The 62,017-nt window shown below is 58.2% G+C and overlaps 2 protein-coding genes across 3 annotated transcripts; both read right to left on the minus strand.

The window, feature by feature from the left end:
• Window positions 1–12: 12 nt before the first annotated feature.
• C2CD4C (C2 calcium dependent domain containing 4C) lies at window positions 13–3,738 on the minus strand. Its single transcript, XM_016934474.3, has 2 exons — window positions 3,570–3,738; window positions 13–2,966 (listed from the first exon to the last, which is right to left on the minus strand). The coding sequence occupies exon 2, from the start codon at window positions 2,924–2,926 to the stop codon at window positions 1,661–1,663; it is 1,266 nt and encodes a 421-aa protein (XP_016789963.1). The 5' UTR covers window positions 2,927–2,966; window positions 3,570–3,738; the 3' UTR covers window positions 13–1,660.
• A 7,542-nt stretch (window positions 3,739–11,280) lies between these two features.
• SHC2 (SHC adaptor protein 2) lies at window positions 11,281–60,238 on the minus strand. 2 transcript variants are annotated; one of them, XM_024351907.2, is made up of 13 exons: window positions 59,763–60,236; window positions 39,868–39,938; window positions 37,935–37,995; window positions 37,684–37,803; window positions 35,013–35,066; window positions 34,761–34,812; window positions 34,546–34,672; window positions 33,082–33,238; window positions 24,567–24,630; window positions 20,181–20,315; window positions 17,570–17,880; window positions 13,592–13,725; window positions 11,281–11,991 (listed from the first exon to the last, which is right to left on the minus strand). In XM_024351907.2, the coding sequence occupies exons 1-12, from the start codon at window positions 60,219–60,221 to the stop codon at window positions 13,597–13,599; spliced, it is 1,740 nt and encodes a 579-aa protein (XP_024207675.2). In that variant the 5' UTR covers window positions 60,222–60,236; the 3' UTR covers window positions 11,281–11,991; window positions 13,592–13,596. The 2 variants fall into 2 exon arrangements, with proteins under 2 accessions (XP_024207675.2, XP_054529869.1); XM_054673894.2 differs by lacking the exon at window positions 20,181–20,315 and having other exon boundaries at window positions 59,763–60,238.
• Window positions 60,239–62,017: the final 1,779 nt, after the last annotated feature.

Here is a 62,017-nt window from a genome sequence, read left to right on the forward strand (position 1 = left end):
GGGAAGCCAACCTCCACCCCCGTATTCCCGAAACACCTTTATTGCACTATAAACAGCATTTATAAACAAACACAGCTGGGGAGTGTCTTAAAGATTTACCCACAGTCAACCTCAGACACTAAGATATCAAACGGTGCAGGGGGCTATTAAACGGGGGACCCCAGGGAGAACGGGGCCTGGGAGGGGTGAGCATCAGAGAAGGCGAGGAGCGCCGGCGTCTCTCTCCATGCAGGGCACCCTCCCCGCCTCCCCGGCCTGAGGAGCCTCCGCCCTGGGTGCCCTGGCTTCCGGAGAGAGCGGAGCGCCTGGAACACCAGGCTCAGAAGGGGCCTGCACTCTCCCTCTGGAGGGCTCACAGGTGTGTCCCACCGGACGTGCAGCAGGGGCCCAGCTGCTCCTCCAGTCCTGGGAAGCAGCTCCTCCACCCTCCCCTGGTCAAGAGGAACAACGTGTGGCAAACGGGCTGACAAGGGACGTCCCTGGATACCACAGATGTGCCCTGGTTCCCCCGTGCCCACCAGCAGCCGGGAGAGGCGAAGGCGCTGGCCTGGCCCCTGCTTTGAGTCTTATCATTTCTGCATCATTCTGAGCTGGAAACCTCCCTAAAATCATTCAAGGACCCACATAACCACACAATGGAAGCCTTGCAGCCACCTAGCAGCAGGAAAGGCCATAACCAGGTCCCCCCAGCTGCCTCCTGGGCTCCGACCCACCCACCGTAGCCACAGCCTATTTACACACGTGGCGTCAAAGCCACGGCCGTCAATCACTGCGTGTCGCTCCCAGCTGCAGACGCTGGACAAAAGGGCGACGGGGTGGCAGCCCCCAGCGAGGACGGATGGGCCATAGGGCTGCTCTCTGGGCATCTCTGAGCAAGACCCTCCGGCGCCACAGCAGAAATGGCCAGACGGGCCTGTACCCAAAAAGCCAGCGGCGACGGTGTCGGAGGAAAACAGGCCAGGAGAGCCGTCTCCTACCCGGGGACCTTTGCCAAGACCTCTGCTCCGACCGTGGCAGCGGCTGCTCCCTCCGCGCCCACCCTCGTCAGGGCACCCTCGCCTGGCCCCGCTCCCCACCGGAGCCTGGAAAGCTGGGGTCTCCCAGAGCCAAGCCTGACCCCTGGGAGGGGGCGTCCCGGGCAGAGCCTGGGCCTGGTGTCGCCGCGAGGCCCTGCTCTCCGCGGGGTGGGAATTGGGTGGCGGCAGGCTGTGGGGGAGGAAGACACGCGTGCAGTGAAGGAGACTGTGGGCTCCAAGACTTGTCACCTCCCTGTCCACGGCCCCGCCCTGGCCACTTGCACGGATTCCTGGACCCCTGAGAACCTCCTTCTAGAACTCTGCGTGAAAGGCGCGAGGCAGTGTGGAGGGGCAAAGGGGGACCCTCTGCCCCGCGAAGTGGCCCCTTCTCTTCCCCCGAGGCCCCTCTCCTCCTCCTCCCCCAAAGAAGAAATTAATTCATGAAAAATAATACTCCAGTCAGCATCGGGTGACCCAGGAAACCCTGCGTCAGCTACAGCATCGGCGCCCAGCCCGGCCTGAGTGTGAGCCCCTCCCCGCCCAGCCCCAGCCCAAGCCGGCGGACCCGCCCGCCAGCACCCGGTGTGGAGGAGAGACCGGGGTCTGCCCTCTGCACCCCAGCGGACAGCGAGCAGGTCCCCGCTCTACAGGAAGGGGAGCAGGGAGGTCAGGGGCAGCTCCTTCTCCCCGAGCAGCGTGTCCCGCTTGAGGCTGCTGCCCTTGTTCACCACCTTGATCCTGAGGGCCAGCTTCCGGACGCTGGCGGGCCCCAGGCCGTCGAAGAAGAAATCCTCGTTGAAGACGGGGCGGCGGCTGTTCTTGACGATGGTGCTGCGCTGCTTCTGCAGCTTGCCCGGCACCAGGCACAGGCCCACGCAGCAGTTGATGCTGCGGGCGTCGCACAGGCGGTCGTAGAGGCCCTCGGCGGCCAGCAGGTGCACCCGCAGGCGAGCCTGGCCGGCCTCGTACTCGGCCAGCAGCCGCACGCTGCCCCGAGGGCCCACGTGGACCGTGTGCTCCCCACGCGCCTGGCCCGACTCGGGGCCAGGTTCCGGGGGGGCCCGGCGGGTCAGGCGGCGCCGGCTCCCGGGGCTGGTGTCCGGGGTGCTGTCGTCCGCAGACAGGGAGCCGTGGCGGCCCACGGAGTGCCGGAGCTGGCTCACCTTGGCCTGGCTGTCCTGGGCGAAACCTTTGAGCAGAGACACGGAGCGGGACAGCAGAGGGGACCCGAAGGGGGAGGACTCGGCCGAGGACCCTGTGTCGCTCTCCCCGCCACTGAAGTAGCGGCCGGGGCTCATGAGGGCCCCGCCAGCCTCCCTGGGGCCCCCATCACCCCCGTTGGCCTTGGCAGCTGCCCGGCGGCGCCCGGCCCCTGGGGAGCCCACCTGGGCCAGAGCCCCGTGCTCACTGTGGAACAGAGACTCCTTGCGCCTCGTGTGGGGGCTCTCGGCCAGCGTGGCGAAGCCGTAGGACGTCTGGGCCTTGGGCACCGAGGGCAGGGACATGGCACCCTGGGCCTGGGGGTCGGCGTCAGTGGCCTCCTCGGACGGCCAGTCCTCGGCACTCTCGATCTGGATCACGTGCCGGGTGGCTGCCTTCAGCAGGCTCTTGCTCTCGGCTGCCAGCTTGGCAGGCAGCCGGGGGCTCCGTGGGGTCTGGCGGGGGGCCGCAGAGGCCAGGTTCTGTTCCGACGTGGAGGGGCCCAGCGCGGCCTGTCCCTCGCCCTCCGCGGGGCCCGAGGGCAGCTTGGGGGGGATGAAAAAGTCGGGTATCTTGTCGGGCGTCAACACATTGCTGTACAGGGGCCCCTTGGAGGCCTTGTCCCCCGCCTCACTCCCCACGCCCCGGGCAGCACCGTTTTCCCCAGACCCCCGAAGCCGCTCCAAGAACCACATGTTGGTTTTTCTCATGGGGGCGGCAGGCAAGAGGCCCGGACAGGGGCTGCAGCGTCTGGGAAGAGAAGCAGGGGTCAGGAGCAGTGGGGGGCGGCTGGCAGAGGGCCCTGGGCACCTGCTCCCTGTGGGGCCACTCGGCAGGGCCCTGCCAGCGGGGTGGGGGTGGAGGGGTCCTCTGGGGGCGTCCCGCCCAGGCGCGGCGGCCCAGGACAGGAGTGAGGCGGGTTCCCCCCACCTTTCTCCGGAGAGATCCCGCTTAACTTCCAAGCACCAAGCCCAGGGGGGTGGGGGCCGCGCTCTGACTCTCCCGGGAGCTCCCAGAGGAGACTGGCCCCTCGCCCGCCCCCACTCTGGTTTTGAGCATCTCAGCGCTCATTCCAAAGGGTTCCGCGCTCAGTCCCAGGGGAAGACACGGATGTGGGTGGACCCCCGGGGTGTCCCAGCTCCGCCCCCCCAGCTCCCACCCACCTGTGGCTTCTCCCTGGACTGGAAGGCCAGGCGTTCGGGGTGGGGGAAGGGAGGGGCGGTAGGTCTGGGGCCGAGAGAGCAGCGAGTCGACTCCCCGGTGTCCCCCCGCCCCCAGCCCTCCCCGACTCCGCTTGGGGTGGGGGTGGGGTCCTGGCGGTCCCCGCAGACCGGGCGGGGTCCCTGGACTTACCTGCCCGGGGTGATGGCCCGAGGCCGGAGGTCTGTTCGCAGACACGCAGGGGTCTCGGCGCGCAGGCTCCCGGGCCTGGCGCGGGGGACGCGGCCGGAGCTTCGATGCGGGCGGCGGCGGCGGCGGCAGCGCAGTCGGACTCATTCACCCGCGGCGGGAAACCGCCCAGCCCCGCCGCCGCCGCCGCCGTATTCCTCCGAGTACGGCCGCCCGCGCCCCCGCCCCCGCCCCCGCCCCCGCGGGACGGGGGTGGGGCCGTCTCCCCGCAGCCCCCGGAGGCTGGTGGCAGGGAGGAGCCTCGCCAGGGCCCGGGGGCTGACTGGGGGCCGGTGGGAGACAAGCAGGTGGACACGGTTGGCTGACGGCCACCCCTGGCGCTCACGCCCGCAGATTCCGGGAAATCGGACTCCCAACCCCAAGCCCCTGCCTCCGTATATCGGAAGAGGGTCCCAGACCCCCTACTCGCTGCCGGCGAGGAGCTTTCCCGACTAACGGCGACGAATTAAATGACGGCAACAGTAATAAATGCAGCTGGGTTTATGATGGAGCGTTTCCTCCCTGCCAGCCTCCCAGCGTCCTGGCGGGTCTCTGACTCTCACACAACCCAGTACGCAGGTCCTGCTGCAATTCTCAATCTGTAGATGAGGAAGGTGGGGGGTTTCCTTCCAGAAACAAGGACCGAACAGCTACGGCAGCAGGTCTTACTAAATGGGCAACCTCTCCGCAGCCCTCCAAGAAGCCTGGAAGGGGGGGGGGCTCCTTCATTTCATGGACAAACGTTTCCTGAGCACCAGCTTGATGCTGGACAGTGACCTGGCCACCGGGGACACAGCTGGGACGGAGGGAGGTGGCCCCAGCCCTGGTGATGCAGGGGCAGGGTGCCCACAGAGCATACAGGTGCAGCTCAGAACTGCAGGGGTGGTGACGCCCGGAACAGGAATACAGCAGGAAAGCGTGAGGGTCGGGGCGAAGGGAGAAGGCACATGCGTGTGATTCACGGATGGAGAAACCCAGAGGGGGCAAGACCAGGTCCAAACCCAGGCTTCCTGGCAGTTCCTGAGACCACAGGGTGCCCCCCTCCTGAGGCCCCGACCCCCCTCCTGCCAGCTGCTTCTGTGATCTGCCAGCCCCGGCCTTCACTGTTTCCTTCTCTCCCTCCCTCCCTGCCCTCCCCGCCTCAGTTTCCTGTTCTGGAACCGAGCTGAGCAGTTCCCAGCCTCCTCGTGCTTGGAGCCAGCAAGATAACACATCCCCAGGACCAACCCGGAGCCGGCGGATGCCTGGCGCTTTATTGAATTATTGATTGTCCAGGAGCCTCCTGCATTCTGGGAATGTCCCCAAGTCTGGATGTGGCCCAAGCTGGGAGGAGCGGCTGCTGCCACAGTGGTAGAAGAGGGGTCCAGGAGGGCGAGAGAGCTGGGCTGAGGCCTCCCCACTCTCCACGTACCCTTGCAGTGAGGGGTTAGAGTCCTGCCGTCCAGAGGGGAAAGTGAAATCCGGAGGAGCTGTGACCCCATCTAAGCTTTGCTCACCCAGCAAACGTTGATGAGCCCTCACTTTGTGCTGGGGCAACCGCGACGCAGCCCCGAAGTCTGACAAGGAGGCAGACACCGAGGAATTCTCCCCTTCACCGCCGCCGCCTCCAGGAAGCCTGGGCAGGCCCCACCACAGCCTAGCAGGGCCCCCGAACCCCAGCTCCGGCCGCCATGCAGAACACCCTTGGGCTGCTGTCCACCACCCCTGCTGGGCCCGAGCCGGGAGGAGAGTCCTGGAGGTCCTGTCCCTGTAGTGTCCCCAAGGCACAGGCCAGCCATGTCTCCAGTAAACATTTGCCAAACAAATGGGTGAATAGCATCGCCACGATGGCCCCGAAACAGTGCTCTTTCAGCAGGCCCGAGGGGAGGGGGCCTCAGGGGCCACAGAGCCACCCTCCTCCATTGCAGACAAGGACAGCAGGGCCTGGGGAGGGAAGCGGACAGCTTGGGTCCGAGGAAGGGGCAGTGACGGGTCTCCTGACATCAGGCCAGCCCCAGGTATTGGGGGTTCGCTCTCCGGCACCCCTGCCCAGCCCAGGTGGGGGCAGAGCCTCTCCTGCCAGCTGGGTTGGGGGTGAGGCACTGAGTTTACACTATGCCTGTTTCCATGCTAGGACACGAATCCAGAGCTGGTCAATCAGGGCTTGAATCCTGGTGCCAACCCTTCCCACTGTGTGACGCTGGACAAGCATCCAGACCTGTGTCTCTTCAGCAGCCCAGGGCACCACGGCTCTCGAGGGAGGCCTCAACAGATCACTATGTGCAAAGTGCCTACAGCACCCCACCATGTGTGCGAGACAGGCGTCAGTCGCCCTCTCCCTCAGACGCTTCTGCAGGTCAGGAAGGGGTCTCAGCCAGGGGGGAGCTGGCCCAGACCTCAAAGTGCACCCCAGAGCCCTGACCCCACCACAGCCTGGCTTGGCCAGAAGCCCCACCCCATCCCCACACCCTATCACGTTTGGGGGCTGGGGAAACATAGGCCTGAAAAGTACCTGGGATGGGTCCTAACACCTGCCCTGTGGATGGACGCAGACCCCACCCTGGGTGGGGCAGGGGCAGAGAGGCCGGGGCCTTCCGGCTGCTTAGCTCTGCACCATCGGTAAGTAAACAGGAGCCTCTCCTGGTCAACAGAACCTTCTGCTTCCCTCTGCAGCAGCCTCGCTGCAGCCCTCCAGGATGGGAGACCAGGATGCTGTAGATTCGGGCTCAAGCTGGAGGAGGGGCCCAGGTGGTATCGACCAGCCCCTCTCCGCCCTGAGTCGTGGCGCCTCATGCTGGGAGGCTTTGGCCCTCCATCCCCCCAGGTGGGGGCCCCACCAGGGACCCGGGGCTTCCCAGAGCCAGGCCTGAATCCAAGACTGCCCCACAGTGGCCTCCAGGATAACAGGCTTGGAGGACCTACAGGGAGGTGGTTTAAAAAAAAAGGAGGGGGGCTGCAATCCGAGCTCCAATGCTGAGGAGGCCACTGGGTAGCTGTGCAGCTTGAAGACTTACCCTGGGAGCCTCAGGAAAGGGAGGGGACGGCGTAACAATAAAACAATCCCAGGAGCAGGACTGCCTGCGAGCTCCCAGGAGGGACCTGACTGATTCGTGCATCACGGGTTAGCCCAGTGGGAGGGCCCTGGAGGGCCACCATCGCCAGTTTCCAGAGAGGGACACTGAGGCACCTGGGAGTAGCCCGATTCCTCAGGGAGCACACGGAACCGGCTGACCTCCAGGCGTGCCGCAGGCGGGGTGCTCAGTTGATACTAGCTGATTCCCGGGGCATCCTGCCCCTCCAAGGCACCAGCTGACACCCAGGTCATCCTGGCCATCTATGGCACCAGCTGACACCCAGGTCATCCTGGCCATCTATGGCACCAGCTGACACCCAGGTCATCCTGGCCATCTATGGCACCAGCTGATACCCGGGGCGTCCTGGCCCCTCCATGGCACCAGCTAATATCCAGGGCATCCTGGCCATCTATGCCACCAGCTGATACCTGGGGCATCCTGGCCCCTCCACGGCACTAGCTGATTCCCGGGGCATCCTGGCCCTCTATGGCACCAGCTGAGTTCCAGGGCATCCTGGTCATCTATGCCACCAGCTGATACCTGGGGCATCCTGGCCCTCTATGGCACCAGCTGATTCCCGGGGCATCCTGGCCCCTCCATGGCACTAGCTGATTCCTGGGGCATCCTGAGCCCTCCACGGCCCCAGCTGATTCCCGGGGCATCCTGGCCCTCTATGGCACCAGCTGAGTTCCGGGGCATCCTGACCCCTCCACGGCAAGTCCTCCTGTCTCCTCGTGCAGAGGATCGAGTGCGATTCAGGGAAGAAAACGACTCATCCAGGCTGCGCAGCATTTAGAGGTTGAATGTGACCCAAGGTTCTCCTGCCTCCCACTCCAGGCTCAGGCTCCCGAGGAGTGGATTATTGACTTAATTATTCCAATTACTGGAAGTACAAAGGTAGGAAAGGGGAGGAGACAGGTGTAGGGACCCAGCTGGAGCCAGGCGTCTGGGCACCCAGACTCTTCCAACCCAGAGAACGGGATTGGGAGATGGGGGCCCTCCAAAACCAGCTTCACCACCTCCCAGTGGGATGGTCTCGGGGGTCACCTCGCCTCTCCGAGCCTCCGTTTCCTCATCTGTAAAGCAGGGAGAGTTTCAGCCCCCCGAGTTCATGATACTCTTGGCTCATGTCCCAGCAGGCGCCAGTTTCTATTTACACAGGGACCTGGAAGAGGACAGACAGAGGTGGAGTGTGGATGGGCAACTTGGGCCCAGGGCGCAGGGCTATGAATGAATGAATGAAGTGCATTTAGACCCCCTCTGTCCTATGCATCTTGGGAATCTGACACTCCCTACTCCCCAGCACTCCTCTGGTCCAGCGCCTCCTCCTTGCCCTCCCCGCAATTCCCAACAGTTTACTTCCCACGGGGAATGTTATCGCCCCTGTGCTCAAAAGACCCCTGGCAGCTCTTCCTGGCACCAGGCCTCCCCCAAGCTCTGTGTCCTCACCCCGCTTCTGACCTCACCTCGGCCATATTGGCCACCCTTCTGCTCCCTGAACGTGCTGGCTGAACACACCACAGGGCCTTTGCACACGCCGTCTCCTCTGCCCAGAGCTCTACTTTCTTCACCTGGATTTCCTGGGATTTCTAAGCTCCATGACGCACTCTTTTCCACAGTTGTTTGTTTTGAGATGGAGTCTCGCTCTGTCCTCCAAGCTGGAGTGCAGTGGTGCGATCTCAGCTCACTTAACCTCCGCCTCCCGGGTTCAAGTGATTTTCCTGCCTCAGCCTCCCGAGTAGCTGGGACTATAGGCGTGCACCACCACGCCCAGCTAATTTTTGTATTTCCAGCAGACACGGGGTTTTGACATGTTGGCCAGGCTGGTCTTGAACTCCTGACCTCAGGTGATCCGCCCGCCTCAGCCTCCCAAAGTGCTGGGATTACAGGCGTGAGCCACCGCGCCCACTCCACAGCTGTGATTGTATGTTGAGTGGTGATTTGCAGATTAATGTCACTTGGCCATTAACTCCACGAGGGCAGATCTGTTTTGGTCATTACTGCATCTTGTTTGCCCACCAGAGCTCCTGACAGATAAAAGATACTCAAGCAGGTAAAAGATACCCAATGCAAGCATGCTGAAAGACGGTGGGTGGGTGGATGGATGGAGTAGTGAAGGGAATGAAAATGAACAGGCGATGGATGAGCGATAGAGAGACAGGTGGATGCATGGATGATGAATGGATGGACAGATGGAAAATGGATAGATGGAATAATGATGGAGGCTTAGGCCGATGGATGGGGGACCAGGTGGGCGAATGGATAGATGGATGGCTGGGTTACTGATGGGTGTAGATGGGGCAATGAATGGGTGACTGGATGGATGGATGACTGATGGATGTGTACATGTGGAGATGGATGGATGGCTGGATACGCAGATGGATGGTTGGATGGATGAGTGGGTTACTGATGGATGTGTAGATGGGGGATGGGTAGGTGGATTACTTGATGTGTAAATGGGATGGATGTATGGTTGGATGTGTAGATGGATGGATGGGTGGATTACTGATGGATGTGTAGATGGGGGATGGATGAGTGGGTTACTGATGCATTTATAGATGGATGATGCATGATGGATGGATGGATGATGGATGGACGGTTACTGATAGATTTATAGATGGATGATGTATGATGGATGGATGAGTGGGTTACTGATGGATGTGTAGATGGGGGATGGATGAATGGGTTACTGATGGATTTATAGATGGATGATGCATGATGGATGGATGGATGGATGGATGGATGGTGGATGGATGGATGGATGGATGGATGGATGATGGATGGATGGATGATGGATGGACGGTTACTGATAGATTTATAGATGGATGATGTATGATGGATGGATGAGTGGGTTACTGATGGATGTGTAGATGGGGGATGGATGAGTGAGTTACTGATAGATTTATAGATGGATGATGCATGATGGATGGATGGATGGATGGATGAGTGGGTTACTGATGGATGTGTAGATGGGGGATGGATGAGTGGGTTACTGATGGATTTATAGATGGATGATGCATGATGGGTGGATGGATGGATGAGTGGGTTACTGATGGATGTGTAGATGGGGGATGGATGAGTGGGTTACTGATAGATTTATAGATGGATGATGTATGATGGGTGGATGGATGGATGAGTGGGTTACTGATGGATGTGTAGATGGGGGATGGATGAGTGGGTTACTGATAGATTTATAGATGGATGATGTATGATGGGTGGATGGATGGATGAGTGGGTTACTGATAGATGTGTAGATGGGGGATGGATGAATGGGTTACTGATGGATTTATAGATGGATGATGCATGATGGATGGATGGATGGTGGATGGATGGATGGATGGATGATGGATGGACGGTTACTGATAGATTTATAGATGGATGATGTATGATGGATGGATGAGTGGGTTACTGGTGGATGTGTAGATGGGGGATGGATGAGTGAGTTACTGATGGATTTATAGATGGATGATGCATGATGGATAGATGGATGGATGAGTGGGTTACTGATGGATGTGTAGATGGGGGATGGATGAGTGGGTTACTGATGGATTTATAGATGGATGATGTATGATGGATGGATGGATGGATGGATGGATGGATGATGGATGGAGGGTTACTGATAGGTTTATAGATGGATGATGGATGATGGATGGGTGGGTGAATGGATGGATGGATGGATGGGTGAATGGATGATGGATGGATGGGTGAATGGATGATGGGTGGATGGGTGAATGGATGATGGGTGGGTGAATGGGTCACTGATAGACACATGTAGATGGGAGGATGGATGGGTGGCTCTGCCTCCACATCTCGGAAATAAGAGACGTGTCATCAAAGCCCCTTTTGGGTTTGCCTTTGGAAGGCTCCAGTCCTAGTTAAGGACAAACCAGAGTGGCTTTTTCTCCCCACACACACCCTTACTAGACCTGTCCCCCAGGGCAGGGGGTAGGGCCTGCTGTCTGCAGAGAAAGCTGCCAGAGATCCTCGGCCCTTGACAGACGTGGCCCTGCAGGGATGTGGAGAGGCTGGGAACCTCTCTCCTGGGAAGATGCTGTGTTTGCGGGAGGAGTTGGGGGGTCTCTTGGAGCCAAAGGCTCAGATATAACATGACGGGAGGTTAAGGAATGGAGCTGGGGTGCTTGAGCACGATGCTGGGCGTCAGGGAAGAGCAGGGGCATCGAGGGGGGTGTCCTGGAGAGAAGCTAGGACAACAGGAAAGCCCGGCCCATCTAGGGCCATGCTGGGGGCATCTTGGAGAAGAAAACAACCAGCTCTTGTCTGATGTCCTGAGCTGTCTTGAAAGGCAGAGGTTTGGCATTCAGGTGATAAACTAGGGTGTCTCCAAGGAGGTGAGAGAAGTGTTTAGTGGAGAAGTTGAACTGTGTTTTATCCTGGATAAAACAGAGGTAACCAGAGAGACGCGGGGGCTGCTGGGCAGAGGGGTCACCCCACAATCTGCCAGGTACGGGCACACGCACAGCCCCGCCTTCCTTCTCTCCAAGTCCAGGCCCTTAGGGAGGCCAAATGTGGTCCCTCTGAGCCCCCTCATCAGCTCTCCACCTGGGAGACTCGTCCCAGCCCCAGCCCCGCGAGGGCCCCCAGATATGCAGGTGGGCTTGTGCTCTTGTGGCCATTCCCAGGTTTAATTACAAACCGATCCGAACATCCCGTCTGGGTCCACAGCTGGGAGGGCAGGATTGGGGGGAAGCTGCTGGGCGCAGCCCAGGCCAGGCAACCACGTCCTTCCCCTGCTCCCAGGTGGAGTAGGGGCCTCACGACTGCCTCGATATCCACTGTCTTGGAGCGGCCTGGCTACCCCGAGATCCCAGGTGACCTCAAGGCTGCCTCCACTTCAGCGCCAGCATGTGTCCTGGCCTGAGAACCCCAAAGCACCTTAAGCGTCCCCCCTCAAAGACAACTGTGCACCCAGTCCTCAGGTGGGAAGAGGAAGCCCAGCCAGGCCCAGAATCCGCCTCCTCCCCAGGGTCCTGGGAGCCCTGACTCTCCGGGGCGTTAGACTGAACCAGCCAGGCGAGAGGGGGACCCACGGGCCAGGGCTCTGAGGCAGCGGCTGCTTCTGGATATATTTTCTTTAAAGGCGAAATGGTTCCGTCTTTGGTATGAACACCCTCACTCCAGGCAAAGGAGGGGGTGGGCAGGGGCCCCGGCAGGAGGAGGCTCTGCCCAGCCCGGGGCCAGCTGGAGGAAGGACCATGCCAGAGGCTCATGCGGAGGAAGGAGAGGCAGCGGTGGTTCGGCCCGACCAGGATCCAGGAGGAGGGCTGAGAGCCCCAAGGCCACGACAGGCAGGAGCCGGGGCTGAGAACGGTCACCTGCAGGCAGAAAGAGAAGGCGAGGTCAGGGCTGAGACGGTGGCCGCAGACCTGGGCTCCGGTGTGAGCCGCACGCTCTTCTGCCTTGGCATCATCTCTGCAAGTGCCACACCTCAGGTCCAGCCCAGAGCTCCTCAGTTCGCACGGCTGGGGCTCTGGTGCGGGTGTCCTGAGTCCTTGCTGTGGACCTAGGGCAGTGCCCTAACCTCTCTGCTGTCTCCTCGCGTGCAAGCGAGAATGCGGATCCCAGTGCCTGTCTCAGAACCGAAGGGTCGAGCACATTCCTGGGACAGGGCAACGGCCTCCTGAGCAGGAATCATCACTGCCTTCCAGGTTATTTCTGGGGTCACCAACGCCTTTCCGAGGGGACGCAGGCAGGGACCGGTGCGAACGGAACACAGGAGCCCGTGTGCCACAGGCCGCAGGCAGTTTCAGGTGCTTTACGGGAGCCCCTGCCAGACCCGGAGCCCCCTCTGCCTGCAGCCCGAGGCCTGGCTGGGGGCTGGGTGGAGGCTGCGGCCGCGTGGGGGAGGGGCCGCCCAGGAGAGAGGAGGCTGGAAGGAGACCGTTGTCATGGGGACAGGAGAGCAGCCCGACCTGACCCAGAAGCGCAGCCCTTGGGAAATTCCACAGCCCCCTCCCCCTGCCGGCCCTCCCTCCTCCCCGGCTGCTCTCTCAGCCTTCACTCCCTCCAACCCCACAGCTGCACCCTCTCCTGCCCCAACCTCACCCCAGAGGAGAGACCATGAGATCACCCAGACCTGCCTGTCTCTCCTCCGTCCACACCCTACCATGGGTCCCCCCGAGCCCCGCACCAAGAGTGGAGGCCTGGGGCTCCTCGGCCCGGCCTGAGGTGTGGTCTTCTCACTGCCTGGGCTCACACGCCAGCCCCTGCCCGTCCCAGCCCACCGTCCTCTCCAGCAGTGCCCACCCCTCCTCTGGGAAGGAGGCCTGGACACCCAGCACGCCGCAGGGGCCCACAAAGACCAGGTGACGCCCATCACAGCTGACCGCAGTGTCACGGTCATGGCTGCACGCTGCCACCCTCGGGCACATATCCACCCACGGGCAGTGATGCGTGTCCGCACACAACCTGCACACAAAGGCTCACGGTGGCCAAAAGGCGGAAGCAGCCCCAGCGTCCATCAGCGGATGAACACACAAAACATGGTCCCCTCACACAGTGGGACATTATCCAGCCGAGAACAGGAGCCAGGCTCTGGCCCGGGTCACAGCGCAATGCCCCTGGAGGACATCATGCTCAGTGAGAGACGCCAGACACAGAAGGACACACAGCATGGAATCCCATTGCCATGAAATGTCCAGGACAGGCCCATCCACAGAGACAGGAGGCGGATGTGTGGGGTTGGAGCTGGGGAGGGGACAGGGAGTGACGGCTGGTGGGGACAGGGCTTCTTTCGGGGCTGACAGAATGTTCTGGAATTCGACAGAGATGGTTGCACGGCTGGGATGCTGAACATCCCTGAGTCGTGCCCTCTAGAGGGAAAGGCACGGCGCGTGAACTGGGTCTCAATTTTCAAATCAGAAAAGAATCTGGCAAAGGAGGCAAGGCCAGCGACCCACGGCGGCAGCCACACACCTGGCTCAGGGCTCCCGTGAGACCACGCCACGCAGGTGCAGCTCACTCTCGGCGGCCACGATGGGCTGCCCGTTCTGCAGGTGGTGGTCGATCAGGTGGCTGATGCTCTCAAACAGCACGTCCTTCGTCCGTACCTGCGGGACAGAGACCTCGGCATCAGCTCCCAGGAGCCCGCCTGGACCCGTGGAGTAGGATATTAGCGTTCTGGGGTCCTGCCGGGGAGCCCCTAGGATGCCTGGATGGACAAGGGGCCGGACCAGGGAATTCCGGGACACCAGCCACAGGATCGGCCTCAGAATTCCAGAACCACCCATGGGCACGGGCTCTGAAACCCCCAGGGTTCTGGGGCCACGCTTCCTGTCGGGAGCTGAAAGGCGACCGCGGGAAGATGCGGCCAGGTCCCAGCCCTCAGAGCCTGTGAACGTGACCTCATTTGGAAAAAGGTCTTTGTAGATAAACAGGTCAAGGGTCCTGGGACGAATGCGTCCAGGATGAGCCGGGGGGGGCCCTAAGTCCACTAGCTGCTTTCCTGACAGGAAAAGGAAAACACGCAGATGGGCAGGAGAGAGCAGAGATTGGAGCCGTGTGTCCACAAGGCTGGCAGCACCCGGGAGCCCGGCCACCAGCGGGCGCTGGGAGGGGCCTGGGACCGAGGCTCCCTCAGAGCCTCCAGAAGGAACCAGCCCCGGCCACACCTTGAGTTCGGACTTCTGGCCTCCAGAGCTGTGAGAATGAACCTCTGCTGTTTTAAGCCACTTCGTGTGTGGTCATTTGGTTTGCAGCTCCAGGAAACACACCCCTGAAATCCTGGAGACACAGGCCTGAAAATCTGAATCGCCAAATCAAAATCCAGCTGCATTTTTGAATGAGACCGTCTTAGCGCTACCGAGTGCTGGAACTGGATGCAAAACCAAGAGACCCTGTGTCCCACGGCTGCCGAGCAGTTCCCGGGTGAGGCTGGGGGCCCTGTGCACACTTCACGTGGGAAGCAGGGGCAAATCCACGGCTGCCGAGCAGTTCCCGGGTGAGGCTGGGGGCCCTGTGCACACTTCACGTGGGAAGCAGGGGCAAATCCACGGCTGCCGAGCAGTTCCCGGGTGAGGCTGGGGGCCCTGTGCACACTTCACGTGGGAAGCAGGGGCAAATCCACGGCTGCCGAGCAGTTCCCGGGTGAGGCTGGGGGCCCTGTGCACACTTCACGTGGGACGCAGGGACAAATACACATTCCTAGGCGTGTGGCAAAATCACATCCTTCTGTGTGGCACTGGGAATGGGAGCTGGGAATCTGCCTTTTAACAAGGTACTGGTAGACGTTCTGAAGCTTCTCCAGGTGTAGGGGCTGCCGGTCTGACCCCAGCGATCCATTTAACAGAGAAAATCTGGCCTGGGAAAGAACTGAGGTATCGCACACCAGGCTAGAGGCTAGGCAGTGGCGGGGAGACCGGAAACAGTCTGGGGGGGCTCAGGAACTGGGAGAACAGGCAGCTCTCGCCCAAGCCCTGCCCCCTCCAGCTCTGTCCCAGGCCGGGGTGCACATGCGCCCCCACCTGCCCGCCGGCCGCCGTGTGCTTCATGCAGAGACCAGGCTCACACCAGCCCAAGAGCCACCCGAGGATTCGGCTGGATGGCTGAAAACGCCTCCTACGCTCTGAGAGGGCTCCGAACCCTCTAGCACCTCCTCACCTGGGAAATAACCTGTGCAGCCCGCGGACGCTCAAAACGCTTCATAAACCCTAGAACTCCTTGTAAATTGGAAAATGCTTTGTAAACCCTTAAACGCTTTAGAAGCTGGAGATTACTAAATCTCATTGGCCCAGAGCAACTGTAAGATGCGCCATGATTTTAGGTACCAGGAGGAGAGAGAAGAGAAAAACCTCCCTGTAAAATAATGATGCACTTCAAATATGCAATTGATGGTTTTTAAACAAAATCCAGACTTTAGAGATATCAAAATTCGGGCGGGCAGAGTGTATATCTTAGAACTGAAGCAATTAGGCCGGGCGCGGTGCCTCACGCCTGTAATCCCAGCACTTTGGGAGGCTGAGGTGGGTGGATCACAAGGTCAGGAGTTCGAGACCAACCTGGCCAACATGGTGATACCCCGTCTCTACTAAAAATACAAAAATCAGTCAGGCGTGGTGGTGGGCGCTGTAGTCTCAGCTACTCGGGAGGCTGAGGCAGGAGAATCGCTTGAACCCGGGAAGTGGAGGTTACAGTGAGCTGAGATTGTGCCACTGCACTCCAGCCTGGGTGACAGAGCGAGACTCCATCAAGAAAGAAAGAAAGGAAAGAAAAGAAAGAAGAAAGAAAGAAAGAAAAGAAGAGAGAGAGAGAGAAACGAAGGGGAGGGGAGGAGAGGGGAGGGGGAGGGGAAGGCAGAAAGGAAGGGAAGGGAAGGGAGAAAGGAAGAAAAGAAGAAAGAAAAGAGAGAGAGAGAAAAGAGTAAGAAAGAAGGGCCGGGCGCAGTGGCTCACGCCTGTAATCCCAGCACTTTGGGAGGCCGAGGCGGGTGGATCACGAGGTCAGAAGTTTGAGAACAGCCTGGCCAATACAGTGAAACCCCATCTCCACTAAAAAAATATGAAAAATTAGCCAGGCGTGGTGGTGGGAGCCTGTAATCCTAGGTACTGGGGAGGCTGAGGCGGGAGAATCGCTTGAACGCGGGAGGCGGAGCTTGCAGTGAGCCGAGATTGCGCCATTGCATTCCAGCCGGGGCAACAGTGCGAGACTCCATCAAAAAAGAAAAGAAAAGAAAGAGAGAGAAAAAAAGAAAAGGAGGGAGGGAGAGAGGGAGGAAGGAAGAAGGAATTGAAGCAATTCAGTAACTTGATCCCAAAATTCCTTGTAAATTGAGACATACTTTGTACACCCTCAAATAAATTAGAACCTGAAAATACCATATTTATCCCTCAGATACATCACCATTTGTAAGGTGCATAAGTCATGATAAATGGGCGGGGAGAGCATCTTATGATGGATGAAATCGTAAGATTGAGATTACAACTGTGAGGCCAAAGCAGGAGGATCACTTGAGGCCAGGAGTTGGGGACCAGCCTGGGCAGCGTGGCAAGGCCCCATCTCTACAAAACTTAGCTGGGGACGGTGGCTCACACCCGTAGTCCCAGCTACTCAGGAGGGTGAGACAGGAGGACCGCTTGAGCCCAGGAGTTCGAGGCTGCAGAGAGCTATGACTGTGCCACTGCGGTCCAGCCCGGGTGACAGAGCCAGACTCTGTCTCAAAAATAAACTGGAAAATACTTTGTAATTCTACAGTAGCTGGTCAAAGGCAACATCTGGAACAATCTGGAAAAGCTTCATAAACATGGAAAGCTCCTGCATGCCCCGAGACCCTCGAGACCCTTGAGACCCTCCCACCTGTGCCCAGCGAAGCCCCTGGATGCCCCGAGACCCTCCCACCTGTGCCCAGCGAAGCCCCTGGATGCCCCGAGACCCTCCCACCTGTGCCCAGCGAAGCCCCTGGATGCCCCGAGACCCTCCCACCTGTGCCCAGCGAAGCCCCTGGATGCCCCGAGACCCTCCCACCTGTGCCCAGCGAAGCCCCTGGATGCCCCGAGACCCTCCCACCTGTGCCCAGCGAAGCCCCTGGATGCCCCGAGACCCTCCCACCTGTGCCCAGCGAAGCCCCTGGATGCCCCGAGACCCTCCCACCTGTGCCCAGCGAAGCCCCTGGATGCCCCGAGACCCTCCCACCTGTGCCCAGCGAAGCCCCTGGATGCCCCGAGACCCTCCCACCTGTGCCCAGCGAAGCCCCTGGATGCCCCGAGACCCTCCCACCTGTGCCCAGCGAAGCCCCTGGATGCCCCGAGACCCTCCCACCTGTGCCCAGCGAAGCCCCTGGATGCCCCGAGACCCTCCCACCTGTGCCCAGCGAAGCCCCTGGATGCCCCGAGACCCTCCCACCTGTGCCCAGCGAAGCCCCTGGATGCCCCGAGACCCTCCCACCTGTGCACAGCTTACCACGCCCTCGGGGTCCACGAGCAGCAGGTGCTTGGGCTGCCCGGCGTGCATGCCGGTGAGGACATACTGCCCGGGGTTGGTGACGCTGTCTCGCACAAGGAAGTCCCCGTCAGCTCGGAGCATCCTCTCTGCCGCCCGGCGGCTCATCCGGCCGTGGTACCAGGGCTCCTGACGCAGCTGTTCCTCCGTGGGGGCCACAGGGGCCCGGCGGGTAGGGGGGCTGGGCCACTGGTCCTCCAAGGGAAGGGGGGCTGCTGTGACGCCTGCCGCCACCGAGCACTCATGCAACTTCAGGGCATCCTCAAAGGGTCCTGCAGGCCGGGGACAGGAGTGCTGGGCAGGCAGGGGGCAGGCAGCTACTCCTGCCGGGACCAGAGCTGGGAGAAACGGGTTCCCCGGGGAGTCCCTCGTGCACCGGTCGGCCTGAGCTGACCAAGTGCTCACAGCGTATCAGACTCGCACTCCGCCCAGCCCCGTGCGTGCGGTGGGCTCACACGTGCAGCAACTGGACCCCCCAGGTTGGGTTTTCTAGGCACGTACTAAGCATGTACAAAGGGTAACAGCAGCTCTTTCTTTCAGAGGTTAACTCCCATTTCTTTTTCCTGCCTTGTCAGGTGGGCTTCCTTCCCAAAGTGTACGCCTCTCGTTTCCTTGTCTGGTCTTACTGCATTGGCCGCGGGGCCTCCAATGTGCCCTAAATACTCACGAGGACAGCCGGCACCCCTCTCTTGCCCCTAGCATTAAAATGTTCTGCCCTCGGTTTTCTAACGGCTTCCAACAATGCCAACATCCGACAGGCCACTCTAAGGCTCTCCTCTGAGTGTCAGTCCCCTCATTGTCAAACAGGGGTGGGCGTGTCCACAGGCAGAAAGCAGCATGGTTCAGACCCTGCAGTGCTGGAGCCCCAGCCCTGACGGAGATGCATCTACCCGTGGCTGGGGCGGCCTCGAATTCCTCCAGCTCCTGGTCCTGGGGGGTCCTCCCGCCCTGACCCTCACTCCCTGGTCTCCCGCCCCTCCAGCTCCTGGTCCTGGGGGGTCCTCCCGCCCTGACCCTCACTCCCTGGTCTCCCGCCCCTCCAGCTCCTGGTCCTGGGGGTCCTCCCGCCCTGACCCTCACTCCCTGGTCTCCCACCCCTCCAGCTCCTGGTCCTGGGGGGTCCTCCAGCCCTGACCCTGGGGGCTGAGCCAGCTCCAACTCCTAGCCTGGCCAGTTAGCACGTTCACCTCCCCCTCCCAGCCAGCGACTGGTTTGGGGACGAGCACGTGGCGAATCAGAGGCAGCCCCAGGACTCTTCGTGGAGGACGGACGAGGAGACACCCTTCCTCAACCGGGGCTGCCTGGCAGTCTGGTCACCCTGAGGGACAGCCTGCCTCAGAGGGAAGCTCAGAGCCCCAAGCCCCTCCTTTCCCATCTGAGGGTTGCTGTGAGGAGCCAAGAGGACCAAGCTCTTCACGTAGTGCTTGGTACACAGCAGGCGCCCACTAGGTGCTAGATGGTGTCATTATTGTGAAGCTGAGGAGAAGCTGCATTGTCAGGTGGTGGAGGGAAGGGAGAAATTTGCAGTTAGCTTGGGAGGCGTCCTGAGCTCACCAAGGACCCTACCCGGCAGCTCAGAGCCAACACCCCTCCGTGCTGGAGGAGGGCAGAGTCGAGGCTGCAGGAAATCAGGAGAGAACTCTGGACACCTCAGCCAAGGAAGGACAAGCCTCCTCCGCCCGGCTGGGGGCTCCCTCGGGCTGGGTCATCCACGGGGAAGGAAGGAACGGGCTCACCGTCAGACTAGCCACTTTGTCCAGAGGTGGACTAAGCCTCCCTCATTGGACTGGGCGTTCCTTCAAGCAGGAAGCTGTGCCTCCCCCATCAGGCCAGGATTTCCGTAGGAAGAATCCTCAGACCCCGGAGTCACATGAAGAGAAAACTCATCAGACCAGGGAGACCCAGAGTCAGCGTGCAAGACCAGCAGGCCGGGATTCCCACAGAGAAAAGACGAGGCCTCCCCTCTCAGACTAAGGAGTCCCATGGGGCGAGGGTCTGGCTTCCCCTGTTGACTGGAGGGCCTCACAGACGGGGCCGCAGCCTCCCACCACACTGACCATCCTTTCAAGGAATGACAAACCTCCTCCCTTCAGACCGGGGGTTCCGACAGAGGCAGGTGGGTTACCCCCGAGAGAGCGGAGCTTCTCGCAGGGCGGGGGCCAGCGGCATTCCCAACCAGACTGGGGGGTTCAGCAGGGAGGCCCCGGGGAGATGGGGTCCTGTAGCAGGGGCTGGGCCTCACCCATTACACTGCTCAGCCGCATTCGCTAGAGAGAATGGGCCTCCCCTGTCAGACTGGCCCCTTTTAAGGCAGAGTCCAGGACACCCCCATCAGACAAGGCCTCCAACAGAAAACAGACTGGGCTTCCCCGTCCCACCCGTCAACTTGAAGGATCTCACGGGGAGAAGGGAGCCTCCCCCATCAGACTAGGGATCCCGTAGGGAGTGGGGGTGGGTTTGTGCCTCCCCCATCAGACCAGGGATCCCGTAGGGAGCGGGGGTGGGATTGTGCCTCCCCCATCAGACAACACGGCCACACGTGGTGACGGCCGCCCCCCAGGCTGCCACATACGCATGTCAAACAGATCCTTTTTGGGGCTGTCCTCCGGCTCGGGGGCGTCCAGACCCTGGGTGTTGACATACAGGTGCTCCTCGTGGCCCGGGGGGCCCCGGGCGTCCGCCTGCACGTAGCCGTCCCCCGGTGGAGCTGGGGAGTGTAAGGAGGGGCAGGGGGTCAGCTGGGAGCCAGGCGAGGGGCTCGCAGGGAGCAAGGCGGGGTCCCACGAGGAGCTCCCCCGGCCACCACCTGTGCCGCTGGCTGCAGGGCGGATGCTGCTCTGGTCTCCCTGTGGTAACCCGCCCGTCTGCAGGTGCCACAGGGAGCATCTTACAGCAGCAAAGCCCCGTAGGGGCTCCAACCAGGGACAAGAGCGGGACAGCGTGCGGCTGGGGCTGTGGGCACCAGACGTCCACGCCCAGGGAGAAGGCAGCCGCTGCTCCACCCCGCCCTGCCCCGGCCCTCCCTGGCCCAGGGTCCAGAGCTTCCCAGTGTGTATGTTCAGTCTCCACATTTAAAAATAATCACAGTAACTCTGCTTCCCTGTAATTATGCTATCAACATGACGCATGGAGGGTCACTTACTCTGACTCAGTTCTATTTCAGGATTTTCCTTCCTTTCTTTTTTTAATTGTATTTTGAACGTGTAAAGTGTTTACATGGGGCCCGGCGTGGTGGCTCACGCCTGTAATCCCAGCACTTTGGGAGGTGGAGGCAAGTGAATCATTTGAGGTCAGGAGTTCGAGACCAGCCTGGCCAACATGGTGAAAGCCCGTCTCTACCAAAAATACAAAAATTAGCCGGGTGTGGTGGGGGCGCCTGTAGTCCCAGCTACTTGGGAGGCTGAGGCATGAGAATCGCTTGAATTCAGGATGCACAGATTGCAGTGAGCTGAGATTGTGCCATTGCAGTCCAGCCTGGGAAATAGAATGAGACTCAGTCTCCAAAAAAAAAAAAAAAAAACTATCCACATGGTTCAAACCGGAACAGCATCGCAGGTAACCTTGGGGCATCTCCCTCGGGAGCTGCCGGGACCCCATGTGTATTCTGCCGGGTCCTGACCAGACTGCCTCTGCCTTGGAACAGGGTCTGGCTGTGAATCCACATGAATGTGAGGCTGCACTAGCCCTTGCTGGGTGACGAGGGAAGAGGGGCTTCTCCCCCGCCTTCCCGGTCTACCAAGAGGGGCACAGATTCTCTCAGCTTCTTAGGGTCAGGATGGGTGAGAGGGAAGAAACGCAGTTCCAAGAGTCCGGGGAGGGAGGACGACACTGAGAGACGCAGGCGGGTGGAGGAATCCCTGGACCCTGGATCCGCGCTATGGGCACCTTTGTAGGAGTTCTTGGCCAGAGAATCGGGAAGGGCATGAGTGCAAGTGAGAACAGCCTGCGTGTGGGCACAGGGGCAGGGAACGCCAGCGAGCCCCCGGTCCGGGGTGGGCAGCCAGCATCCCAGAGGAACGTGCGCCAGGACCAGAGCACAGCTGGGCACCGGGTGGGCACTCGATGGCTCGAGTTTCTCTGACCAGCTCGAGGGCTCTGACGCTTGGCAGCGAAATGCCAGATTGTTTGGGAAGATCTAAAAAAAGCTCAACACAGATGTTAGCAAGGCTGTTAGGAAACAGGCAGCCGCAGGCGGGGCTGGTGGGCGAGCCGACTGCACAGCCGCCTCCAGGGTGGACTGGCACCGCCGGTAACGTGATTAAGGCCGGCGCTCCGTGACCCGGCAGTTCCCGGCTCAGCATGCACTGGAGAAAAGGGCTCGTGGGAACGAGGGGCACCTGCCGCGGAGCTACCTGAGGGAGCGGGAAGGACCCTCAATGCCCATCAGGAATGGCTTGGGTAAGGGGGAACTGCACACGGCACAGGGAAGGGGAATTGCACACGGCACAGGGAAGGGGATGGCACACGGCACAGGGAAGGGGAATTGCACACGGCACAGGGAAGGGGATGGCACACGGCACAGGGAAGGGGAATTGCACACGGCACAGGAAAAGGGAGGCCACATGGCACAGGGGAGGGGACGGCCCAGGGAAGAGAAATTGCACACCGCACAGGGAAGGGAGGATCTCTTGAGCCCGGGGCTTTGAGATCAGCCTGGGAAACAGTGAGACTTCACCTCCACACAATTTAAAAATTTGCTGGGTGCAGTGACGCACGCCTGTGGTTCCACCTACTCTGGAGCGTTAGGAGTGAGGACTGCTTGAGCCTGGGGGGTGGAGGCTTCCGTGAGCCATGATCACACCACTGCCCTCCAACCTGGGCGACAAAGCAAGACGTTGTCTCAAAAACAAAAAGCCAAAGCTCGAAGTGCCTGGTGGGAATGTCGGTTGAGCGGGCAATTACTGATTCCTACTGAAATGGCCCGAGTGCCCCTCCCTGGGACGTGTTTGTTGAGTCCTGGCACACAGGCGGACCGTTTAAGGTCACCACACCGCTGTCTGTCATGGCAAAGGCCTGGAATCAACGCAGATGTCCAGGACCAGGGTGTGGGTGGAATAAATGATGTAACAATGAGGAAGTCTGGCATGCACAGTGTGGGAAGAACCCCTGATGTTTGCCCCATGGACGCAGCAAGGTGGAAGATGGATGGGTAGCACACCCTATCTGCAAAAACAAGGGCTATGACGCACGTTTGAACTGGCTTGAATATCCATTGAAAAGCTAGGAAAATAACTCAGGAGCCACTGACAGCTAACAGTGGCTGCCTGATCAGGGAGGCAAAGAAAACAGATGCAGACAGGTATGAAAGAGATTGCTCACTGAACGGCTTTTTAAACTCTATGATGTTTTGAACCATGTGGACGAATGCAGTACGTATATCCAACATGCAGAGAAACCTAATACTGTGTGGATGACACAGTATCTACACCCAACGTGCACAGAAACCTAATACTGTGTGGATGACGCAGTACCTATATCCCAACGTGCACGGAAACCTCATACCGTGTGGATGACGCAGTACCTATACCCAACATGCACAGAAACCTAATACCGTGTGGATGACGCAGTACCTATACCCAACGTGCACAGAAACCTAATACCGTGTGGATGACGCAGTACCTATACCCAACGTGCACAGAAACCTAACACCGTGTGGATGACGCAGTACCTATACCCAACAATCACAGAAACCTAATACCATGTGGATGACACAGTACCTATACCCAACGTGCACGGAAACCTCATACCGTGTGGATGACGCAGTACCTATACCCAACGTGCACAGAAACCTAATACCGTGTGGATGACGCAGTACCTATACCCAACATGCACAGAAACCTAACACCGTGTGGATGACGCAGTACCTATACCCAACAATCACAGAAACCTAATACCGTGTGGATGACACAGTACCTATACCCAACGTGCACGGAAACCTCATACCGTGTGGATGACGCAGTACCTATACCCAACATGCACGGAAACCTAATACCGTGTGGATGACACAGTACCTATACCCAACGTGCACAGAAACCTAACACCGTGTGGATGACGCAGTACCTATACCCAACAATCACAGAAACCTAATACCATGTGGATGACACAGTACCTATACCCAACGTGCACAGAAACCTAATACCATGTGGATGACGCAGTACCTATACCCAACATGCACAGAAACCTAACACCGTGTGGATGACGCAGTACCTATATCCAACATGCAGAGAAACCTAATACCGTGTGGATGACACAGTATCTACACCCAACGTGCACAGAAACCTAATACCGTGTGGATGACGCAGTACCTATATCCCAACATGCACGGAAACCTCATACCGTGTGGATGACGCAGTACCTATACCCAACATGCACAGAAACCTAATACCGTGTGGATGATGCAGTACCTATACCCAACATGCTCGGAAACCTAACACCGTGTGGATGACGCAGTACCTATATCCCAACATGCACAGAAACCTGATACCGTGTGGACGACGCAGTACCTATACCCCAACGTGCACGGAAACCTAATACCGTGTGGATGACGCAGTATGTATATTCAACGTGCACGGAAACCTAATACCATGTGGATGACGCGGCACCTATATCTCAACATGCACAGAGACCTACTACCGTGTGGAAGACGCAGTACCTATATCCAACATGCATGGACACCTAATACCATGTGGATGACACAGTACCTATACCCAACATGCACGGAAACCTAATACCGTGTGGATAATGTAGTACTTATACCCAACATGCAAGGAATCTAGTGTGTGCAGGAAAAACAGACACTGATGATGAAAATCTCAGCAGAGTGTTAGGAGCAAGACGATCTCGTAGATGAATGTGAAATAAGCAGAGAGAAGAAAGACTGAGGGGGAGCCAGCACAGGACAAGGCTGAGGAGCCCCAGAATCCTCATGGGTACCCCTTGCAGCCCCAGCCCATCCTACCTGTACCGGTGGACCCCACGTCCCATGGCAGGCTGCAGGCATCTCTTAGAGAAGGAGATGGGCCCTGGAAACAGAGCAGCGAGAGGTTCCCCGGTGTGTGCAAGCCCCTCTTCCTGGCTCAGGACCCCCAGTCTCCCCGCCCGGCCCTCCTAGATGGCTGGAGACTTAGGGGTGGGGAGCACAGCCCTGGCCCTCCCATTGCTCCCTCGCTCTGTAACTAGGCCCCCTGGGTCTGCCGCCCACCTCTGCCGTGGCCTTCCCTGCCTTCTCTCCACCTCGGAAGGTGGTCAGCACATCCTGCCACCTTGCAATGGCTGTTCCCCCTGCCTGGATAACCTTCCCCGCACTGCTCTCCCAGGCAGCTCCTATTCACCAGTCAGGGCTCTACCCAAATGCCACTTCCTCAGGGAAGACCTCCGGACCTCCCTACAGAGTGTATGTCCCCATGGACATCCTCACTGCCTCTCTGGTGGACTTACCAAGGCCCTGATTAAATCATTGCTGTATTTATTTAGTGTCTGAGGGTAGAAGTCATGTCTGAAATGCCACCTCGTCTAATGTGTCCAGAGGAGGCCGGGCAGATAGATGGCGCTTCATCGTGAGTGAGACCGTGAGTGACAGACAGAGGAGGCCGGGTAGATAGATGGCGCTTCATCGTGAGTGAGACTGTGAGTGAGAGATAGAGGAGGCCGGGCAGATGGCGCTTCATCGTGAGTGAGACTGTGAGTGAGAGATAGAGGAGGCCGGGCAGATAGATGGCGCTTCATCGTGAGTGAGACTGTGAGTGAGAGATAGAGGAGGCCGGGCAGATAGATGGCGCTTCATCGTGAGTGAGACTGTGAGTGAGAGATAGAGGAGGCCGGGCAGATAGATGGCGCTTCATCGTGAGTGAGATCGTGAGTGAGAGATAGAGGAGGCCGGGCAGATGGCGCTTCATCGTGAGTGAGACCGTGAGTGAGAGATAGAGGAGGCCGGGCAGATAGATGGCGCTTCATCGTGAGTGAGACTGTGAGTGAGAGATAGAGGAGGCCGGGCAGATAGATGGCGCTTCATCGTGAGTGAGATCGTGAGTGAGAGATAGAGGAGGCCGGGCAGATGGCGCTTCATCGTGAGTGAGACTGTGAGTGAGAGATAGAGGAGGCCGGGCAGATAGATGGCGCTTCATCGTGAGTGAGACCGTGAGTGAGAGATAGAGGAGGCCGGGCAGATAGATGGCGCTTCATCGTGAGTGAGACTGTGAGTGAGAGAGAGAGGAGGCCGGGCAGATGGCGCTTCATCGTGAGTGAGACCGTGAGTGAGAGATAGAGGAGGCCGGGCAGATAGATGGCGCTTCATCGTGAGTGAGACCGTGAGTGAGAGATAGAGGAGGCCGGGCAGATGGCGCTTCATCGTGAGTGAGATCGTGAGTGAGAGATAGAGGAGGCCGGGCAGATAGATGGCGCTTCATCGTGAGTGAGACCGTGAGTGAGAGATAGAGGAGGCCGGGCAGATGGCGCTTCATCGTGAGTGAGAGATAGAGGAGGCCGGGCAGATAGATGGCGCTTCATCGTGAGTGAGATCGTGAGTGAGAGATAGAGGAGGCCGGGCAGATGGCGCTTCATCGTGAGTGAGACTGTGAGTGAGAGATAGAGGAGGCCGGGCAGATAGATGGCGCTTCATCGTGAGTGAGACCGTGAGTGAGAGATAGAGGAGGCCGGGCAGATAGATGGCGCTTCATCGTGAGTGAGACTGTGAGTGAGAGATAGAGGAGGCCGGGCAGATAGATGGCGCTTCATCGTGAGTGAGATCGTGAGTGAGAGAGAGAGGAGGCTGGGCAGATGGCGCTTCATCGTGAGTGAGACTGTGAGTGAGAGATAGAGGAGGCCGGGCAGATAGATGGCGCTTCATCGTGAGTGAGACCGTGAGTGAGAGATAGAGGAGGCCGGGCAGATAGATGGCGCTTCATCGTGAGTGAGACCGTGAGTGAGAGATAGAGGAGGCCGGGCAGATAGATGGCGCTTCATCGTGAGTGAGACCGTGAGTGAGAGATAGAGGAGGCCGGGCAGATGGCGCTTCATCGTGAGTGAGACTGTGAGTGAGAGATAGAGGAGGCCGGGCAGATAGATGGCGCTTCATCGTGAGTGAGACTGTGAGTGAGAGATAGAGGAGGCCGGGCAGATAGATGGCGCTTCATCGTGAGTGAGACCGTGAGTGAGAGATAGAGGAGGCCGGGCAGATAGATGGCGCTTCATCGTGAGTGAGACCGTGAGTGAGAGATAGAGGAGGCCGGGCAGATGGCGCTTCATCGTGAGTGAGATCGTGAGTGAGAGATAGAGGAGGCCGGGCAGATGGCGCTTCATCGTGAGTGAGATCGTGAGTGAGAGATAGAGGAGGCCGGGCAGATAGATGGCGCTTCATCGTGAGTGAGAGATAGAGGAGGCCGGGCAGATAGATGGCGCTTCATCGTGAGTGAGATCGTGAGTGAGAGATAGAGGAGGCCGGGCAGATGGCGCTTCATCGTGAGTGAGATCGTGAGTGAGAGATAGAGGAGGCCGGGTAGATAGATGGCGCTTCATCGTGAGTGAGACCGTGAGTGAGAGATAGAGGAGGCCGGGCAGATAGATGGCGCTTCATCGTGAGTGAGACCGTGAGTGAGAGATAGAGGAGGCCGGGCAGATGGCGCTTCATCGTGAGTGAGACTGTGAGTGAGAGATAGAGGAGGCCGGGCAGATAGATGGCGCTTCATCGTGAGTGAGATCGTGAGTGAGAGATAGAGGAGGCCGGGCAGATGGCGCTTCATCGTGAGTGAGACTGTGAGTGAGAGATAGAGGAGGCCGGGCAGATAGATGGCGCTTCATCGTGAGTGAGATCGTGAGTGAGAGAGAGAGGAGGCCGGGCAGATGGCGCTTCATCGTGAGTGAGACTGTGAGTGAGAGAGGAGGCCGGGCAGATAGATGGCGCTTCATCGTGAGTGAGATTGTGAGTGAGAGATAGAGGAGGCCGGGCAGATGGCGCTTCATCGTGAGTGAGACTGTGAGTGAGAGATAGAGGAGGCCGGGCAGATAGATGGCGCTTCATCGTGAGTGAGATCGTGAGTGAGAGATAGAGGAGGCCGGGCAGATAGTTGATGCTTCATCGTGAGTGAGACTGTGAGTGAGAGACAGAGGAGGCCGGGTAGATAGATGGCGCTTCATCGTGAGTGAGACTGTGAGTGAGAGAGGAGGCCGGGCAGATAGATGGTGCTTCATCGTGAGTGAGATTGTGAGTGAGAGAGGAGGCCGGGCAGATACACGGCGCCCCATTGTGAGCCTGTGATTGAGTGAGTGAGTGAGATCCTGAGTGAGATCATGAGTGAGTGAGATCATGAGTGAGTGAGTGAGATCGTGACTGAGATCATGAGTGAGTGAGTGAGATCATGAGTGAGTGAGATTGTGAGTGAGTGAGATCATGAGTGAGATCGTGACTGAGATCATGAGTCTGTGAGTGAGATCATGAGTGAGTGAGATCATGAGTGAGTGAGTGAGATCGTGAGTGAGATCATGAGTTTGAGTGAGATCGTGAGTCTGTGAGTGAGATAGTGAGACTGAGTGAGATCATGAGTCTGTGAGATAGTGAGCAAGTGAGTGAGATCGTGAGTCTGTGAGTGAGTGAAATCATGAGTGAGATCGTGAGCCTGTGAGATTGTGAGATCGTGAGTCTGTGAGTGAGTGAAATCATGAGTGAGTGAGATCATGAGTGAGTCTGTGAGATCGTGAGATCGTCAGCCTGTGAGTGAGTGAAATCGTGAGTGAGATCGTGAGTCTGTGAGTGAGATCATGAGTGAGCGAAATCGTGAGTGAGATCGTGAGTCTGAGTGAGTGAGTGAGATTGTGAGAGATCGTGAGTAAGATCGTGAGTAAAATCGTGAGTCTATGAGATCGTGAGTGAGATCATGAGTGAGATCGTGAGTCTGTGAGTGAGATCGTGAGTCTGTGAGTGAGATCGTAAGTGGAATCGTGAGATCGTGAGTCTGTGAGATCGTGAGTGAAATCGTGAGTTCTATCGTGAGTGAGTGAAATCGTGAGTGATATCATGAGTGAGATCGTGAGTGAGATCATGAGTCAGTGAGATCATGAGATCATGAATAAGTGAGATTGTGAGTGAGATCGTGAGTGAGTCTGTGAGTGAGATCATGAGTGAGCGAAATCGTGAGTGAGATCGTGAGTCAGTGAGTGAGTCTGTGAGTGAGATTGTGAGAGATCGTGAGTAAGAGCGTGAGTAAAATCGTGAGTCTATGAGATCATGAGTGAGATCGTGAGTGAGATCGTAAGTGGAATAGTGAGCGTGAGTCTGTGAGATCGTGAGTGAAATCGTGAGTTCTATCGTGAGTGAGTGATATCATGAGTGATATCATGAGTGAGATCGTGAGTGAGATCACGAGTCAGTGAGATCATGAGATCATGAGATCATGAATAAGTGAGATTGTGAGTGAGATCGTGAGTGAGTCTGTGAGTGAGATCATGTGAGCGAAATCGTGAGTGAGATCGTGAGTCTGTGAGTGAGTGAGTCTGTGAGTGAGATTGTGAGAGATCGTGAGTAAGAGCGTGAGTAAAATCGTGAGTCTATGAGATCGTGAGTGAGATCATGAGTGAGATCGTGAGTGAGTCTGTGAGTGAGATCGTAAGTGGAATCGTGAGATCGTGAGTCTGTGAGATCGTGAGTGAAATCGTGAGTTATATCGTGAGTGAAATCGTGAGTGATATGAGTGAGATCGTGAGATCATGAGTCAGTGAGATGGTGAGATCATGAGTCAGTGAGATCGTGAGATCATGAATCAGTGAGATCATGAGATCATGAATGAGTGAGATCGTGAGATCGTGAGTGAGTCTGTGAGTGAGTGAGATCATGAGGCAGTGAGTGAGGGAGTCTGTGAGATCGTGAGTCTGTGAGTGAGATCGTGAGTGACTGAGTCTGTGAGATCATGAGTAAATCTGTGAGATCGATCGTGAGTCTGTGAGACTGTGAGTCTGTGAGTGAGTGAAATCGTGAGATCGATCGTGAGCGAGATCATGAGTCTGTGAGTGAAATCATGAGATCGTGAGTCTTGTGAGTGAGATCATGAGTCAGTGAGTGAGTGAAATCGTGAGTGAGATCATGAGTGGGATCCTGAGTTTGTGAGTGAGTGAAATCGTGAGTGAGATCGGGAGTGAGTCTGTGAGTGAGATCGTGAGTGAGATCGTGAGTGAGTGAGTCTGTGAGTGAGATTGTGAGAGATCGTGAGTCAGATTGTGAGTCTGTGAGACTGTGAGTGAGATCGTGAGTGAGATCGTGAATGAGTGAGTCTGTGAGTGAGATTGTGAGAGATCGTGAGTCAGATCGTGAGTCTGTGAGACTGAGATCGTGAGTCTGAGTGAGTGAAATCGTGAGTAAGTGAGATTCTGAGTGAGATAGTGAGGGAGTCTGAGATTGTGAGTAAGTGAAATCATAAGTGAGATCGTGAGTCTGTGAGATCGTGAGATCGTGAGTGATATCGTGAGATCGTGAGTCTGTGAGATTGTGAGATCGTGAGTGAATGATATTGTGAGATCGTGAGTGAGATAGTCTGTGAGATCGTGAGTGAGTGAGATTGTGAGTCTGTGAGATCGTGAGTGAGATCACGAGTGAGTGAGATCGTGAGTGATTGAGATCGTGAGTCTGTGAGTGAGATCGTGAGACTGTGAGATTGTGAGTGAGATCGTGAGTGAATGAGACTGTGAGATCATGAGTGAGTGAGATCGTGAGTCTGAGTGAGATCATGAGTGAGTGAGATCGTGAGTGAGATCGTGAGATTGTGAGTGAGATCGTGAATGAGATCGTGAGATTGTGAGTGAGATCGTGAGTCTGTGAGATTGTGAGATCATGAGTGAATGAGACCGTGAGATCATGAGTCTGTGAGTGAGATCATGAGTGAGTGAGATCGTGAGTGAGATCGTGAGTGAGGTGAGTGAGATCGTGAGTCTGTGAGATTGTGAGTCTGTGAGTGAGTGAGATCATGAGATTGTGAGTCTGTGAGATCGTGAGTGAGATCGTGAGTCTGTGAGATCGTGAGTGAGTCTGTGAATGAGATCGTGAGATCGGGAGTGAGATCGGGAGTGAGTCTGTAAGTGAGATCATGAGATCATGAGTGAGATCGGGAGTGAGTCTGTAAGTGAGATCATGAGATCATGAGTGAGATCGGGAGTGAGTCTGTAAGTGAGATCATGAGTGAGATCGTGAGTGAGATCGGGAGTTAGTGAGTCTGTGAGTGAGATCATGAGATCATAAATGAGATCGTGAGTGAGAGAGATCGTGAGTGAGTGAAATCGTGAGTGAGATTATGAGATCGTGAGTGAATGAGATCGTGAGTCTGTGAGACAGATCGTGAGTGAGATCATGAGTGAATGAGATCGTGAGATCATGAGTGAGTGAGATCGTGAGTGAGATCGTGAGTCTGTGAGTGAGTGAGATTGTGAGTCTGTGAGTGAGATCGTGAATGAGATCATCAGTGAGTGAGATCGTGAGTCAGATCGTGAGATAGTGAGATCGTGAGTCAGGTGAGTGAGTGAGATCATGAGTGAGGTGAGTGAGTGAGATCGTGAGTCTGTGAGTGAGATCGTGAGTCTGTGAGATGGTGAGTGAGATCGTGAGTCTGAGTGAGTGAGATCGTGAGTGAGTCAGTGAGTGAGATCATGAGATCGTGAGTTAGTGAGTCTGTGAGTGAAATCGTGAGTTAGTGAGTCTGTGAGTGAGATCATGAGATTGTGAGATCATGAGTGAGATCGTGAGTTAGTGAGTCTGTGACTGAGATCGTGAGTGAGATCGTATGTGAATGAGTGAGATCGTGAGTTAGATCATGAGTGAAATCGTGAGAGACTGTGAGTGAGATCGTGAGTGAATGAGATCGTGAGTGAGATCGTTTGAGTCTGTGAGATTGTGAGTGAGATCGTTAGTGAATGATATTGTGAGATTATGAGGGAGTGAGATAGTGAGTGAGTCTGTGAGATCGTGAGTGAGATTGTGAGTCTGTGAGATCATGAGTGAGATCGTGAGTGAGATCATGAGTGAGATCGTGAGATCATGAGTGAGATCGTGAGTGATGGAGATCGTGAGTCTGTGAGTGAATGAGATTGTGAGTGAGTCTGTGAGTGAGATTGTGAGATCATGAGTCTGTGAGTGTGAGCATGAGATCGTGAGTCTGAGTGAGATGGTGAGTGAGATCGTGAGTGAGATCATGAGTGAGTGACATCGTGAGTCAGATCGTGAGATAGTGAGATCGTGAGTGATGTGAGATCGTGAGATGAGATCATGAATGAGGTGAGTGAGATCATGAGGTGAGTGAGATCGTGAGATTTTGAGTCTGTGAGTGAGATCGTGAGTGAGATCGTGAGTCTGTGAGATCATGAGTGAGATCGTGAGATCATGAGTGAGATCGTGATTGAGATGGTGAGTCTGTGAGTGAATGAGATCGTGATTGAGATGGTGAGTCTGAGTGAATGAGATTGTGAGATTGTGCGTCTGTGAGATCGTGAGTGAGATCATGAGTGCGTGAGATTGTGGGATTGTGAGTATGTGAGGGAGTGAGACCGTGAGATCGTGAGTGAGATCGTGAGTCTGTGAGATCATGAGTGAGATAGTGAGTGAGATCATAAGTCTGTGAGATAGTGAGATCGTGAGTGAGATTGTGAGATCGTGAGATCATGAGTCTGAGATCGTAAGTGAGATGAGATCATGAGTGAGGTGAGGGAGTGAGATCATGAGGTGAGTGAGATCGTGAGATTTTGAGTCTGTGAGTGAGATCGTGAGTCTGTGAGATCATGAGTGAGATCGTGAGTGAGATCATGACTGAGATCGTGATTGAGATGGTGAGTCTGTGAGTGAATGAGATCGTGATTGAGATGGTGAGTCTGAGTGAATGAGATTGTGAGATTGTGTGTCTGTGAGATCGTGAGTGAGATCGTGAGTCTGTGAGACCATGAGTGAGATAGTGAGTGAGATCATAAGTCTGTGAGATAGTGAGTGAGATTGTGAGATCGTGAGATCATGAGTCTGAGATCGTGAGTGAGATTGTCAGATCATGAGTCAGTGAGATCGTGAGATTGTGAGTGAGATCATGAGTGAAATCGTGACTGAGATCGTGAGATCCTGAGTCTGTGAGTGAGTGAATGAGATCGTGAGTCAGTGAGATCGTGAGTGAGATCGTGAGTGAGATCATGAGTGAGTGAGTCTGTGAGTGAATGAGATCGTGAGTCTGAGTGAGTGAGATTGTGAGTGGGATCATAAGTGAGTCTGTGAGTGAGTGAGTGAGTCTGAGTGAGTGAGATCGTGAGTGAGTCTGAGTGAGTGAGATCGTGAGTGAGTCTGAGTGAGTGAGATTGGGAGTGGGATCATAAGTGAGTCTGTGAGTGAGTGAGTGAGTCTGAGTGAGAGACCTTCCTCTAGGATCGAGGAGAACAGGAGCAGAAAGAAGAGCTGGAGGTAGGTCCAGGGAACCAGCAGCTGGGGCATCCCTGTCCCCATCCCCCCGAGGGCAGAGGCTGACCTGGTCGAGGGCCGTGAGGGCGCAGGGCTGTGTCAGGGCCAGCCTGGAGTCCACTAGCCCGCCCAGCGGCGGCTCCTTCCCCGGGATGCTGTTGTAGTAATTGTGCTCCAAAGAGTCCTCCTCGTCCCCCCAGGCCGACTCCTCCGGCCCCGCCAGCCTGGGGGACAGACAACAACGGCCATGGCACAGGCAGGGCCCAAGGGGGCTAAAGCCTTATGGCTTGAGCTTCTGGGGGAGCAGGAAATATCTGAGTTCGAATCCCAGCCCCCCACCTGTCACTGAGGGTTCCTACCAGGAAACGCTTCTAGAGCCAGTGACCAGGCCCACTACTTCCTCATCTATAAAATGGAATGTTGCACACATTTCCGAGCTGTGGCACAAAAGGCAGGTCGTTGGCAAACCCAGTCTCCACTCCTTTCTGCCCACCTCCGGCCCCGCCCGGCAGCAGAGGACATGAGCCAAGTTTATACCCAGAACCAGGACATCACCGGTCAGGGTGGCAACTCTCTGGGATCAAAGCGCCCCCGCCCTCTGGCCCCGATGGCACTGGCAGGAATTGATCCTGCAGGTGCTCCTCAGCAAGCACGGCCCCGAGAGCCAGAGGGGTGCACCCCACCTGGCCCACAGTCGCTGCTGGGATAAATTATGAAGCAGCCTACGGAAGGCAGAGGCAGCTCTGGAGGCAGGCGAGGAGCCCGTCTCAGCTTCGGAGCGTGCTGAGCAACGTGCATCAAGCACGCTGTCCCCGTGCACAAAGGGGTGAGTGTGAGCAGGCGTGCGATGCCGCCTCCCTCGTGACCAGCAGGCTGGGAGCTCATGCACCTGCACCTGCCCTCCCACCATTGGAGGAAGCTGACTTTCTAATGACGAATAGAGACTTAAATAGCTCCTTCTCCAAGGCCAGCTGGCAAACCCCAGCCCAGGGCCAAATCCAGCTCACCGCCTAGATCTGTGTGGCCCACGAGCTAAGAATGGGCTTTCAACCTTTAAATTACCAAAGTTAAGTGTTTGAGAAAACATCTAGAGAATCATATTTTGCAACACGTGACATTCACACTTCAATGTCTATAAAAAACGTGTTACCAGCACACAGACACGCTCCCCCCTTTACACATCTTCTGCGGTGAGACGGAGGCCGTTTTCTGCCCTTTGCGGGAGCCGGCCGCGCGTCTGGAGGAGGGATATTGGTTGTAGCAGCAGGGCTGACAGCCTCAGGCACACCGGGGAGTCAGCTTGCTTAGTCCTCCCCAATCCTGGGGGGCAGGCGGGGAGGCGTTTACTCGGGTGTTAACAGCCAACACCCGAGGAAACAGGATCCTCTGGCTGAGCCATATTCTCACGGGACAGGGAGGGAGGGACAAGGGGCAGGACGGAGGCTGAGGCCTGCAGGAGGTGGAGCAGGCTCTGCACCTGGGCAGGTCACTGGGGGTGTCCCCAGGGCACGGGGGAGGCAGCTCTGGTTACCTTTCTGGGGGCAGCGTCACCTTGGGTGGGCTGTGCAGGTACTGCTTGAAGCGCAGCTCGAAAGCTTGGCCCACGGTGCTGATGATGCTCTGTGCCAGGCCCTCACAGCACTCCAGGATGTGGCAGGCTGCGGGCACGTTGGTCATGCAGCCTCCGAGCCACACGGCCGTGCCCCCCAGCCACGGGACCCCCACCGGCCTCCCCGGGGGCCTCACCTCTCTGGTTGATCGGGTCCTTGGCGACGTAGGCCACGTAATCCGTCATGTCCTGGGGGCGGGGAGGGGCCAGCTGGACCTGCCTGGGCCCCCCACCGGGATTCCCAGCCGCCCACCCCAGCAATACAGAGAGATGGGGCAGTGGATGTGGGCACAGGGTACGTTAGGCGGGCTCTGGGGAAGGATGAGAGGGTCTCGCGGCCGGAGGGGGGGGCGGCAGGGCTGCAGGTCCACCCCCATCCCTGGCCTCACCGTGTCTCCGCCTGACGCAAAGGAGATGGACGGCATGTGGTGGTTGGCGATGACCTGTGGCGGCAGGAGGCACACGCGGTCATGGGGGCCCCGCTTCGAGGGCAGGGGGCCCGGCAGATGGACCAGGACCACAGCGAAGAGTGGGGCAGGGGCAGGGATGTGGGGATGGAGACGTCTCCTGGACAGGCACCCACTGCAGCCGGGTCCTGGGTCAGCCTGGACGACCGAGGCTGGGATGTGGAGTCCCCAGCAAGGATGGGACTAGGGCCCTAAGGGATGTGTGGGGTCCGCAGGAGGTCACACGGGAATGTGTGTGAGAGGACAAACCTCCCCCACTGTAACACTTCACACATGTACCTGCCCAGACGCTCACACACACACACACCCCAAGCCCCACACACATGCACGCACACACACACACACACCCGAAGCAGCCACAGGAGGGACGGCCCCACACTCCTGACTCCCTTGTCCACGTGCAAGGGCACCTGTGACTGCATTTGCATGCTCATCTGCATGCTCATTTGCATGCTTATCTGCATGCTCATTTGTATGCTTGTTTGCCTACTGATCTGCATGCTTGTTTGCGAGCTCATCTGCATGGTCGTTTGCATGCTCATCTACGTGCTCGTTTGCGTGGTCATCTGCGTGCTTGTTTGCGTGCTCATCTGCATGCTCATCTGCGTGCTTGTTTGCGTGCTCGTCTGCGTGCTCATCTACGTGCTCGTTTGCGTGCTCATCTGCATGCTCATCTGCGTGCTGATCTACGTGCTCGTCTGCGTGCTCGTTTGTGTGCTCGTTTGCGTGCTCGTCTACGTGCTCGTTTGCGTGCTCATCTGCGTGCTCGTCTGCATGCTCATCTACGTGCTCGTTTGCGTGGTCATCTGCATGCTCGTTTGCGTGCTCATCTACGTGCTCGTTTGCGTGCTCATCTGCGTGCTCATCTGCATGCTCATCTGCATGCTCATCTGCGTGCTCGTCTGCGTGCTCATCTACGTGCTCGTTTGCGTGCTCATCTGCGTGCTCCTCTGCATGCTCATCTGCGTGCTCGTTTGCGTGCTCATCTACGTGCTCGTCTGCGTGCTCATCTGCGTGCTCGTCTGCGTGCTCATCTACGTGCTCGTTTGCGTGCTCATCTGCGTGCTCATCTGCAGGCTCATCTACGTGCTCCTTTGCGTGGTCATCTGCGTGCTCGTTTGCGTGCTCGTTTGCATGCTCATCTGCTTGCTTGTTTGCATGCTCGTCTGCGTGCTTGTTTGCGAGCTCATCTGCTTGTTTGCATGTTCATCTGTGTGCTTGTTTGTGTGCTCGTCTGCATGCTTGTTTGCATGCTCATTTCCATGCTCATTTGCATGGTCCTGCTTCATTTGCTTCCCGTCACTCAAATCCCTCTAGGCCCCAGTAAGTCCCCGATACCAGCCACGTCCTGAGTCCTCCCTACAGAACATCCACTTCTCAGCCCCCATAGGGACCCTCGAGGCTCTCCCCTTGCCAACCCCGGCCCAGCCAGGAGGGTCTGCTTGGAGCCTCAGTATCCTGTCCATATAGTGGTCAGGGGTCCATGCCGCGCAGGGTGGGGGCAGAGATGGAAATTGCGTGGAAATGGCCCTCAGTCACCCCCCGCCAGCTCCATCCTTCTCTAGCCTCCTCCCTGGAGCCCCAGCTGCCCCTCACCGCCACCTGCCACCACCACACCAGCTCAGAGACACTGTCTCACCCCAAACTCCTCACGATGATCCATGCTAACTTCTCCGACAAGGCGATGCCTCCTCTTTCAGCCACACCTCCCCTGAGATTCCCCTCCTCACCACCTCCCAGAGCCCTCCAGGAAGTCTCTTCTAGCACCCAGAGCCCAGCACATGCTCAGGACACCCCTCACCTGGCCTCACAATGCTTCCTAAAATCTATTATTTCCTTCATTTCTGCAATTATAGTTTTTTTGTTTTTTGGTTTTTTGAGACAGAGTCTCACTCTGTTGCCCAGGCTGGAGTACAGTGGTGCAATCTTGGCTCACTGCAACCTCCACTCCCAGGTTCAAGCGATTCTCCTGCCTCAGCCTCCCAAGTAGCTGGGATTACAGGCGCCCACCACCATGCCCGGCTAATCTTTGTATTTTTTGTAGAGTCAGCCATGTTGGCCAGGCTGGTCTCGAACTCCTGACCTCAAGTGATCTGCCCACCCCTCAGCCTCCCAAAGTGCTGGGGTTACAGGCATGAGCCACCGAACCTGGCCTCACAGTGCTGGGGTTACAGGCGTGAGCCACCAAGCCCGAGCCTGGTCTGCAATTATACTTTTGTTGTTTGTTTCCACCTGAGGACTGATAGCCAGGGTTTATCCCCGCCCCTCCCCAGGCACTGTGGATGTTGAGACGGACCACTTTCTGGGGTGGGGCGTCCTGGCCCCTGCAGGGTGCTGAGCAGCGTCCCTGCCCCCACCCACTCCATGCCAGGAGCACCCCTGTATCGGGACGGCTCGCCCAGGTGGGAGCCCCTGAGCTGAGCCCCGTGAGAGCAGTGGCTGCACCCCCAGCTCCTGCTCAGCGGGGCCTCGGCTCGTCTTTCCGGATAAACGCCACCTGCTGCCCGCCCCCAGCACCCCGCCTGGCTTTGCCTCCTAGGACTCCTGGCCCCTCTGGGGGTCTGGGGACGCCAGGCGAAGAGGGCAGACCCACCTGGCGCGTGGCAGGCACAGAGAGGCTGAGGCCATCAGTGGAGATGTGGATGGAGATGCTCATGCCGGCAAAGCGAAGGTTGCTCTTGCCCAGGACGGACGCCAGGGCCTTGTTGGGGGCCTGAGTTGGGGGCGGAGCACAGCGAGGGCAGCTGTCGGTGGGGGCCGTCGAGGGGTCCCAGGATGGCCGCAGCGTCCCCACAGCCCCCGACTGTCCCACCAGCCCCACGAGAAACCACAAGCCTCACTCACCTTTTTCTTCCAGGATCCCCGGACGCCAGGCACGGCCTCATGGAGCCGGTTGATGGCTTCCCTGGGGTTGGGAGGAGGGGGCTTAGAGAGTGTGGTGGGGGCGGCCATGGAGGGAGCTGGGGAGGAAGGGGTCAGAGAGGGTGGGGGTCTGGGGAGGGGGCAGGAGCTCAGAGAAGGGCGAGAGAGAGGGGAGAGGAAGGCAGAGAGGGAGGGGTGGGAGAGGATCAGGGGGCCTAAAGTGGGCAGGGAGGGGGCCGGGGAACCTGGGGGAGGAGTGCCCCGCAGGAAAGGTGCAGCTTGGGCACCAGCCCACTCCACGTGCGTCCTTGCATCCGACAGAGGCCCGGCCCCCAGCTCTGGCCCCTCTACCACCCTCTTTCCCAGGGACCAGTGTGTCCCTGGCCTCGGCCCACAAGGAAGGCTCGGCGTCAGATGTGGGGGTTGGACCAGCGAGCAGGAGGCCCCGAGCCTGACGCCGGGTCCCCTGTCGAGATCCTGTCTGCAGCGCTGGAGGAGAGACCTCGGCTCTGGAGGGCCCCTGAGTGGTGGCAGGAGCTGACCCCAAACAAGAGCACCTCAGACCACTGGTCCCCAGGAGAGGTTAGAAGTCTACAGGGTCCTGAAGGGGCCTCGGAAATGTCGGCGTCACGTGGAGAAACCAGATCCCCCACCCAGGGCGTGTGGGAATTTTCACAGCACGGCCGCTGTGGAAAACAGCCTGGGGGCTCCTCAAAAGGTTAAAAATTGGCCAGATGCAGCGGCTCCTGCCTGTCATCCCAGCACTGTGGGCCTGACACAAACAAATGCCATGCAGGCGCGGCGGCCCCCACCTGTCATCCCAACACTTGGGGAGGCTGAGGCGGGTAGATCACCTGAGGTCAGGGGTTCGAGACCGGTCTGACCAACATGGAGAAACCCCGTCTCTATAAAAACATAAAAACTAGCTGGGTGTGGTGGTGGGCGCCTGTAGTCCCAGCTACTGGGGAGGCTGAGGCAAGAGAAATGCTTGAACCCAGGAGACAGAGGTTGCAGTGAGCCAACACGGTGTCACTGCACTCCAGCCTGGGCGACAGAGTGAGACTCCATCTCAAAAAAAAAAAGAAAAGAAAAGAAAAGGAGCAAGGCTCTGACCCAGGCCATAGCACGGACACACCTCGGGAACACCATGCTCAGTGAGAGACGCCCATCACACGAGGCCACGCAGCATGTGATCCCATTGCTATGAAATGTCCAGGACAGGCCGATCCACAGAGACGGGGAGGGGATGCGTGGGTGCCGGGGCTGGGGAGGGGACGGGGAGTGGCTGTGATGGGGACGGGGTGTTTTGGTGGGGTAATGAGAATGTTCGGAACTAGACAGTGGTGGTCATGTGACTCTGTGAAGAGCCTAAAGTCTCAAATTGTACATTATATCTCACATACGCACGTGTAAACTGTCTCACATGGTTTTTTTAAGTCTATACGAATGGAATCAACCAGTTTTCACAGAAAAAAAGGGTGTCGCTCTCTTCCCTGCTTAAGCCCTGGCCATATCCACCAGCCCCTGTGATTCCTTTCCAGACACCCCATAGCATCCCAAGGTCACCGTGTGGAAAACAGAGCAGGGACACGGAGACGCCACTGGGCCCCGGTCCCAGAGGGAACCCGCCAGGCCCTGCACCCCACGCCGTGCGGGGACTTGCCCAGCACCCTGTGAGCAACCGGCGTGTTCTTTCCATCTTAGAGGATCGAGGTCTGCAGGGCACGGTGACCGACACCTGGCGTGGGGACAGGGCGGAGACGTGGCGTGAAGTGGGAGGGAGCAGGGGGCACCGAGGCTGCGTCCTGGGACCCCAGCGCGGCTGTCGGAGAGCCTATCGCTGCCGCCCTCCGGTGCTGCCGCCCTCCAGCGCGTCACTCGGCCCTACGCGGCCAGGGCAGGGTTGGAGGCTCACCTGGTCACCTGCGTGCGCGTGTTAAAGTCCAGGGAGCGCATGGAGCGGAGAACCTCGATGCAGCCCATGTACTGAGGGGAGAGAACAGGGGTCAGATGCCATCGGAACCCCCGCAGTGGAGCCACGTCCCTTTTCCCAGCAGCCCTTCGCCGCCTCCACCACCCCTGGGGTCGAGCCCTTTCCTCTGTCCCTGGTGGCTCTGGGGCCTTCGTGCCTCCCCCATCTCAAGGCCCAGCCTCGACGCTGTCCCGCGAGCCGCCCCCTCTGACTCCAGGCATGTTTTTCTCTGTTGCTGTTTCTCGGGAGCCTGGTGGTTCCCCCCAGACGCTCTATGGTGCTTGTTCATTTAACCGTCTTGCCCTCGTGGGTCTCTTTCTGTTCCGCCAGCACCGAAGCCGAGGAGCGTGGGGATGGTGCGATCCTGAGCACTTCCCTATCTCCAGCGCCCAGTTCAGGGTCTGGCAAACAGTGGGGCAGACGTCCAGGGCAGCCACAGATGCACACACTGCTGGCCTCGCCCTCCACAGGAAGTTTGCGGGCTTCTGGCCCAGACAGCTGTTTCCATGAAAAGGGAATTCACCATCTCAATGACTGATGATACTGAGGGACGAGAGGGGCAGAGGTGTCCCACCGAGTCCCTGACCTGCTTCAGTGCCATAAAGGGTGGGGGAACAGGGCCAGGAGGCGAAGGCCACGGCGTCCTTCCAACGTTGGCCCTTGCTGGAGGGAGGGTAAGGGGCACAGCCCACGTCATCTCTATGAAATGTCCTACAGAGGCAGCAAGAGGATGTGTGGGTGCCAGGGGCCAGGGAATGAAGGCTGACACGAACAGGTTTCCTACTGGGGTCATGAGAAGTTCTGGAATTAGACAGAAGGGGCGGTGGCACGATATTATGAATGTACGAAATGCTACTGAACTGTGAAAAATGCAACATGCAAAATGATGAATAACGTTATGTGAAGTCCACCTCAGTTTCTTTAAATGATCAACACGCAAACACTTTGACCCTGCAGCTCCATTTTTAGGACTTTACCCCACAGATACATCAGCCTGAGGGCTTCTGAGGTGTGTACAGGTCACTGTGTGGGCCAGCCCAGGCTCTGCCCCTCTCCACGGCTCCATGTACCTGGAGCAGGGAGAGCAAGGAGCAGAGACAGATGTGAGAATGCAGGCAGGAAGCAGAGGCCACAGGACCTGGGCTGTGATGACGGGCAGGGGCTCATCCGGGGCCAGCTGGGGAGCCAGGGAGCACTTAAGCAGGGCATGGACTAAGCAGCCTCACCTCATGTTGAATGGATGCATGATGGGTGGATGGACTGACAGAAAGATGGCAGGTGGATGGATGAATGAAAGAATGGATGGAAGATGAATAGATGGGTGGGTGAGTGGGTGAACGGATGGATGATGGGTGAGTGGATGATGGATAGATGGGTAGATGGATGGACAGGCAGATGGACAATGAATGGATGGGTGGGTGGATGGATGGATAGGTGGGTGGGTAGATGAGTGGATGGGTGGGTGGATGGATGGACGGATGGATGGGTGGGTGGATGGATGGATGGATGAATGGGTGGGTGGATGGGTGGATGGATGGATGGACAGATGGATGGATGGACGGGTGGGTGGATGGATGGGTGGGTGGGTGGATGGATGGATGGGTGGGTGGATGAGTGGTTGGGTGGATGGATGGATGGGTGGATGGATGGATGGACGGATGGCTGGATGGATGGGTGGGTGGATGGACGGGTGGGTGGATGAGTGGATGGGTGGATGGGTGGATGGATGGATGGATGGATGGGTGGGTGGATGGGTGGATGGATGGGTGGGTGGATGGGTGGATGGGTGGACAGATGGATGGGTGGGTGGATAGATGAGTGGATGGGTGGATGGATGGGTGGATGGATGAATGGATGGATGGACGGGTGGGTGGATGGGTGGATGGATGGATGTGTGGGTGGGTGGGTGGATGGATGGATGGATGGGTGGGTGGATGAGTGAATGGGTGGGTGGATGGATGGAGGGTGGATGGATGGACAGATGGGTGGTTGGATGGGTGGACAGATGGGTAGATGGGTGGGTGGATGGATGGGTGGGTAGATGAGTGCATGGGTGGATGGGTGGGTAGATGAGTGGATGGGTGAATGGATGGACAGATGGATAGTTGGATGGGTGGACAGATGGATGGATGGGTGGGTGGATGAATAGGTGCATGGATGGGTGGGTGGATGAGTGGATGGGTGGATGGATGGACGGATGGATGGGTGGATGGATGTGTAGGTGGATGGGTGGATGGACGGATGGATGGATGGGTGGGTGGATGAATGGATGGATGGACGGGTGAGTGGATGGGTGGATGGATGGACAGATGGATGGTTGGATGGGTGGACAGATGGGTGGATTGGTGGGTGGATGAATGGATGGATGGATGGGTGGGTGGATGAGTAGATGGATGAATGGATGAACAGATGAATGGACTCTAGGCATGTAGTAGACAGGTCAGACCCTAAAGGAATTAGCCATGGTCCCTGTCCCTAGCACTGGATTCTCCCACTGAGGAGGCAGCTTTGGTGGGATGCTGGCTGCTCAATGGCTGTCTTCTCTCAGGCAGAGCATGTGCCTCTGGGATGATGTCTGTGCCAGTGTCTGGCGCTGCAGGGCCATAGGGTGAGGGATTCTCATTCCCTTACCTGCCCCCTTGTTAACACGTAGCCCACTCCGGTTGTGCGGCTGAAACCCTGAACTGTGTGGTCCATGGGTCCCGTTGTGGGGACACCAGCCTAGTGCACGGGGCAGGTGGGGGGCAAACCCTCTGTGGCCCACGGCAGCTCACGAGAGGAAATGCAATATCCTATTCGGTTGAGAACAGGGACTGCAAACTCAGATGCCTACAGCCTGCAGGATCAGCCAGGTAAACACACGAGGTAGGGTGCAATGCAGTAGCGATACCGACATCTCGCTAACTCAGGGTGCTTGTCACGTGTAAGTCTCTGCTGCGGACACACTGTGCACAGGGTCCTTTAATCCACTGCATGCAGATCCGGTAACGACACCGACACCTCGCTAACTCAGGGCGCTTGTCACGTGTAAGTCTCTGCTGCGGACACACTGTGCACAGGGTCTTTCAATCCACTGCACGCAGATCCGGTAGCGATACCGACACCTCGCTAACTCAGGGCGCTTGTCACATGTCAGTCTCTGCTGCGGACACGCTGTGCACAGCGTCCTTTAATCCACTGCACGCAGATCCGGTAATGACACCGACACCTCGCTAACTCAGGGCGCTTGTCACGTGTGAGGCTCTGCTGCGGACACACTGTGCACAGGGTCCTTTAATCCACTGCATGCAGATCCGGTAACGACACCGACACCTCGCTAACTCAGGGCGCTTGTCACGTGTAAGTCTCTGCTGCGGACACACTGTGCACAGGGTCCTTTAATCCACTGCATGCAGATCCGGTAACGACACCGACACCTCGCTAACTCAGGGCGCTTGTCACGTGTAAGTCTCTGCTGCGGACACACTGTGCACAGGGTCCTTTAATCCACTGCATGCAGATCCGGTAACGACACCGACACCTCGCTAACTCAGGGCGCTTGTCACGTGTAAGTCTCTGCTGCGGACACACTGTGCACAGGGTCCTTTAATCCACTGCATGCAGATCCGGTAACGACATCGACACCTCGCTAACTCAGGGCGCTTGTCACGTGTAAGTCTCTGCTGCGGACACACTGCACAGATCCGGTAATGACACCGACACCTCGCTAACTCAGGGCGCCTGTCACATGTGAGGCTCTGCTGTGGACACGCTGTGCATGTGGTCTGTTAATCCACTCCACGCAAATCCACATGCCATGGGCAGCAATGGCCCCTCGGGAAACAGGCCCGGGTGGGAGGGTGACTGACCTCCTGGGCCACACGGCCCACAGAGCTGGGTCCTGAACCCACACCCCTGGGCTCCAGGATCTGCACTGCTCCCCCTGCACGACGGGAAGAGGTGGGGACCTCAGCTCACTGTGTGTCCCACGCTCCAGGGCACCCAGTGCTGCTGGCCATGTGCTTTTTTAAAAAAGAGACCAGAAATTCAGGGCTTTTCTGTGAAATTCTCCCAGTTTGTAAATATCGATCTAGGGCTGAATATCTGTGCCCCCCTCAAAATCCCTCTGTGGAAACCTATGCCCCACTGTGAGGGTATTTAAAGGTGGGCCTTTGGGAGGTGAGGACGCTATGAGGGCTCCACCCTCAGGACTGGGATCAGCGCCCTTATAAAAGAGACCCCAGACAGAGCCCGGCCCTCCACCACGTGAGGACACAGGAGAACACGGCCCTCTGTCAAGAGGCCCTCGCCAGACACCGAATCTTCCGGCGCCTCGATCGTGGCCCTCCCAGCCTCCAGAACCGTGAGAAATAAATTTCTAGGCCTGGCACAGAAGCTCATGCCTGTAATCGCAGCACTTCAGGAGACCTAGGTGGGAGGCTCTCTCGAAGCCAGGAGTTCAAGACCAGCCTGGGCAATATAATGAGGCCTCATCTCTACAAAAGAAAAATTTTTAATTAGCTGGGCATGGTGAGTGCGGGCCTGTGGTCCCAGCTACTCAGGAGGCTGAGGTGGGAGGATGGCTTGAGCCCAGGAGGTTGAGGCTGCAGTGATCTGTGATGGTGCCATGGCACTCCAGCCTGGGCGACAGAGCACAACCATGGCTTAAAAAACACATTTTTGCCGGGCGCAGTGGCTCACGCCTGTAATCCCAGCACTTTGGGAGGCTGAGGTGAGTGGATCACTTGAGGTCAGGAGTTTGAGACTAGCCTGGCCAACATGGAGAAACCCCAACTCTACTGAAAATACAAAAATAAAAATAAAAATAAAAAAATTAGCTGGGCGTGGTGGTTGCATGCCTGTAATCCCAGCTACTTGGGAGGCCGAGGCAGGAGAATCATTTGAACCCAGGAGGCGGAGGCTGCAGAGAGCCAAGATCACGCCACTGCACTCCAGCCTGGGTGACAGAGGGAGAGTCTGTCTCAAAATAAAAAAAAAAAAGACAAGCACAGAGGGAGATTTGAGAGACAGAGACACAGAAGGGAGGGGCTGTGTGCAGCCGAGGACGCCAAGGCTGGCCCCCAGGCACCAGACACGGGAGAGGCCTGGGACAGAGCCTCCCTCAGAGCCTCCAGCAGAAACCAGCCCTGCCCACACCTTGGCTCGGACGTTGGGCCCCAGAACTGTGCAGAACAAGTCTATGTTTGTGTGTGTGCGTGTGTTTTGTTTTGTTTTTGGGGTTTTTGTTTGTTTGAGACAGAGTCTTGCTCTGTCGCCAGGCTGGAGTGCGGTGGTGCGATCTCGACTCACTGCAACTTCCGCCTCCCGGGTTCACACCATTCTCCTGTCTCAGCCTCCTGAGTAGCTGGGATTGCAGGCGCCCACTACCACGCCCAGCTAATTTTTGTATTTTTAGTAGAGACGGGGTTTCATCATATTGGCCTCGCTGGTCTCGATCTCTTGACCTTGTGATCTGCCTCGGTCTCCCAAAGTGCTGGGACAACAGGCGTGAGTCACCGCGCCCGGCTGTCTGTGTTGTTTTAAGCCCCACAGTTTGTGGTGGTTTGTGGTGGCAGCCCCGGGGCCCTCCCACAGAAGATGGGGAGGAGCCCTGGCGGCTTCACATTCAACCTTCCCCTTTGCAAATTCAGAAACTGAGGCCCAGAGAGAAGGCATGACCCAGAACCCACCCCAGGACGTTAAGGGAAGGAGCCACTGTACAAGTCAGTAAACTGAAGCCCAGAGAGGGGATGGCACCTGGCCGGCCTCACGCACGCAGCAGGCCAGGGCAGATACAAGCCGAGGTCCCCGTGTCTGCACTCCCAGCCTGGGAGACCGTCCGAGTCTCCGCCACCGCCCACGCCAGCCAGCGGGACCCACCTCATAGGCTTTGCCATGGTCTGTATCGATGTCATTTACTTGGTATTTTCCTTCTAAATAAACTCCACTTACAAACATAATTGCGTTTACTTTTTAAAGGAAATTGCAGGAAACAACTAAAATATCTATCAACGGATGAACTGATAAATGCAGTGGGGTCGATCCGCACGCTGGAACGTGACCCAGACGTGAGAAGGAGCAAGTCTCCGATATGGGCCATGGCACGGACGCACCGTGAGGGACGCCGGACAGGAAAGGCCACACAGCGTGTGATCCCATTTCTATGAAATGGCCAAGACAGGCCGATCCACAGAGGCAGCGAGGGGACGCGTGGGCGCCGCGGATGGGGAGGGGGCGGAGGGGAGGGACGGCTGAGGGCAGGCGATAGGTTTCCATTTAGCCTGACGGGAGCGCCCTGGAACTAGACACGGGTGAGGGTCGCACAGCCGTGTGGCTGCACTAAATACACCGCCCTGCACAGTTTAAACAGTTGGGATTAGGGTATGCGAATTATATCTGCTTTTTCAAAAATTTGCATGAGAGCCGGGCACAATGGCTCACGCCTGCAATCCCAGCACTTTGGGAGGCTGAGGCAGGTGGATCACCTGAGGTCAGGAGTTCAAGACCAGCCTGACCAACATGGTGAAACCCCGTCTCTACTAAAAATACAAGATTAGCTGGGCATGTTGGCTTATGCCTGTAATCCCAGCTACTCGGGAGGCTGAGGCAGGAGAATCACTTGAACCTGGGAAGCGGAGGTTGCGGTGAGCCGAGATCGCACCACTGCACTCCAGCCTGGGTGACAAGAACAAAACTCCATCTAAAAAAAATTTAAAAATTATATGAGAAAAAGAGGAAACTTCACACTGCAACCATAACTCCCTGGTTTTCCATTAAAATAAATATATTAATAAAATGAAAAGTGTCCATTCACACAAGAACCCTAAGGTTTTGCTAAAACCAGTGCATGAAGGTTTGCTGGGAGCTGGGATCCAGGATGTCTGCACAGTGTCAACATCTGTCTCCCCAGATCACGTTCCAGGGAAGGAAGACCGGATGCCGGGGCCAGGGCTGGGGAGGCCGCAGGCAGCGCTGGGCTGGAAACGTGCACGGCCTGGCCTGCGAGTGGCTCCCGGGGCGTGCACTGCGACGTCCCCATGCACCTGAGTCCCAGTTCCACGAGTCCCCGCAGATCTTCCTCATTATAAGGGAAACAAACAGAGCTTTACCGGGGAGAAACGTCACCTTCACCAAGTACATTCATTTCCCAGGGCTGCCGTGAGGAAAGGCCACACCTGGGGGCCACGGGAGCGGATCCTCTGCACGTCCCGGAGCCGGGAGTCTGAGGTCAGGCTGCGGGCAGGGCCTCGCTCCCTCTGAAGCCCCGGGGGAGGGTCCTTCCTGCCTCTTCCAGCTTCTGGGGGCTCCCGGCGTCCCTGGCTTGTGGCCGTGTTAACTCCATCTCTGCCTCCTCCACACAGCTGTCTCCTTCTGTGCAGACTTCCCTCTTCTTAGAGGACACACGAGCCATTGCATTTAGGCCCCACCCTATTCCAGTAACTCCAGCATGGCCTCATCGTAACTAACCACGTCTGCAAAGGCCCTTTTCCAAATAAGGACGTGACTTTTGGGGAACACCGTTCGCCCCAGGACACTAGGTGATCAAAGTCTCCAGCACCAGTATCAGGACAAACCAGCACCCGGGGGGCGTCCTGACACGAAGAGCTGGGAAAACACAGCACCCCTCCGTGCGTCCTGCCAAAAACACAACCTCGACTCAACTGCAGGCAAACACCAGGCACACACAAACTGAGGGACGGCAGCCCAGCAGCCAGTGTGCACTCTTCAACACTACTGGCTCCATGGATCCCAGGATGGAACAACTGTGAGGCTAAAGGTGGTTAAAGAGACAGGACGGACGGGGCAAGTGGCTCACGCCTCTAATCCCAGCACTGTGGGAGGCCGAGGCGGACAGACGGCTTGAGCTCAGGAGTTCAAGACCAGCCTGGGCAACATGGTGAAACCCCGTCTCTACAAAAAAAAATACAAAAAGTAGCCAGCCATGGTGGTGCACACCTGTAATCCCAGCTACTCGGGAGGCTGAGGCAGGAGAATCGCTTGAATGCAGGAGGTGGAGGTTGCCGTGAGCCAAGATGGTGCCACTGCACTCCAGCCTGGGCGAAAGAGCCAGACTCTGTCTCTAAAAAAATAAAATAAAAAAAATTAAAGTTAGCTGGGCGTGGTGGCACACAGCTGTGGTCCCAGCAGCCTGGGAGGTCTCAGCAGGAGGCTGAGGTGCAAGGATCGCTTGAACCCAGGAGGCGGAGGTTGCAGTGAGCTGAGATGGCGCCATTGCTCTCCAGCCTGGATGATCCAGAGCGAGATCCTGTTTCAAAAAAAGAAAAAAAAAGGCAGGATGGCTAAATGCAATGTGGGATGGGAAAATAAAGGTTGCTCTGACACCGTTGGGAAAACTGGTCACATTTGAAAACACACTGAAAATGTGATCGCAGGATTGTAACGGTACATTTCCTGACTTTGTTAATCATACCACCGCTACGCTGGAGAAAATCCTTGTCCTTAGAGTATATACCCTAGCGTGTTTGAGGGAAGAGGGGTATCACGGCTGCAGACTTTCCCAATTGTTCATCAGTAATAACGACAGTAATAATAAGAATTTATACAGTGGGAGGCTAAGGTAGGAGAATCGCTTGAACCCAGGAGGCGGAGGTTGCGATGAGCCGAGAGTGCGCCATTGCACTCCAGCCTGGGCAACGAGAGCAAAACCGTGTCTCAATAATGATAATAATAATAATTTATACAGACAGAATAAATGAGGCAAGATGTTAATAATCGGCCAATCTAGGTGAATGACACACGGGAACTCTTTGTACTAGTCTTCTTTGGAACTTTTCGTCTCGATAGAATTCCAAACTTACAAAAGCTCTACGTAGTCTACTGTTCTTGTTTCTTTGATCTAAGGTTGAAACTATTTAAAGGCAAATTTCTTTGACACCCTGCGCCACGCTGACCAGTGCCGCCCTCCGCCCCTGGCCAGGAGGACGCCCCTCCCACTGGCCACAGCCCCCGTCAGTGCCCCCGGCCATGGCTTTCCACAGGGGCGAGGGGTGCGTGCTGCCCTGGGGGCGCCGCGGAAACGTGGGGCCCTGTTGGCCATCATCGCGAGGCTGGGCAGCTGGCGCTACAGGAGGGGGGCACTCACAATGACGCCAAACTGTCCCCAGGGCCTCGGAGCTTCCTCCGGGCATCGTGTGGGGAAAGCCTTCCATGACTGCCACACGCCTCCAACCTAACTCCACGTGGCCCATGACGCGAGAGAGTGGCGCGTTTTCGTGTGCTTGCTTTTTTATTGTGGTAAAACACACATAACATAAAATTTAGAGTTTTGACTGTCTTTAAGCGCACGGTTCAGTGGCACTCAGCGCATTCCCGTGGCTGTGCAGCCACCACCACCGTCTCTCCAGAACGTCCTCATCTTCCCAAACTCAAACTGACCCCACGAAACACTTACTCCCCGTCCCCTCCCCAGCCCCATCCTACTTTCTGTCTCTGTGAATCTGATGGCTCTGGGGACCTCTGATGGGTGGAATTGCACAAAGCTTGTCCTTCTGTGTCTGGAGTCTCTCACCGAGTGAGACATCCTCAAGGTCCGTCCGTGCCGTGGCCTGGGTCAGAGCCTCATTCTTTTTCTTGGCCACGTCGTATTTCAGCGTGTGGATGGCCACACTGTGTTGATCGACTCATGCCTGGGTCACAGCCTCGTTTCTTTCCTTGGCCGCATCATATTGTCATACTTCAGCATGTGGATGGCCACGCCGTGGCCACATCATATTTCAGCGTGTGGATGGCCACGCCGTGGCCACGTCATATTTCAGCGTGTGGATGGCCATACCATAGCCACATCATATTTCAGCGTGTGGATGGCCACGCCATGGCTGTGCCGTATTTCAGCGTGTGGATGGCCACGCCGTGGCCACATCATATTTCAGTGTGTGGATGGCCACGCCGTGGCCACGTCATATTTCAGCATGTGGATGGCCACACCGTGGCCACGTCGTATTTCAGCGTGTGGATGGCCATACCATAGCCACGTCATATTTCAGTGCATGGATGGCCACGCCGTGGCTGTGCTGTATTTCAGCATGTGGATGGCCACGCCGTGGCTGTGCCGTATTTCAGCATGTGGATGGCCACGCCGTGGCCACGTCGTATTTCAGCATGTGGATGGCCATGCTGTGTTGATCCACTCATCCATCAACAGACACCTGGACTGTTTCCACCTTTGGGCTGCTGGGAGTTATGCTGCTGTGGCCGTGAGTGTACAAACATCCCCTCAAGTCCCTGCTCTCCATTTCTGGGAGGTATATATCCAAGAAGTGAAATTGGTGGATCATAAGGTAATTCTCTTTAACTTTTTGGCATTTTTTGTTTGTTTTGAGACATAGTCTCACTCTGTCGCCCAGGCTGGAGTGCAGTGGCGTGATCTCGGCTCACTGCAACCTCCACCTCTTGGGTTCAAGTGATTCTCCTGCCTCAGCCTCCCGAGTAGCTTGGATTACAGTTGCCTGCCATCACACCCAGCCAATTTTTGTATTTTTAGTAGAGACAGGATTTCACCATGTTGACAGGCTGGTCTCGAACTCCTGACCACAGGTAATCAGCCCGCCTCAGCCTCCCAAAGTGCTGGGATTACAGGCATGAGCCTCCGTGCCTGGCAGCATCGTTTTAATACAAGTTGGACTAAAACAGTTGTTCACTATTTTAGAAGCCACATCGTCCGTGTGACTCCAGCCGTGGTGTCGGAGCTGCAGAATGGCAGCCTGCATCTGCCCCGTCTGTGGCTGTCACAGGAATGGTGGCCTTTGTGGCGGCCTCTGTGCTTCCCGGAGAGTGGACCCTGCACATTTACAGGCTGAAACATATTTCGAGTTACTAGGAATCCCCATCATTGCGTTTCTCCGTTTCACTGTGGTTGGGGCATCGTACTGACTTGGGGGGAATGCCTGTGTAGGTGTGTGTTTCTCCGTTTCATTGAGGTTGGGGCATCGTACTGACTTGGGGGGAATTCCTGCATAGGTGTGCGTTCCTCCGTTTCATTGAGGTTGGGGCATCGTACTGACTTGGGGGAGCTCCTGCGTAGGTGTGCGTTTCTCCGTTTCATTGAGGTTGGGGCATCGTACTGACTTGGGGGAGTTCCTGCGTAGGTGTGCGTTTCTCCGTTTCATTGAGGTTGGGGCATCGTACTGACTTGGGGGAGTTCCTGCGTAGGTGTGCGTTTCTCCGTTTCATTGAGGTTGGGGCATCGTACTGACTTGGGGGAGTTCCTGCGTAGGTGTGCGTTTCTCCGTTTCATTGAGGTTGGGGCATCGTACTGACTTGGGGGAGTTCCTGCGTAGGTGTGCGTTTCTCCGTTTCATTGAGGTTGGGGCATCGTACTGACTTGGGGGAGTTCCTGCGTAGGTGTGCGTTTCTCCATTTCACTGAGGTTGGGGCATCGTACTGACTTGGGGGAGTTCCTGCGTAGGTGTGTGTTTCTCCGTTTCATTGAGGTTGGGGCATTGTACTGACTTGGGGGAGTTCCTGCGTAGGTGTGTGTTTCTCCGTTTCACTGCGGTTGGGGCATCGTACTGACTTGGGGGAGTTCCTGCGTAGGTGTGCGTTTCTCCGTTTCATTGAGGTTGGGGCATCGTACTGACTTGGGGGAGTTCCTGCGTAGGTGTGCGTTTCTCCGTTTCATTGAGGTTGGGGCATCATACTGACTTGGGGGAGTTCCTGCGTAGGTGTGTGTTTCTCCGTTTCACTGCGGTTGGGGCATCGTACTGACTTGGGGGAGTTCCTGCGTAGGTGTGCGTTTCTCCGTTTCATTGAGGTTGGGGCATCGTACTGACTTGGGGGAGTTCCTGCGTAGGTGTGTGTTTCTCCGTTTCACTGCAGTTGGGGCATCGTACTGACTTGGGGGGAGTTCCTGCGTAGGTGTGCGTTTCTCCGTTTCACTGCAGTTGGGGCATCGTACTGACTTGGGGGAGTTCCTGCGTAGGTGTGTGTTTCTCCGTTTCATTGAGGTTGTGGCATCGTACTGACTTGGGGGAGTTCCTGCATAGGTGTGCGTTTCTCCGTTTCATTGAGGTTGGGGCATCGTACTGACTTGGGGGAGTTCCTGCGTAGGTGTGCGTTTCTCCGTTTCATTGAGGTTGGGGCATCGTACTGACTTGGGGGAGTTCCTGCGTAGGTGTGCGTTTCTCCGTTTCATTGAGGTTGGGGCATCGTACTGACTTGGGGGAGTTCCTGCGTAGGTGTGCGTTTCTCCGTTTCACTGCGGTTGGGGCATCGTACTGACTTGGGGGAGTTCCTGCGTAGGTGTGTGTTTCTCCGTTTCATTGAGGTTGTGGCATCGTACTGACTTGGGGGAGTTCCTGCGTAGGTGTGCGTTTCTCCGTTTCATTGAGGTTGGGGCATCGTACTGACTTGGGGGAGTTCCTGCGTAGGTGTGCGTTTCTCCGTTTCATTGAGTTTGGGGCATCGTACTGACTTGGGGGAGCTCCTGCGTAGCTGGGTGTTACAGGTGCACTTGGGTTTCATTTCAGGAGTGAAGAGTCACAGAATGCTTGCTATAAATAGTGGTAGTTGATCGGCAGGACGGCCACACGCAGCTTCAGCTGCTGGATCTCAGACCTGAGTGTTACTCAGAATCACCTGGAGGACTCACAAAACGCAGCTCTCCAAGCCCCCCAGAGTCTCTGACCCAGCAGGTCTGGGGTGGGGCTCGAGAATCAGCATTTGCAACAGGTTCCCAGATGCCGCTGGTCTTTAAGCCAGTTTGGTGGCCCCGTTCCCTTCCACAAGCGAAGGGTTTGCCATTTCCAGCCAATGGAGGAGGGAGAACGGCCGGAGTCTCTCACAAAGAGCTCCAGGAAGGGATGACCTCTGCTCCCAGTGGACATGGCCGGGTCCCAGCGACGTCAGGTGCTGTGGCCACCATTTTGTGACCCTGAAGGTCGCCAAGCCAGCGTGCCGAGGACGGCGGCACAGAAAGACGGGGGAGACTGTGGTCACACCGTCCTGAAAACGGCCCGATGTCATCTGGCCTTGGAAGCTGAGCAGGGTCTGGCCTGGTTGGTACCTGGATGGGAGAAGGACAGAAAGAACCCAGATATGGGTTATTTGTTCTCAGAAACAAAACCTGAGTTTTGTTTCTGAGGCAGGGTCTTGCTCTGTCACCCAGGCTGGAGGGCAGTGGCATGATCTTGGCTCACTGCGGCCTCGAATTCTCAGGCTCATGTGGTCCTCCTGCCTCAGCCTCCCACGTAGCTGGGACCACAGGTGTGCACCGCCCTGCCTGGCTAATGTTTTTTCTTTTTTGGTAGAGACAGGGTTTCACCAAGCTGCCCAGGCTGGTCTCAAACTCCTGGGCTCAAGTGATCCTGCCGCCTTGGTCTTCCAAAATGCTGGATTACAGGCGTGAGCCACCACGCCCGGCCAGAACCCAGATCTTTAGGGATGCTGTGGAGCCATGGGATTCATCCACCGTGTCAACTGGCCACACCTGACCCCTCGCCTTCAAGGAAAAGCTGCATTTGGAGCTGAACCATCTCCGTCACCCTCTCACAACTCCCTGCACCTCCCAGCATAAGGGACCCGCGATGCAGGAAGGATGAAGTGTCATTTTGCCGACCGTGTCCCAGTTTGCGTCCATCCCCCGCCGGGCCTGGGCTCCATGCACCTGGAGCAGAGCCAGACACACACAGGAAACTCTCCCTGAAGTGCTCACGAGGTGAGGTGCGTGAGGGCACCGCAGAGAGCAGGACGGCCTGACTCATGGGACTTCTGTGTATGGACGAGCCCAGCACCAAAATGGTACGTGTGGGAGAACACGGGGTCGGTGTCCACAGACCTTGGCACGAACTCTGGCCTCTCCAGGAGACAAGCTCTGTGTCTTTCTCAACAGAGACATCTTGCTCAGATCTACGCCTTCGGGTGAAGCCCAAAGATCAGGCGTAAAGATTCACCCAGACCGAGCTGTCCAGCACGGCAGCTGCTTGCTGCCTGCGGCCACTTGAGTTTAAAGTCAGGTAAAACTAAGCTGGCACTGCAATAGCACAGGCCACACCTCGAGGCCCAGCCGCCCATGTGACTCACGGCAGCCACACTGGACGGTGCAGACACGGACGGTTCTGCTGGGCAGTGCCGGGCTGGGCTCATGAGACCCATGGCAAAGTCGGCGGGGGATTCTCAGGAAAAATGTCCCCATTCACAAAAGGAGCCCCACAGAGACAGGGGACCCTGTTCTGCCGAACCAGAGCCACTGCCTTTCAGCCAGGGGAGGAACTGACCCAGCAGAGGCCCCAGGAAGGCAGTCGGTCTCCCGTGGCCGCCCTAACAGATCCCCACAAACGGGGCTTAAGACAACAGAAATGGGCCGGACGTGACGGCGCACACCTGTCATCCCAGCACTTTGGGAGGCGCAGGCGGGCGGATCACCTGAGGTCAGGAGTTCAAGACCAGCCTGGCCAACAGGATGAAACCCCGTCTCTACTAAAACTACAAACAAAATTAGCTGGGCTTGGTGGTGGGCACCTGTAGTCCCAGCTACTCGGGAGGCTGAGGCAGGAGAATCGCTTGAACCCGGGAGGCGGAGCTTGCGGTGAGCCGAGATTGCGCCTCTGCACCCCAGCCTCAGCAGCAAGAGGGAAACTCCGTCTCAAAAAAAAAAAAGACCATAGAAATGCTTCCTCACACAGGCCTGAGGGCCGGAAGCCCGTCCCCTCTGGAGGCAGCAGGGGAAGGCCCGTCCTGCCTCTCCCAGTGCTGGTGGTGGCCGGGGCTCCCCAGCATCCTTGGCCCATGGCCGCATCGCTCATCTCTGCCCCTCTCATCCTGTCCCGCGTCCTTCTCTCTGTGCCCTCACTCGGCTTCTCGTAAAGACGGCAGTCACCGAGTCAGGGTGACCTGAATCCAACGTGACCTTGTTTGATGACACCTGCAGAGAGCCTGTTCCACAGAAGGCCTCATTTTGGGGTTCCAGGTTGGCATGAATTTCGGTGAAATAACAATGACCTGGATCCGTGACAAAGTCACTAAGCTGCTGAATTAACCAACCCCAGAGCCGCCGACCCCGGGTTCTTCTCGCAGGAGACAATCAAGGTCCCTTTGGTGCCCAGCAGCTCCGAGTCAGGTCTGTGGTGACAGCCCTAAAGGCATCGCGAGTGCCGTGACCCAGGGAAGGGCTCTCGGGCAGCTCTTTGACCTGCTGTGCCTCAGCTGCCTCATCTATAAAATGGGTGGAAGTCGTAGGGTTGTGGGGAGAATGGAACCCAGGGCTCCTCGGAACTCAGCACCGCGCAGGACTCGGCGTGAGCCTCGGCGCCGGAGGTACTGCATTTGCACCGATGCTGCCCACGGCGCTCGGACGCGGGGCCCACGCCGCTGATTATCCGGCGTCCAACTTCTCTCCCACACACCGGGATCGCTGCAGGGTTCTGGGGGGTTCTGCGATGCCGGCTGAGTCGCCCGGCCCATCCACTCCCTCTTGCTGCTATCACCAACCACCACAAATTGAGTGGCTCCAAACAACGCGAGCTAATCCGCTTACGTGTAGGTCAGAAGTCTAAAATCAAGGTGTGGGCAGAGTTGGTTCCCAATCTGCTCCGCCTTTCCCAGCGTCCTGAGGGGCCCACATCCCTTGGCTGGGGGCCCCTTCCTCCTGGTTAGCAGCCACAGCGCAGCCTCTTCCGGTCTCTCTCTGACTCTCACCCCCTGCTGCGAGGACACCGGGCCCCCAAATCATCCCATCTCAGGGTTGCTCACTCGGTCCCACCTGCAGGTCCCCTGTCGCCGTGTGAGGGGCACCTTCGCAGAATCCGAGGGCTGGATGTGGACACGGGGCCGTTGCTGTGCCCCACACAGGTGCGTGCGTGACGAGTGCCCTCAGAATGTTCTCTCCGGCTCCCACAGGAGGATCCTCAGCCCCGGGTTCTGGTCCTGCTTTTCACTGCGTAACCTCAGACACAGCTCGGCCTCTCTGTGCCTCAGTTTCCCTCAGTGCACAGGGTCCCTCCAGTGTGGAAGAGCCCTGCGGGCCTGAGCCGCCGGCCGCAGCGCCCGGGTGATGGGGCTTGGCTATTCCCCTCCTTAACTCAAGCTTCCCTGTGACCAGGAGGGACCGGCTGTCCCTGTGCCTGCTGTGATGTAGGTGCTGGGGGACGGGGCTCCCGGGGGACAGTGCTGGGGGCTGAGGCCGGTCAGGCTCCCTGGGGCCAGGGCCCCTCGTCCATCAGCAACTCCTCCGGGCTCCAACACAGGCTCATTGTCCACTTTTCCCCTCACCTAGGTCCCCTTGCCTGGGCCACCGCCGTCCCTTGCAGCCTCCTCCCGGGTCTCTGCTGCCCTTCCAGACCCTCCTCCTCCCTCAGCAACACTTCCACACGGCCCCTGGAAGGGCTTTCAAAACTGCACACTCTGCGCCAACCCCTACTTAAAACCACCCCCACTCCTCACCACAGCCCACAGAGAGAGTCCCGCTCCCTCTCCATCAGCTCCAGTCTCATGGCTGTCCTTGCCGTGATGCACACGCACCAGGTCCGCTCCCCGCGTGGGGCCTTTGCACCTGCTGTGCCCCCCCTAGAACTCTGTCTGCAAACTCCACCGCGTCAGGCCTTTGCACCTGCACCTGCTGTGACCCGCCTAGAACTCTGTCTGCAATCCCCACCACGTGGGGCCTTTGCACCTGCTGTGCCCCTGCCTAGAACTCTGTCTGTAAACCCACCGCGTGGGGCCTTTGCACCTGCTGTGCCCCGCCCCTAGAACTCTGTCTGTAAACCCACCGCGTGGGGCCTTTGCACCTGCTGTGCCCCGCCTAGAACTCTGTCTGCAAACTCCACCACATCAGGCCTTTGCACCTGCACCTGCTGTGCCCCGACTAGAACTCTGTCTGCAAACCCCACCACATCAGGCCTTTGCACCTGCACCTGCTGTACCCCCCCTAGAACTCTGTCTGCAAACCCACCACGTCAGGCCTTTGCACCTGCACCTGCTGTGCCCCGTCTAGAACTATGTCTGCAAACCTCACCACATCAGGCCTTTGCACCTGCACCTGCTGTACCCCCCCAGAACTCTGTCTGCAAACCCACCACGTCAGGCCTTTGCACCTGCACCTGCTGTGCCCCGTCTAGAACTATGTCTGCAAACCCCACCGCATCGGGCCTTTGCACCTGCACCTGCTGTGCCCCGTCTAGAACTGTGTCTGAAAACCCCACGGCCGGGGTTTCCATGGCTCAGGTCTCAGCTTCAAGGTCGCCTCCTGGGAGGGGCAGCCGCCCAGCCTCCTGCTCTAATATCACACGATTTTAGCTCTGCAGAGCCCCTACCAGAACCTATTTCCTTATCTGTTTGTCCTCTTCTGATTGACTGTCTCTCCCACTGGAATCCAAGCTCCTTGAGAGCAGGAACGAGGTCTCTCATTGTCTACTCATCATCTGTGCCGGGCAGGGGAAGCGTATGCTAAATATTTCCTGCAGTGACGGAAAGCAGCAGTTATCCCCCAACATCCGGAGCCCCAACAACCCTGGCGCCTGAATTCTGAACATTCTAAATCCTACATCCACGGCCAATGGCCACACCTGACTGGTCCCGATGGATGTGGTGTGAAGGAAGCCCACGCGTCCTCCGTGGAACACGCCGGCCGTCGGCGTTAAACCTGTAGGACAAACTGCCGGGAGACGGCGAGGGCGGCCCGATGCCACCGGGGAAAACAGACCCAACCAGGCCTGGCATCTGCACAGACCCGGGGGAGGCGGAAGCGGGTCCCGGGGAGGCGGAAGCGGGTCTTGGGGAGGCGGAAGTGGGTCCCGGGGAGGCGGAAGTGGGTCCCGGGGAGGCGGAAGCGGGTCCTGGGGAGACGGAAGCCGGTCCCGGGGAGGCAGAAGGGGGTCTTGGGGAGGCGGAAGTAGGTTCCGGGGAGGCGGAAGCGGGTCTTGGGGAGGCGGAAGTGGGTCCCGGGGAGGCGGAAGCGGGTCTTGGGGAGGCGGAAGTGGGTTCCGGGGAGACAGAAGCGGGTTCCGGGGAGGCGGAAGCGGGTCCCGGGGAGGCGGAATCGGGTTCCAGGGAGGCGGAAGCAGGTCCTGGGGAGGCAGAAGCGGGTCTTGGGGAGGCGGAAGTGGGTCCCGGGGAGGCAGAAGCGGGTCTTGGGGAGGCGGAAGTGGGTTCCAGGGAGGCGGAAGCGGGTCCTGGGGAGGCAGAAGGGGGTCTTGGGGAGGCGGAAGTAGGTTCCGGGGAGGCGGAAGCGGGTCCTGGGGAGACGGAAGCCGGTCCCGGGGAGGCAGAAGGGGGTCTTGGGGAGGCGGAAGCGGGTCTTGGGGAGGCGGAAGAGGGTTCCGGGGAGGCGGAAGCGGGTCCTGGGGAGGCAGAAGCCGGTTGTACTGCGCAGGCCGAGCGCGCCTGGGGACCACACGTGGGGGAGTGAGGTTTCGCAGCCAGCTTCTGGGGGCTCCCACAGGCTTTGGTGGGCCCGGGCTTGAGGCCCCCACCTCTGCCTGTCTCCTAACGGCCCGCTCCTCTGTGCATCTGAGTCTAAAGTTCCTTCTCCTTACAGAGACCCCTGATCCAGCCAGGCCTCATCTTAACTAGATTACATCTGCAAGGACCCCGTTCCCGAATAAGGTCAGACTCCTACGGCACAGGAATTGTAGGGGGACCCTTCTCAACTCGGTGTAGGGGGAAGGACCCCACTGAACCCAGTGTAGGGGGAAGGACCCCACTGAACTCAGTGTAGGGGAAGGACCCCTCTCAACTCAGTGTAGGGGGAAGGACCCCACTGAAGCCAGCGTAGGGGGAAGGACCCCACTGAACCCAGTGTAGGGGGAAGGACCCCACTGAACTCAGTGTAGGGGAAGGACCCCTCTCAACTCAGTGTAGGGGGAAGGACCCCACTGAAGCCAGCATAGGGGGAAGGACCCCACTGAAGCCAGCGTAGGGGGAAGGACCCCACTGAAGCCAGAGTAGGGGGAAGGACCCCACTGAACTCAGCGTAGGGGGAAGGACCCCACTGAACTCAGTGTAAGGGGAAGGACCCTTCTCAACTCAGTGTAGAGGGAAGGACCCTACTGAACTCAGTGTCCAGAAAAGCAAAGACACAACCCAATGCAAACACAGGCTAATGTTCCTGGCCGCAGAGGCCGGGAGGAGCTGGGAGCACCCACCGGCAGTGGCGTGCGGGAGTGGCTGATCATCTTCCCAGACGCCGTAATGACTGCAGCTGTAGGACAGCTGCTCTCTCAGAAGACGGGGGACTATGCACGGTGCTGTCACCCCTGCAGGTGACTTCACACGGTTTACTATAAACCACAGAGAGGGGCAGACCCGTCAGCAGAAGGGAAGGTTACCCTCCTAGGTGGAGGCGTGCTGTGTCCAGGCGCCCGACTTCCCCGTGTGTTTGAAAAGGTTCATTTATCATAAGACCCAGGATAAATAAACAAAGGCCGCTTCTTTGGCCGCCCTGGAAGTCCCTGCAGCCTCCCATCTGGAATCCTGGGGTCTGTCCGGGCGCCAGCCCCTTTCCAAACAGCCCTTCCCGCACCCCCACCGCGGGCCAGCGTCTCGGGCCCCGTCTGTCATTCGTGAACAGCTGTCCAGGGGGCTCCGGTGGCAGAGACGCCCCGGCCGCTCGCCGCTCTCGGCATCGCCCGCCCAGTCCGAGTGGGGGGCGGTGCACTTGCGCATGCGCGCCCCTCCCCCGCCGCCCTCTCCCCGCCCCTCCCCACGTGACGCCGTGGGAACCCGGACCCCAGCGCCTCCGGGTGGGGGCAGCCGCCGGGCGCCGGCCGGAGATGGGGGTCCGGGGTGGCGGGAGAGCAGGAAGGATGGGGAGGGGACACCTGGCTCGCGGGGTCCGGGGGTCCCGGAGGAGAGGGTGGGGGAGGGGAGGCCGCCGCGAACGGGCTCCCGGCAGGGTGGGGGGGACTCACCCGCACGACGTAGGAGACCCCGGGCCCCAGAACCCTGGCGTCGGGGTGTAGCCAGCCGTGCGCGGGTTTGTGGATGAAGCTGCCCTTCCGGATCCACTCGGCGGCGGCGGCGGCGTCCCCGGACCCCGCCGCCCCCCGCGCGCCCCGCGACCCCCGCGACCCCGCGCCCCGACAGCGGCTGAGCGCGGGCAGGGGACAGGGCGCGGCGCAGCGGGGCTCGCAGGCGCCCAGGACGGCGGCCGCCAGCGCCGGGACGCCCCCCGGGCCCGCCGGCTCGGGTTGGGGGTCCGCGCCCCCCGAGGCCCCAGCCGCCCGCGCCGCCGCCGGGCCGCGGCCCAGGAAGCCGCCCGGGGCCGCGAACTTCCACTGCGGCATTCGGGGCAGCAACGCGCAGAAGGTGGTGGGCGCCTCGGGCTCGGGGGGCGCCGGGGGCGCGCGCCCGCCCGGACCCTGCGTCATGGCCGCGGCCGCCCGACGGAGCCCGACCGGGCGCTGCGCCTGGCGCGGAGGAAGCCCTCCCGCTCCGCCCGCTCCCTCCCGCCCCCCCGGCCCGGTGATGTCATCCGCCCGGCCCAACGCGCAGCCGCGGGGGGCTGCGCCCCTGGGACCCCGGCCCTCCTCGTCCCGGCGCCTGGCCGCGAGGCTGGGGAAACTGAGGCCCTCCGAGGACACCGGGCGCTGGCCTGGAACCCGCAGCCAAGGCGGGACGGGGCTCTGAACCCAGAACCCCGTCAGCGACCCTCCCCGCTGCGCCCCCCACCCCCGCCCGCTGCCCAAGTTCCCAGAAGGACCGAGCTGGAGAAGCTTAGAAATTCCACATCCCTTCTTTCCCCTATTTCCTAGTGGGGAAACTGAGGCCCGGGGAGGCGCGGCCAGGGAAAAGAGAACCCCAGACCCTAAGGTCAGCCCCTCCCTCTCCGTTGTTCCAGCTAGAAGGTACCTTAGGGTCACCCCTATTTCTTAGTGGGGAAACAGGCGCGGGGAGGGGAAGGGGCGCGGCCGAGGGCTCACAGACGAGGCTCAGACCCAGGAGTGCCGGCTCTGGCGGGGTGGGGAGGGGGCGGGGCTAGGAGCGGAGCCGGGCCCCTGCTCTGCGGCCTGTCCCGGCCTCAGTTTCTCCGGCTGTAACCCAGGGGAGCGGGCTGGAGGGTCGCGGCCCTTCCTCCCTCACTTCTGGGGAGCCCAGTCCCGCACCAGCTCATCTGAGCTCTGGGCCTCAGCCTCCCAGGCCGGTCGCTCCGTCCCCAGCCTCAACCTCTCCGAGACCGGCCGCACCTTCCCTGGCCTCAAGGGTCGGTTCCTTCTGCACCAGAAAACGGGGTGTCGCTGTCACCCCGGGACCCAGCCTCCTGGCCCGACTTGGCTGGAGCTCCCCTGCACCTGCCCCGCCCCAAGCAGGGCTGATTGCCGGGAACAAAGGGAGGGGCCGGGACGCGCTGGCAGGTGGGGAGGGAGGGAGGGGCGAGGCTGCCCGGAGCCCGATCGATAATTCAGGGGATGATATCACAGCCGGCGCCGCCCGCGGGGCCGGGGAGGTGGGGGAGGGGAGCGAGGCGCGCGGCCGCGATTGGCCGTCTCTGCCGCGGCGCGTGTCGGACTCAGCCCCTGCGCGTCCGCGGGAGGAGCAGATCGTGGGCGCGATTGGTCGGGCTGGAGCCGCGGCTGGACCTGCGCGCGGTGTGTGTGTTGTGCGCAGGGTGGACGCTGTGTCTGGGTGCGTGTCCAGGCATATGCAGGGGATCCAGGCTGCTGGGTCCTGGAATGTGTTCACCTAATGGGTAAAGGGTGGGACAGGTTTGGCGGCCCTAGGCTGAGGGCTGTGGGCTGAGGAGAGAGCAGCCCCACCACCCCCTCTCTGCGCCCTGCATGCCTCCCAGGCTGCATCCCTCAGGGAGGTCCCGGGGCAGTGTCGCACCCTCCCAAGCTCCGGGATTAAGGTCTTTCTGGATGGGAGGTTTGTAAGGTGGTCCAGGTACCATCCCTCCCTGGCACACAGAGGGCTCAGTCACACGGCACCCCCGGTGTGTTTCCTTCCTGTCCCTTGGAGACAGTGGCAGGAACTGAGTCCAACATCCAGAGTTCAAATCCTGACATCAGACTGAGGTGGGGGCTCACAGCATGCCCCAGGACAAATGTCCAGTCTCTCCAAAGCACCATTTCCTCTCAGTAGATGCCCCTGGTCCTGAGTTGCTATAAAGTCTAGATGATCTTTATTAATATCCAAAACATAGCAAGCAGCTACTGATGGCAGATAT

This window comes from Pan troglodytes, chromosome 20 (genome assembly GCF_028858775.2).
Source record: "Pan troglodytes isolate AG18354 chromosome 20, NHGRI_mPanTro3-v2.0_pri, whole genome shotgun sequence".
Lineage (NCBI taxonomy): Eukaryota > Metazoa > Chordata > Mammalia > Primates > Hominidae > Pan > Pan troglodytes.

What these genes read in the sequence shown, in the direction of transcription:
- C2CD4C (XM_016934474.3), bottom strand. Translation starts at nt 2,926, where the DNA reads ATGAGAAAAACCAACATGTGGTTCTTGGAGCGGCTTCGGGGGTCTGGG.
- SHC2 (XM_024351907.2), bottom strand. Translation starts at nt 60,221, where the DNA reads ATGACGCAGGGTCCGGGCGGGCGCGCGCCCCCGGCGCCCCCCGAGCCC. An exon ending in GGGTCTCCTACGTCGTGCGG is followed by an intron (nt 39,939 to 59,762) that starts GTGAGTCCCCCC and finishes CTCTCCCCTCAG; the next exon opens with TACATGGGCTGCATCGAGGT. An exon ending in AAAGGATCTGTTTGACATGC is followed by an intron (nt 17,881 to 20,180) that starts GTATGTGGCAGC and finishes CCCGGCCTGCAG; the next exon opens with GACCCTTTGAGGATGCCCTG.